Genomic DNA, 72,089 nt, shown 5'->3' with positions numbered 1-72,089 from the left:
GTTCCTCATAATAGAGAAGCCTCTATAGGTGAAAGTTCAGAATCTAGGCTAAAAGATTTAGAGAAGAAATTGAAAATCACAAACACTGGCATGGATGGCTACAAGATAGAGCCTGTACTCTCAGTAATGTCTATTCCTCCATCACCAAGATAGTCAAGAAAACTATTAGAGGTTATGAAGCCACACATTTCAACTCCAAAATTCATTTATGATGGTCTCTTTATACAGTCCTCTACTTCTCTTGCATATGAAATAGAAGAGGATGCTGCTCTCAAATGGATTTTCAAAGAAGATAGCACAAACAAAGAAATATGACATTGTGAGATTTCCTCGATACAATATGGTCTAGGCTATAAGATGCTTCAACACATGGGATATTCAGGTACCGATCCTCTAGGAAAGTGTCAAGAAGGTATTATGGAACCTATTCAGTTACAAACTAAGTCTGTGAATGACAAAGCTAGACTAGGATATGATCCAAGAAAGTCATTAAAGCAGAAACCTACTCCTCACCATCAACCGAAGTGGAGGAAAAAGGTACTACCTTCAACACCATAGGAAATTAATACTCAACAAACTCAAGATGAGTGTGATGATGAACAAGAAGAATTGCCAACCTAGAGAGAGGAAGCAGATGGTAATCAAGTTCCAATCGTATCAGCTATAACACTATAGGAAGTAGAAATCCCAGAGGATATAAGAGAAGAAGTATACAGAATCAGAGAATTGTTTGCACCACTGAACATTCCGGTCACATATACTGGCAGATAACAAGTAGAGGATTTAGAAACTGATTCAAATGAGTATGAATGGGGTCCAGACCATCTCTCAGATACATCTACTAAAGGAACCCTTGAATAATCCAGTGATATCACAGATGATGCACAAGAGCTGATATGCTTAAAAATGCAAAAGGAAATAGAAGAAATCAGACTAAAAAGACAAGAAGACTATGAACAATAGCTGGAGGAAGAAAGGACACAAGAAATTTCTTCACCTACTAACTCTCCCTCTAATGAGATAGGACAAATCAGGTATGGAACTACAAAAGAAGAATTAGAAGCTATAGAAGCAGGACCAGTTATTAGTCTAGAGGAAGATGAATGAAAAAGATGACATGGATTAACAAAACCATCAAGGTTATGTCCACAAGTGTGTCAAATACAAGTGATCAATGACCCAAATCATGAAGGAACTTGCAGCTTCAAGGATGTAGGTATTGATACTATATATACTTTTACTAAACCACTTGAAGACGAGTCAAAAAATTCATCTTATGACTTTGATAACTCAGACAAAATCTCTATTTATAACAACAACTATTCAACAACACATGATGACTACTCTGTCATGAATGTTGAGATGTTGTTTGCTGACCCTGTTACTGTCACACCATGGTATGTAGTCCAGTCTAAAGTAGGGGACGACGCTAGGAGTAGGTTGGTTGGGTTAGTTCCAATAAATACTAACATAAATTTTGATAATCGTATTATAACTCTTCTTGGTCTCGTGACACCTACGCAAGGTAGTCTTCTGGAACTTGACTGGTCAGTCTGAAGTCATGATGTTAGTACCATAAAATCCCTTGAACCTGTTCAAACTTTATCTTTGATACATCTTGAACTAATTGACTGTACTCTTTATAACCAACATTTGAATATACCCACCTTTGCCAATGACTACACACTATCTTGCTACCTTAATGCAGTGGAACCAATGAACTCTTCCACTAGTGAGAAAAGCAAGAAAATGACTGAAATAGACATCAAGTATCTCAATCACAAAAATAAAAAAAAGAAAAATAAGAGATCTGATGGCGAAAACCACATTGTGGCGATGTCAGAATCAAAACTAGTAAAAATAAAGGACGTACCTAAAAGTGAAAACCTCTCCGAGGCACCTGAAGGTGAGATACTTGATATGCTACCAAGTCACTTCCAAGAAAGGTCTTTGATATTGATTGAACCAACTCAAACAATCAATATTGGAAGTCAAGAAACACCGCATATCATTCATTTAGCTCAATCATTATTAGTAGAAGAGTTAAAATATTTCAGCAACCTCTTTTCAGAAAAGAAGATCAACTTTGCATGGACATACTCAGATATGCCAGGACTAGATCTTGATCTCATCATGCATCATCTCTCTATTACACCAGAAGTTAAACTAGTCAAGCAAAAACTCTGTAAGATGCATCCTCATGTGGTACTGCTAGTCAAGGCTAAGCTAGAAAAATTGCTAAAAGATGGATTTATTAGAGCTATAGACTATGCAGAATGGATATAAAAAATAGTACTTGTATCAAAGGAAGACAAATATATTAGAGTTTGTATAGACTTCAAGGATCTCAACAAAGCGTGTCCAAAAGACAACTTTCCATTGCCCAACATTGATATGATAGTAGATATGATTGTTGGATATGAGATGTATTCATTAATGGATGGATTCTCTGGTTACAATTTGATCAAGAGAGCTCCTAAGGATCAATAAAAGACAACCTTTTCATGTGCATGGGGAACCTTTTGCTGGAATGTCATGTCATTTGGACTAAAGAACGCAGGATCAACTTACCAAAGAGAAGTAACCACTATCTTCCATGATATTATGCACAAAAACATGGAAGATTATGTTGATGACACCCTAGTAAAAACCATGAAGAGATCTATGCATATTCAAGAACTAGGCCTCATACTAGATAGAATGGAAAGATTCAAGCTTTGACTAAATCCTAAAAAGTGTGCATTTGGAGTAACATCAGAAAAATTGCTTGGTTACATAATTTCAAAGAAAGGAATTGAGGTTGACCTTGAAAAGGTCCAAGCTATAATGGAAATGCCTCTGCCCAAGAATATCAGTCAAATGAGAAGTTTACAAGGACATCTTCAATCAATAAGGTGCTTTATATCTTAGCTAGCAGACAAAGCTCAACCTTTCACAAAGGTATTAAGGAAAAGAGTTCAATACAACTGGGATAAAGATTGTGAACAACATCTAAAACACATCAAAGATTATCTTTCTAATCCACCCATATTGATGCCACCGATTCAAGGTAAGCCATTGATTCTATACATATCATCTATAGATACTTCACTAGGGGCACTTCTGGCACAACAAGATGAGAATAAAAAGGAAAGGGCCATATATTATATCAGTAGAACATTGGTGTCTTATGAAATGAACTATACAATCATAGAAAAGGCCTACCTAGAACTAGTCTTTGCATCATAGAAATTAAGACACTACATGTTAGCACACTGTATTAAGCTAGCAGCTAAGATTGATTGACTCAAATATCTTCTCAACAAAGACACACTCACAGGAAGACTGGCTAAATGGGTCATGGTTCTTACAGAATTTGATATTGAATATGTGGAACATAAATCCATCAAAGGACAAGTTATTGCAGACCAACTTGCTAATGCTCCACTTGAAGACAGTCAACCTCTGCATATAGAATTTTTGGATGAATCAATCATGCACCTTACTCAACAATCATGGAAGATGTTCTTTGATGGGTCTTTCACTCAACATGGTTCTGGTGTCGGAATAATTTTTATTACTCCTAAAAAATATTCAATCCCAAAAGCTTACAAGATTCTCTTCCCTTGCACAAACAACATTGCAGAATATGAAGCTTTGGTAAATGGGATCAAGCTAGCCATCGAGTGGAAGATTGTTGAATTACACATCTATGGAGATTCTCAACTTATTATCAACCAAATCAATGATCTATATCAGACAAGAGATGAGAAAATGATGCCTTATAAGAGAATGGTGGATGATCTCAAGAAATACTTTACCTTTGTATCATTTCAGCAGATCCCTAGATCAGTAAATAGAGCAATGGATGTAATGGCCACCTTGGTGTCTATACCATAGCTACAGGAATGCAATTTTTGCTTTGAATTCCTAGTGGAAGAGTTACATTATCCTACCTATGATTCTTCTGAGTCCCAGATGGTCTATTCTATTATTAGACATGACTCATCTCGTTATAGCCACATTTACTCTTACCTACGTGACCAAGTTGTCCCTACTAATCTTTCCCAAAATAAAAAAAGGAACCTAATCCAAAATGTGTCATAGTACATCATCATTGCTAACGACCTATTTAGGTGAGGTTTAGATAGTACTTTGCTTAGATTCTTAGAAACTAAAGAGTCTCAATGCGCATTATCGAAGGTTCATGAAGGTGTTTGTGGATCCCATTCGAACGATCTAACTTTAGCATGAAAACTACTAAGGGTTGGCTACTACTAGCCATACATGGAAAAAGAAGCTATAAAATTTGCTAAAACTTGTAAAAAGTGTTAGCTACATGGAAACCTTATACATGCTCCAAAAAGGGATCTCATACCCTTTGTTACACACTGGCCCTTTCAACAGTGGGTGTTTGATCTAATTGGCCAAATATATCCTGCATCATCTAATGGACACAAGTTTATTATAACTGCCAGTGAGTACTTTACTAAGTGGGTAGAAGCGGTTCCGCTCATCAAAGCAATTGGTAAATAAGTAGCTCTGTTCATCCTTCATTATATCATCTACAGGTATGGTATACCTTCATCCATTATAACTGATAATGGAGGATAGTTTAAGAACAAAGATCTAAATGAACTCTGTGAAAAATTCAAAATAAAACAACACTGGTCATCTGTGTACTACCCTCAAGGTAATGGACAAGTTGAAACATCTAACAAGAATTTTTTGACTATCTTACATAGAACAATAAATAAATCTAGAAAGGATTAGCATCTGTAGCTCAATCCTACCCCGTGGGCTTATAGAACAAGTATCAGAACACCTACTGGGGCTACACCTTTTTCTTTGGTGTATGGGTCTGAAGCAGTATTACCTATTAAAGTGGAAATACCATCTCTAAGAGTTTCTTTACAAGGTCTTGTTATTGATGAAGACTACAAAATAGCTAGATTTCAAGAACTTGAATTGTTGGATGAACGTTGACAAGTGGCGTTTGATCATCTAAGAGCATATCAAAAGAGAATGTCTAGAGGTTATAACAAAAATGTTCGACAATGAGAATTTCAGGTTGGTGACTGTGTTCTGAGAGAAAATCCTAAGAATCAATAGTTTCGAGACAACAAAGGGAAGTTTGAACCCAACTGGCTAGGTCCCTACATTGTTATTGCAGCCTTTGCCTCTGGTGCCTATCAACTCTCAACATCGGAAGGAGAACAACTCTGTGAATCGATCAACACCATCCACCTAAAGAAATTGTTCACCTAAAAATTTTCTGCTGCAGTAGCCTATGCAACTAAATAGTCCTGAAGAAATCCAAAAAATTCAGAAAAAGTCCTGAAGAAATCCTAAAAAATAAAAAATAAAGTCCTGAAGAAATCCTAAAAATTAGAAAAAGTCCTGAAACAATCCTAAAAATCAGAAAAAGTCCTGAAGAAATCCAAAAAAAAAGAGAAAAAGAAAGAAAAAAAGGAAAAAAAGGAAAAAGAGAGAAAATGCCTTGGTGAAAACCTGGTAAACAGGCACCTTGGTAAAAAAAATAATTCTCTACCAAGTAGGTGAAAAACTGGCAAACAAGCACCTCTTGTAATCAAGTGTTCCATCTATCAATGCAAAGTTGGCATTCTCGCTTTCATGCATCTTTTCTTTCGCTTGTACATTTTTCAATCACTTTTGTGACATCCTAGTTTGTTGGAACCCTCATGGCTTGAAGCTGATCAATGTTCTAGTCTTAGGATAATCGACAAAGCAATTTACATGTCCTAAGCAGTATTTACCAAGCCATCTTTACTTTAGTGAAACCCGGGCGTCCACTTTGAGTTAGTCACCTATCTCCTGACTACTGAAGAGTTTTATCATCGAGTACACAAGCAAAACAACATTACTGAAAATAATCACTAAACAGTTTGAGATATGAATGAAATTTTCTTTGTGTGTTGTCTTTTATATTGGTTTTCAATTATTATCCCTCTGAGTAACTCGAGGAATTCTATCTTGACTAAGAGGAGCAAGGATTGGGGGCATAACATTTTATTTGTTTTCTGCTTGTAAGAATGATTTCGATGATCTGGAAACATCTAAATTAGTTGGGTGTCTGTGATAAGAGCCTTCACATCAAGGTGAAATCGCCACACATACCTCGACTCTACTCATTTGAATGCTACAAGGAAGTTCACATCATTTCTTTGTCTATTTTGAGGGAATTTCTTTATCATGCAATCTAGGTCCCTGCGAAATCCGTCCAAGGATATGAACGAAAAAGGGTCATTGTGGATGAGATAATTAATATTGCACATGAAAGGCAAGGAACTCTAATCTACCTGTTATGGTTGTAAACAAGCTCAATGATGAAAATTAAGCATTTCAAATCTAGTGACTAAGTTTAGGTTGCATCTCATTCTGCACTTTGTGAATTGAGAGTGATTTCGGTATGGTAACAATGATCTCTTTATCTTCTAAATGAAAGTTGGAAGCATCATCATTTCTTAGCTAAGTGGTCTCTTTTTCATCATTTCTCCAATCGAGTACTTGTGTATTGAGATGTTTAGCTACATATTCATACATTCATTATCACTCATTTACATTTATCTTATTACATTGAAAAATGAAACAAATTTGCATTACTAGTTACTCATTCTACTCATTACTCATTTGCATCATCCATTTTATTTGCATATGAAAACAAACAAAAAAAAACATCCATATTCATCTACATTACATACATCTATACTAAACAGTTATGCATACATATAGAATAAAGCATATAGAAAAGTATCTCATAAATTGATTGACACAAGTACAATGAAGTCAAATCAAGATCTCGTATATATAAAATGATCAAGTTTCAGGGTACAAAATAATATCAACTAACATATACAAACTCCCATCGGAGCAAGAATCGTAAGAGCTACAAAAAATGGGCATGTCTACAAAAAATCTCTGAGCTACAAAAAGAAAATCTAGCTCTCTGCCTCTCCCTTATCGCTAGGTGGTGGAGGAGGTGGAGCCTACTAACTCAGATCCTGCCTAGGTGCTTGAGCCCCCTCCAATTGAGCCATATACTAAGAGTACGGTACAACCTATTGTGCTACTAGAACTAATATGCTGTACACTACAACATAATAGGCTGCTTGACTCATCTGATGGAGAACCTCCTGCTGAAGAGTGTCTCGCTCGGCTCTCATCACTGCAACTTGACGATCGTGCTCTACTCTGAGCTCAGCTAACTAAAGATCTATCTCCACTCTAAGATCTGCCAGCTATCGGTCTCACTCTGCCAGCTGAGTCTGTGCCACTGTTAGCTATGACTGCAAACCCACTAGGCATTCTCTCATCGACCATGCTGCATTGGCCCCTTGATCCCTCGCAGGCTCTCCACATCCATCTCTGCCTCCATCATCTCCTCCCTCTCTGCCTCCAAATCCCCCCTTCTCCTCTCTCATCTATTGAACATGTCTAAGAGATTTTCTCTCCTCCTCTCCACCACCCTCCGCTACCCTTTCTCTACTCAGCCTCACTCCAACCCTCCCTAGGGATCCACCCTCTCCTCTCTACTACCTACCACCAGCTAGTACCTTTCTACTGCTAGCACCAGGATCACCACCTGCCTGCCTCAGAGCCTTGACTCTCTATCCCTACCTCTGTCCATATCCCTATCCCTATGCAGGAGCCTCATCCTCTACCTCCTCTATGTGAGGTGCCTGCTCTACTGGATCCATAAATCTCAGGAATGGATGTTGTTGAAACCAATCCCTATACTGGGGCAATACCCCTACATCTGCAATATCATCTAGATAGTCCCATCTCAGTCACTCTAACCTAGTCAGCTCCTACATGCCCAAGGTGTATGATAGCCTAGGTCCCCATCCCTGCCTCTCCTCATCTACATAACATGTGTATGTAGTAAACTCCTGCGAGATCCCCTGAGGTCTACCATACTGCCTCATCACTCGAGTAACAATAAACCACTTGACCACTGTCTATGATTTGCCTATGAGAGGTCATGTCATGAAGAGGTGTCTAGGAACAACTCTCCAATCATCCCAAGGCTCTAGACCCCTGTAAGGTCTCCATGTGATAGCTATCAGATCATCCAGCTGTCATCTTCAATAATCAGTCTTGCCTAGATGGGGTTGCGTCACATAACCAACATATCTATAAACAATGGACTACTATGGATCTCTAGTCTCATCAACAATTGGCCTGCCTACTGCGAGATGCTCCCAGGACCATACCTTCAAAATCAAAACTTTGGCAGCCATAATCTTCCCCTCCCGGTAGATGATCTCATGCATCTCATGATACATGTGTGTCAGTATACATGAACCCCATCCTAATCTCTAGGGTTCTCCACAAGTCTCTCCGACATCCTGCCCCATCCACATAAAAACCCCTATTGTCCCCTATCTACCATAAGAAAACAACCAATGAAACCTACCAAGACAAAAGCCAATGGAAAGTCCTCACTATATCTGGTCATCATCTCATCCCAACTGATCAAGCATGTCAGAATGTATGCATCATGAAATACCTGCCTCAGGGCTAGAAGGCTAGGACACTGTGCTAAATCATAATCTACCTTATCCCCAGTAAAAGGGATACAGAGAATCCAGTATACATCCTTAGGAGTGATGGTCATCTCCCCAACTAGAAAATAAAATGTACTATGCTCTAGATGAAACCTCTCCACTAATGCAGTGAGCATACCATGATTCACACAGATATCAGGCAACCTGAGAAGATGAGTCAATCCACACGCATCAATATGTGCCTAGTCTATATTTGATAACTGACACACTAAAGTCATTGTAGGTGGATATACACATTTGAATAATACATGGGGCAATCAAACTTGCAAAAATCAAACAAAAGATCATCAGGAAACATTCCAAATTAGCCTATAAAGGAAGCAAAACATCATGTAAATCCAACTACATTAATTGCAAAATCAAAATTTCCAGTTTACACCTTAAAAAATGCTCACTGTTTTCCAAGCTACAAAACATCACAGAGGCAGCAACTCGTACGAGTTAGGAATTGGTCTCATATGACAAAACAGGCTGATATGACACAGGACTAGCCCTTAAATGACAAAATGGGCTCTTTTGAAGGTTCTCGTACGACAGAAGGGTAGGTCTAGAATGAAAAAACTAGTAGACTTAAATGATAAAACAAATTTGATCAGTTTTTCATACGAGACAAGATCCTATCTCGCATGACAAAATGAGATTGCCTGCCTTAAACATGTCCAAAAATTGAAAAATTCAACAAAAAAAAATTCAAAATTGAAATGATTAATAGGCTTAAGATCGATCACTTACCTCTGTCTCATAGTTCCAAGGATGATTATGTCATCTCTAGTGCTTGAATCGATGCACATGAGTGGGAACCACCATTTTTCTTCACAGGAGGATTTTTGAATTTTCAAACTTGGAGGGTTAAAATGATATGAAAATGACACCTTGACCCCTTATATAGCCAAAACGCTAATTTTTCAACTTGCTCCGATGGACATGAAAATTGTACCCTTAGCTAATTTGCCCATCCTGATTCCATTTTCGGGATTGAAATAAAAATTTGAGATCATTCTGCTACTCAATTTCATAAAATTTGGACCACTTAGAGCTTTTCATCAAAAACTCATTCTTTCTTCAATTTGCACTCAATTTCTCATGAATCAACGCTGAATCTCAATTTATTCTACAAATCAACTTTGCGCTCAATTTATCGCTTAATTTTCAAATATTCCTCTAAATCATTTGTGATCAAATAACTTATATCATCACTAAACAATTGCCTATAATCTTGTACCCTCGCTATCTTTCGATTTTGCTCCCAAGGGGGCATACTCATGACCTTATGACCTCACATCTTCAAATGTCGAGAAAAATTTCAAATCTTCAAGTAGCTAAGATTCATCAAATCAATCTCTAGGGGCTTATCAGTTTCATCTCTTCAAATCAAGTTGATATTGTCTTTGTCTAAATCAGTCTCTTAACATTAATTAGTTTCATCTCTTTTCATCAGGTTGATTATTCGTTTAAACTCAATCAAGGGCTTAAAGAGTATCTTCGATCACACACTCAATCTAATTAGGTGTTCAGTTTCATCACATCAAATCACGCTGGATAGTTTATCTTTTCTCATCGTATCTTGATCCATCAAGTTCAAGATCGATTTTATCTTCGCTCACTGTGTCTAGTTCAATCAAGTTCTAGATCATTAAGATCCACTTCTTGATCAATCAAGTTCAAGTTCGGTATCTTTTCTCTTCATCGGTCCTAGTTCAATCAAGTTCTAGATCGGTTTTGCTTTAATCAACTCTATTCAGTTTCATCTCTTCAAACAAGCTGAATGCCTTGCTCTTCATCTAGTTCGTGATCAATCAAGTTCAGAATTGGTATCTCCTAGACATCAAATTTTATTTGAACCAACGCGCTGCTCGCACATTAATTCAAAGAGGGGAAAATGTAATACCCTAAAAATGGTCATCTAAACCATGAGCCCCTAATCTCGACAATGTCACCAAGGTCCTAACCAAAGGCAATTAAAATAAATCTTGAGCACACAATTAATTTCTAAAATCACAAATTCCACATGGCAAATTAATCAACCAATATTAATTAAATATTTATTTAATTAATTGATCATTCCAAGTAAATCATATAAAAACAATTATCATATTTATTTAATTGAATATCCTAGCATATTTAATGAAAAAATCAATTTGCCATTAAATCATCAAAAAGAGGAATTAATTTGACAAAAAAAAATTTTAAATTGAGAAAAGAAATCAATTTGAGATAATCTTGAAAAACAAATTAAAAGTTGATAAATAATCTCAGAGAAAGCAAATAAAACAATTAATATTAAAAATTGAATGAAATAGAGAATAAATCAATTTTTTCCTAATTTTATCTTAATTTTAGTTCAATTTCCTTTAAAACTGAGAAAAGCATCCAATCACATCAATTCACCTGGATTGCACTTCCTCTTGGAAAATCTTGACCACTCATCATCATTTGATCTCAGCTTTGGTTTCTTTCTGAATTTTCTATAAATTCAGTCTCTCATCTCTCATTCAAAAATCCAGGAGAATATATTGTTATTATGTTGTTTTTGCTCTAGGTTCATTGAGAATTTGCATTGAGATATTACATATTAGTTATTTCATATTGCTTAAATCATGTTAGATTAATCTTGCATATCTAGCTTAAATCTTGCATCCATTTAGCTCATAGTCATGCTCATATAGATTTAAAAATCTTTCGTTTAGGTGTTGTCTAGTCACTAGATAGCTTAGCAATCTGAGAGAAATCCTATACTCACATCTTTTAGAAGGCAATGGGTCACTTTGTAATGGTTTATTATTCATTGATTATTGATTTACTAACCATGCATATAATGACTTAATTGAAGTTTTGTGTATTCCAGATATAGATACAGGTCCACTTTTCACATACACACTATTGTATATCAAAAGAGCTCATTTATTGAATAAAAGGAGAGGTTTATGAGGTAGAAAAAGAGGTATCTATTGTCAATATACTAGTACATAATGCAGAAGCATGAAAATTAGACTTTTGCAAGAAAATGATAAGCATGATGAGCTATAACAATAGGTTAAAGAGCAAGAAATAAGTGCTAATGATGATATGTTAAGTAGTTTGCTTTATGAACTTCCTTGTTTTGCTGTCAAGGATGAAGAGGGTAATCAAGTATTAACATCAACGCAAGTTTTAAATAGCAAGAGTTAACAAATAATCACAAACAATCTAGTGATCAAGAGGATTATATAGCTTGGTTTGATTGGCTGCCTTCTTTTGTTGAGAAAGATGAAGAAGATCAAGTTATGACCACATAAACAAAAGGTTTGGAGCAAAAAGGAATTATCAAACGCTATGGTGAGTTTTTGGTGCACAAAAATTAGTGTGATAATCAAGCCTTGAATCTTGAAGAGGAACACAAAGAAGAGTCATTTTTGGAGTTTGGAAGACTAGAGGCAAGCTACAATAAGGTGGAAACTAGTCTTATTATGTAAAAAAGTAAAGAGGAAATCAAAGAAGATCACTTTTGGGATGAGATGGAATTATTTTTTTAAGTTTCGATGTCAAACCAATTATCTCTTAATCTAGAGAACGATGAGAGAAATGAACAAGAGGAGAAGGTAGCCATGTTTCTATTAGGACCCGGAGGCAATTGAGAGGGGGGGGGGTGAATTAGTTGTCTATTAATTTCAACCCAAATATAACTTAACCAAACTTAATGCATAATACCGGTAAACCAAACTTAATGCCGGTTGATAGTTTAACAGTTAATAACAGTACCAGTAAAGTTTAATGCATGAAACAGAAAGACAAATGACATCCACAACACATAACACAAATATTTGTATGTGGAAACCTTGTAAGGGAAAAAACCATGGTGGGAAACCTTACCCACAATTAGATGATACTACTATAGATAGTATGTGTGTACAAATGGGGTTTGCACATACAGAAAGGCCAACTGCCTCGGGCTCACCGCTCAATCAGAAAATGGGAGTCACACTAACTGCAATTGGATGGTTAGATCCATTGATAATGTACTGATCAAATTAGTATCTTCATATACTAGATTCAGTACTGGTTAAGCTTTGATTGTCTTATTCATACCTTCCTTGAATCTTCAAATGATGTATGTGTGTATAGATTTTCTTATACCAAATATCACAACCTTGTAATACCTTATTGAATTCCCTTCATCAATCTCACAAATGAGATCTTACATATATACCAAAACCTAAGACCAAATGTGTAGGTCGGCTCACTAAGAATATTACAATTAAATCAATTACAAATGAATCAATATGTGATGCATCATGTCGGCTCAATGCATTTACAATAATAACCAATCAATAAGACATCTCCATAACATGTCGTGCTAATCTGGAATAGATAACGCTTGTCGGTCCATAACCTAGACCTATTTGCCGGTAACAACAAATATGCAAACTCAATTAGACCAATAACCAAATCACCAAAACCAAGTGTCCAAACAATGTCTTCGACATAACCAAGTAATCTTTAGATGATACTAGATCATCCTTAGTGCTGGTGAACAATATAACCTACCAGTGAACCAGATACTGATGACTGTGCATAAGTCACTAAACATGCCAGTGAACATAACCAAAGATCTCTAGTGCTGATAAGTGTTCATAAGGGTTGAAAAGTGTTGACATCAATGACAAAACCAATGCAACATATCCATAATACCAACAGTTTCCACTTGAACCATATGAATCAAGTGGTTCTAACTAGTAAAATGATGTCAAAAAAGTAGTCTACAAGAAAGAGACCAACAATGATACTTCAATCTTTGTTCATACTAGAGGTTGTCCTATCAGGAACTTAGCCTGGTTGGAAGCCAATAAACCATCACACATCATACTTGCACCCAAGTATGAAGCTTTAGCTAAAGAACAACAATCTCACCTCACCCATCCACTTCAGAACAACAATATGAATAACCAATATACGTGTGTAAGTGAGTTTTTCTTTCTTTCTTGAAGTGTCATCACAACAATAGGTTAAACATCTACCACTTATTCACATCCTCTTGATTGCTCGTGAACATGTAAACCATTGCAATTTAATAAGGAAGAGCATCACTTTTATTCATCCTATAAATGTTTTTGTTTAGAAGGTTTGGTCATTTGGTTACTATAGGTTACATTAAGTTTTCAAGTTCAAAAAGTTTTTTTGCTCAAGGTTGAGTCTCGTTTCTTTATCCAAGTATTGAAGCAGATTATCTATAGTCTTTTTAGTCAGTTTCAATAGTAGGTTTTAGTTTGTCTATTAGATTTTAGAGTCTTTGTAGCAGAATGTCAAGTCTGATTTTGAGTTGTTCTAGGTCTTTAATGACTCCATGCCCAATGGATAGGATAGGCTACTGGTTTTTTAAGTTTTAGCAGGCAAAACAAAAGCAAAGGTCACCAAAAGTGCTAGCCTATGTTATTAATTGGTTGAAATAGTAATCAAAATAGGTGTCTTTAAGGTCTTTTGATGGAAAAGGGTTTTAAAATATCTCCAAAGATAATTCATTATTGTTGTATTGTTGGTAAGGAAGTTTGGCATTTAATAAGGTTTATAATACCTTAATAGTGTAAAAATTATTCAGAGCCTTTTTTCTGCCAAGACACATTGAGCATAATGGAAGGAAATTTCTACAATTGGAAGAGGTAAAGGGTAGTTTGGTAACATGAGGAGAGAATTGTGAGGCCCTACCCTGACCCATCCTATCTCTTCAGTTATTTTCATAGTGGAACTATTTTGGCTGCTAGTTTTGACACACTATGGATATAGAACTTTATATGGTCCCACGATTTTGGTAATATTGATATATATTGATGCTTCATTTCTATGCCTTGTGGATTATAGAATATTATATGATTCTAGATTAGGGTAATATTGTGATGATGTATGTTATTATCTGAATTTCAGGATTTGTTATAATGTTAGAAATATGTTTGCATATCTTGTAGATGGATCAAATTTTGAGGATTATGATGAATTGCTTTGATTTGTGACAAATCGTATTTTATAATGACAAGTCTTTGTAGAATGAATGTATTGTATTCTGATTATGTGTTTTATATTATATGAGGCTATTGAGAAGTACTAATGTTTAAATTGAGATGTGCAGGAAATTGTCCATGTGACCATGGAAATATTATGGAGAATCAAGCCTAGGCCTATGTGCATTCGTAAAACCAGGGGTTGTCTATTTGGAGAGGCAACATCCCGTATGTATTGTATTTTATTCGTAAATGTAAAATGTTGCATGAGTGTAAATTGTATTTATTGAATTGTTTAAATCATTTAAGGGACAATTGCCACGTGTGTATTGTGATGTGGAATTATTTTGTAGTGTCACTTGACACCTATGTAGTATGTTGTGTTGGCAATTTGTCATGTCACCTTTTTGGATAGTTTTATTTTTGTTAGTTGTTATATCTCCTAATTATCCTTGAAGGAACCAAGAAATCTAGGTTAGTGAGCCACAAGGAGGGTCAACTCAGAGTTGACCCGTAGGTTAACTTTAGGTGGACTTTCTGAGGGTCAAATCAACTCCTAGAGTCAATTTTAGAGCATTTCTATTAGGCCTCATGGTGTACCTATGGGTGAAGGCCAAAATTGGCCATGTGTCTTTCCCTTAGGACTTGTTTAACCACCCAAAAAAGTGGTTTTCCCAAGATGGACGAATTCCATCTATAGGAGTGCCATCCTTGGTAGGATAACCTTCTTCAAGGGAGTAATCCCTCTTCCCCATTCCATTTCCCTTCTCTAGGTACCTAGGTTAGGGAGTGTGTAAGACCTAGGGAAGACCAACCCAATGGGGAATCCCTCACTCTATCCAAGAGGTTGGAAGGAGTGAGAGAGGCCTTCTTAGGCTAAGAATGGAAGCTTAGTGAGCTAATCACTCACTCTCCATCCTTGGAGATTTTTGGAGAAATTTTGGAGGAAAAACCAGTTTTAGGATAGAAAATTTGGGGGCTAAGGATTTGCAAAAAAAGATTTGAGGATTGGGCAGCTCTTCATCAAGCTTTCCCCTAGATTTTCCTTGGCATGTCAAGGTTGGTGTTACTGTTCCCTCTTATGTAAATGTAAAAATGTTCTAGAATGCTTGAATGGAAATTGTTTTTATTTCTTATTTGTGTTGTACTTGTAAAAATCTATGTGATTTCTTGCTTATTTCTATTTTATGTATTGTTGTGTTTGGGGAGTGTTCAAGACCATCCTTTCCTTAGGAGGAAAGATTGGTCTTGGGGGTGGAAGGAGCTTGACAACCCTTAGGGTGAGAGGCTCTCATTTTGAGAGTGATCTCAAGGGTTTGTCCATGAGACCCCTGCTGCTTTTCTTTTGTGTTATTTCACTTGGGGGTCATAAGGGGGTGCAAATATGGCATGGTTGCCTTTTTGGGGGTCATAAGGGTGTAGGGATTAAGGAGGATTTTTGGTTATGCTTTCATGGATGCCATGAGTTGGCTGTAAGTTCTATCTAGTAGATTTCTCCCCTAGGGTACTTGGTCCACTTCCACCCTAGTAAGGCATCACATTTTGTGATGGAGTTTCAGCTTGGGAAGGGATGTGTCTGTTGTGTTGATTTCTTTTCCCCTTTGCTTGTTGTATTGCTTGGTTGTAACCTCATCTAGGTCTTGATTCTCCAAGCTCGGGGGTGGCTTTTGGTAAGCCTAGGCTAGGAGGTGAGCATCCCAAGGTCACAACCCTAAAATTTTATATGCAGGTTGCTACGAAAAGAACCTAGGAGTTGCAGATTTTTATTCAGATTTAGATTTCCTATTTAGATGCAGAAAAGAAAAAAAATGTAATTTATGAATTATTGAAAAAAGAAAAAAATGTAAATAAAGGGCTTTAAGTTGATTCTTTTATTTCTATTTAAAGAAATGTATTCTTTTATTCAAGTCCTCATCATTAAGAATGAGAGACTAGTTGGGGTTATTATCACCCATTGTAAATGTGCACCCTGGTATTCAAATACTCTATATGCAAAGTACCTTTTATTTAAGTTCTGAGCATTTATTAGCTTGCTGTCAATTGTATCAAAATCTGTTTAAAAAAAAAAAAACAGAATTCTGTTGTCATGTTTATTTCTTCAAATTTAAGTTAAGGAAGGAAAAAGAAAAAAAAAGAGAATGCATTATGTTTGAGTAATTTCTTGCAAAGTTTATTTACTGTTATTTTGTTACTTTTAACTCTGTTTAGGCATAGCTGAAAAAGAACTAGTATTTAAACATTGCTGTAGAAAACATGTTGCACAGTTGTTTTTTAAAAAAAAATATATTAAAACTTCTAAATGCTGCACATTGAAATAATACACACCTAGGAAATGAAATATTTAGTCAAAGCCTAAACTGTCATTATTTTAACCCTTCCTGCAAAGTTTTTAAATATAAAAAGAAAAGTAAGACTTATGTGTATTTCTGTTACAAAAAAATATATAGGGGTTGCATGCTTCTGTGTTAAAATTAATCAAAATAAGCTTCCTAACCCTATTAGGTTGATATATATATATATATATATATATATATATCCCTGCATCTGAAAACATACTCAATGGATACCTTTAAAAAAAAGATATATGTATGTATTCTGGTCACGACAGTGAATATATATATATATATACATATAAATATATATATATATATACATATAAATATATATATATATATATATATATATATATATATAAATATACATATATATATATATATATATATATATATACTTTTATATAAAAAAAAACATCATATAAAAAAAAAAAAAAACAAAAAAAAAAAAGGGAAATCGGGGGCTCATGGCCGAGCCACTGTGTTTACACACAGTGGGCAGTGCGGGAGGCACCGCACTGTGTGTAGACATAGTGGAACGGCCGCGGCCGCCACTGTGCTACACACAGTGAGCGGCGCCCCGCCACTATGCTACACATAGTGAGCGGCGCCTCGCCACTGTGTGTATACACAGTGGGCGGTGGTAATACCATCCGCCACTATGTGTGCACACAGTGGGCGGTGCTACCCGCCATTGTGTGTACGCACAACGACGTCCGGGGGAGCCCACGCGACTACCTCCGCTCCTTCCCTCTTCAAAAAACCTTCGCCATGTCCATGGCCGCCGTGCCCTAATCTGTCCCCGTACCTGCAATCACACACACACACACTAAACAAAAAAAAGTGGTATAATAAACCCTAACCCATTTCGGGTTAGGGTATAAATTAATAAGAAATAAAATTAAAGTGGGAAATAAATAGAAATGCAACCCTAACCCAATTTCGGGTTAGGGTTAGCATTTTATGAATTATGAATTTCTTTTTTTTAAAAAGAATTTTGAAAATTGATTTCAAGTTTTAATATTTTAATTAATAATTAGGGTTAGCATTTTATTAATTAGGGTTTTCTTATTTGAAGGAATTTTGATTTAGATAAGGGAAATTTGGATTTGAGTTTTAATATTTTAATTAATAATTAGGGTTATTTAAATAATTAAATTATTATATGCTTATATTCTTTAGAGAATTAAAATTTTAATATAGTTAATTCAAAGGGGTTTAAAAAAATGGAGAGTTAATATAGTTGGAGCGCTATACACTAAATCAAATTAATTTATTTAATTAATCAATAGATTTTCCTCAATTTAATTGTGGACGTTAGGTTATATTGTGCATGGGGAAAATTTAAAGGGAGAAATTGTAAATTAATTTTATGAACCTTAAGCCCTTGAGACCGGTTTTGGCCGGATTAAAATTAAATCGTCAAAATTAAGGGTTTAGGGAAATTAGAATTGGCTTTAGCTTAATATTGGTTTTAGCGGGCAAATGACATTATAGGAATTCGAACCCTTATTGGTTGAATCTAAATAATAAATTTGCGTGTGCAACAATTAATTAATAACATTATCATCATATGGTCGGGAATGATTCAATCCATTTAGATAACCAATTAACCCTCATTTTTAATTTAGCGACAACTTAATTAAGGTAGTTGAGCTAGATAACTAATCTGTGACACTAATTAATCTCCACCAAATAGAGTCGCTCGTTCGAGTTGGCTAATTTACCCATCCTTAGTAATCAATTTTATTTACATCCTAGATAAGACAAAACTCTATTGATCCCCTTTGATGTAGACTATGTTATGAGTTATGTTGTTCAAAAAAAAAATTTGTTGTTCCGTTTTTTTTGCCCAAAAGGTTGGGCATGACAAGAATATAGGATAGTTTGATGACTTGAACAGTTGATTGAGTATATCTAGGAGGAGGTTGCATTAGTTGAGGAGGGTATCTAGGAGTAGTTGTTGAGTTTTCCAACTGGAAGAGAGTATCTAGGAGGAGGTTAAAGACTTCTTCAAATAGTTGAGGGAATATAAGAGGCAATTTTAGACATTTTCCAAAGTATTTATAGGAACCTAGGGGTAGAATTAAAAGCCTTATCTATAGACAAGTCAAAGATGAAGCTTTTTCTTCATAAATATTACCTTTTGGTCCAATTTTGAAAGATAAAATTAGCCATGAAGACTTGGATGACCAATAAAGCTAATAATGTAGCAAGACTCTTTCTTTTTTTCATTTAATGCTCGTAAAGGTTGTAATTAGATGCTTCTAGTCTATAAAGCGCAACCCTCTTCTTTATTTTCAGGGAGTTCTCTTGTTTTTTCTTGTAAAGATTGTAGTGTTTTCAAGCTCTTTCCAATAAAAGAATAGCATTGTAACTCCAAATTCAAACTTGTACATAGTTTTAAATATATCTTTTCTCAATAAAGATCATTTTTGTTTACCATCTCAAAGCTTATCTTATTTTGTGCAAAGTAAAGATGGATGAATATACTTGTGAAATGTCATATTTGCTTTTAATTTTGTCTCTTTTAGAACCTTTAGGAAAGATAAAACATATATTCTAAGTAGTTCATGTGACTGTGTGGTGGATATAAACAACTACTAGTTGTGAAATTTCATTTTCCTACTTGAGTTGTGAGTATATTACCTCTCCATGAAATACTTATGCATAGGTATGAAGAAATTTAGAGTTGTGTCATGTTACAACTGATTAATTGAGAAATTGTGTGTATCAATCAATGGGTATAGGTTCTAAAAAATCAATTTGGTACACCACCATAGTGCAAGATTTCTTTTAAGCATTTTTTTCTCCCCTTTTCCTAGCAAGCAGTAGTTTTAGGTGATTGTCCCAAAGAGAGACAACTCTTCAACTAGAGGTTTGACCTCAAGTATCGGAGGCCACACTCTAGAGATCATTCCCATGTTTCAGTGGATGGTTGAACCTACTTCAATAGGGGTGTACATTCAATTCACAACATTTTTTGGCACACCCGTTGGGATTGCTTGAACTATTTTAATTCCATACTTTTCAATGCATTGCTGATATTTGGAATGTATATAAAAATTTATGTCTTTGGAGGAAAATTGTTCACACATCTGGCGACTTTGGAAATGTTATCTACTGGTTTCAGTGGTCTTGGTGCTGGTATGTTTCAAAATATATCTCATTTTTCTTGATTTCTAGCCTTATAAATGAATAAATATATGAAGATTTCATGGAATGCATGTCTTTTCATCTCCATTTCATGAAAATGTTTCTCTTATACCCTCTTGTTATGCATATCAAATGAGGCTAACATATATTTTAAATCCAAATTCCTTTGTAACAACAAACTTAACAAGTGTGTCCAAAATGTTTGCCACACTCCCACCCCTGCTCAATCATTATGACAACCTTTACATACACTCAATCAAACTCAAGAAGTCCCTTTTGTGTCAAACCAACACTGTCACTTTCCTATTAAACTAAAATCTTTTGACAATTTGGGCATTAGTGACATAAAGAGCATATTGCTAAACTTCAAAGAGCAACTAGATGACATAAAGAGGCAACAAAACCCTAATTTGCAGCAAGAAGAGTTGGCTTACCAAGCCTATCTTCATGAGGAGGGGTTGGAGGATCAAAGGAGGAAAAATGAGGAAGATCTTGCAAGAGAGATTGTTGAAAGAGAAGATTAGATGAAGAATTTGTTGGCTCAAGTGGAAAAGGTTGAGACTAAATTGACACATTAATTTCCAAATCCATTCTTTGAAGAAAAGGTTTGTGAGCATAAATTTCAAATTTTTAGGCAAGGTGAGACTATTCAACCTTCAAGTAAGTCTTCTAAAGTTGAAATCGAAAGTTTTATAATCTTTCACCTTGTGCAAGAGGTTATACATGTAGAAAATAAAACCATCATTTCCCAAAAGAAGATTGTGCAATTACAAGAACCAATGGTTGAACAAATTCATCCAACATAAAAGAAAAACTAGTCTGTTATCAGTTAACAGCACCCCTCTAAAGAGTTATCTTCTCCTCAAGAAATCCTCAAAGCTTATCAAAATTCTTTCTGCAAATCAGCCTTCCTATCCTAGCATCACCCACCTTTGTCCAGGAGGTCCTATTGTATATCAAAAGAGCTAGTTTGTTGACCAAAAGGAAGAGATTTTGAGGTTGAAGAAGAGTTATCTGCTATCAATATACTAGCATAATGTAGAAGCAAAAAAATCAAACTTGTTACAATAAAATAATAAGAATGATGAGCTAGAAGAATAGGTTAAAGAGCAAGAAATAAGTGCTCATGATGTAATGCCAACTAGTTTTCTTTATGAACTTAGTTGTTTTGTTGACAAGGATAAAGAGGGAAATGAAGTATTAACATCAATGTAAGTTTTGGGACATTAAGAGGTACCAAATGATCACAAATAGGCTAGTGATCAAGAGGATGATATAGTTTGGTTCGATCGGTTGACTTCTTTTTTTGAGCAAGATGAAGAAGATATAGTTATGACCACATCAATAACAATTTTGGAGCAACAAGGAAGTATTAAACACTTTGGTGATTTGTTGGTCTACAAAAATTAGTGTGATAATCAAGAATTGAATCATGAAGAGGAACACAAAGAAGATTAATTTTTGGAGTTTGGGAGACTTGAGGAAAGCTACAATAAGGTGGAAAACAATCTTCTTATGCAAAAAAGTTAAGAGGAAATCGAAGAAGACCTCTTTTGGGATGAGATGGAATTATTTTGTTCAAGTTTGGATGCAAAAAATATATCTTAACTCAGATAATCATGAGAGAAATGAATAGGAGGAGAAAGTAGCCATGTTTCCACTTGAACCACATGAATAAAGTGGTTCTAACCAACAAAATAATGTCAAATAGGTAGTCTACAAGCAAAAGACCAATGATGCGACTTCAATATTTGTTTGTACCATAGGTTGTCCTATTAGGCACTTAGCTTTCTTGAAATCCAATAAGCCATCACTGGTCTTTTGCTAATTGAACCACTAGTTGGTTGAGTAGATTTAGGAGGTTGTAGCACTTGAAGAGGGTATCTAGGAGCACTGAATTTTCCAAGTGGAGGAGAATATCTAGGAGGAGCTTGAAGACTTCTTCAAATAGTTGAGTGAATATAGGAGGTAATTTGAGACCTTTTCCATGGAATTTATAAGCATCTAGGGGCAAAATTAAAAGCCTTATCCATAGACATGTCAAAGATGAAGATTTTTATTCATAAAACTTACCTTTTGGTGCACATTTGAAGGCTAAAAATTAGGCATGAAGAGTTTGGATGACCAAGAAAACAAGTAATGTAGCAGGACTCTTTCTTATTTTTATTTAATGCTCCAAAAGGTTGTAAAAAGGTGCTACTATTATTGACAAATTCAAGCCTAACAAACATCATCTTATTACATTGTGAAAGATATTTATACAGGAGTATGATTATAACTGTGCTTAATCTGACACTCATGAGTTTAACAAATCAATATCAAATGAAGCTAACAAGGTAAGTTTAAAATATAGCAACAAACATAAAAATAATACTAAACAAAGCATACAAGAAAGATGAAATACCCAATAGTCCTCCCTTATTACATCATTTCTTTAAAGTACTAATTAGATAATCCTAAAAGTTTTCAAACTTCACACGTGTAAGATGCTTGGTGAAGATATTAGTACGTTGTTCTTGTGTTGAGTAGAATTGGAGTTGGATGTTGTTTTATAGAACATGTTCTTGCATGAAGTGACAATCAACTTCAATATGCTTGGTCTGCACATGAAACACTAGATTATGAACAAGCTTAAGAACACTCTGATTGTCACAATATAGAATTGTAGGTTGATTTTGTGGAACCCCCAATCCTTCAAATATACGACGTAGCCAAACTGCTCCACAAACTATTGCACTTGTTGTATGATATTCAGCCTATATTGAAGAACGAGCAATTGTGGCTTACTTCTTACTTCCCCAAGAAATAGGTCCTAATCTTAGAAAGAAAAAAAATCTAGAAATGGATTTCCTATCATCAATTAAACCTGCATAGTCTGCATCTGTGTACCTTGTCAAAAAGAATTGATCATTCTTTTTGTATTCCAAGCCATGATTCATTGTACCTTGGATATACCTTAGTACCCTTTTTGTAACTTTCCAATGACAAATTTTTTATTCTTGCATAAATCTTGATAGATAATTAACAACAAAATTGATATTTGGTATAATGTACGTCAAGTAAATCAAACCTCCAATCATTTGTTGATAAAGAGTTGTGTTAGTGTAGGTTTTTTAATTTCCTTATGTTAGGGGGTATTTATTTTTTGTACACATTATTTAAACTTTTTTAGGTTATTAGAAGTGGTTAATATGAGGACACACGGTGAAATACTCTAGCTAAATGTGTAACTCTCCACCTTGTTTGTCTCTCTTAATGATTCTAATAAGTAGACTTTGAGGCCATGACTTAGGGACTGGACATCCATAATAAGTAGTTATATGATGATCATGAAAACTTATTTATTTGTCAACCCAGGGCATATACTTAAAATGGGTTAGCAAGGTATATGCACTAAAATCCTCATTGTAGTCATTCTACTAAGAAGAAAACGTTTTTGAAAGTAAAGTGTATGGAAAAGTTAATAACCAAAATGCTTGAATAAAAACTACCTTGAATTCAAAAAGAACATGAACTTATTCTGTAGAAAGAAGGTAAGAAACTACTCTATCTTCCTTGGCTACAGGAACAGTCACATGATGATTTCCAGTGGCTACAAGAATAGTCAACCGCCAAGACAACAAACTAAATACTGAAGGAAAATAACTGTTGAATACAAAGGGTGGAATTATTACTAAGTGGGCCCCCTTAGAAAGTCTTCACAAAACTCAAATAAGTGCAACAAAATGGAATAGTATCTTATTAATTTGAAAAAACTTGTTACATCATAGGTGAAAATTGTTGAAAATTGTTCTGCAACAAAAGACTGAAAATTACAATAGCTGATGTTCACCATCCCTGAGAAGGGATATTTGAACTTATTTATAATAAATAAACTTCTAACTAAATCTAACCTCTCAGAAAATTATGAGGATTTCATTTATTACAACATAAGAAAGAGGATGGGGAGTTACACTTCGAATAGGAAACAATCAAGTTGTTTCAACTATAGAGGAAATCTAGCATAACTATCCCTCCTAGATTTATTCTCCTACAAACATGAATACCAAAGTTTCATAATTACATTCTCTGAGTTGTAGATAACTGACTTTTGACTACTTCAATACTCAACATGATGAGACTTTGTCTTCAAACAACTAACTAGCATGAACTTCCGCGCTGTAATTTTTGACCTTTTCCTGTTCTTCATTAACTCCTGCATCATGTCATTAGCATGTACAAAACAAAGGTATATCTATTCCATATTAGAATAACATTTATCTAACTACATGCAAGATTAATATGGATAAATCACATAGCATGGCCACTTCATCATTAATCATAATTTCAACCAAAAGGGATATATATAAGGGTATATTCATGCCATTTTGTCAAGTTCATGAAAACATAATAGGATCATTGTTTAATAGAGTTTTAGGACTTAGACAGTATCTAGACCCTTGTCAAAACCTAGTAAAAGTATAGAAAACATAGACAAAATTGAGCCATTATTTGAGCTCATCATTCTCCCCAATATATCTTCTTGTTGGTCCTCTAGTAGGTACAATGTTTCACATTTTAGCTTGCAACCTATAATCACCAGGAATAACCTAACCTGATCCTTTATTAGCAAGGCTCCAGTAGAACCCTTTGTTTTCTCTAGTCTGTCTCATCTATCTTTTTCTGCTGCTTCATAAAAAACATTCCCATATTGCCTACAATCCAGAATTGGCCATAAGAGCATTGGTAGCTGAAAAATGAGATGAAGCCAATTATTCTATTTTGATCAACCCAAATGTATGTACAATGGTGATCTTGTAACAACTGCAAAATAATTTTGGAGGCAATGTGGTTCTACCCACTGTAATTCCTCTATTAAACTACTCCATCTTTGTGCCAAATATCCCATTACTTTTTATCTTTCGGCATAACTCATGCTCGAACTCTTGAAATATCTCCTCTCTGAAGGCTAAGATTTGAAATTTACATTCAGGTCTAAATAAAATATTTTGCCAATCAAAGTAGAGGCGTCTTGGATTTATAACTTTAGCTCTTAAGGAGAAGGGAATATGAAATTCTTCTTTACTATATGCTCTAAACTGTCATCCCCAATTATTCTCATTCTGTATCTAGGACATGAGAGCTCCGATATGAACATCACCAATAAACAAGAAAGGATTCCAATCATTTTTATTAGGAAGTACATAATTGTGAAGATAAAAATCACAAAGAAAATTTTTAATTGTTGTAGGAGAGGATTGATATTGTAGCTAGGAAATCGGAAATCATCAAAGAAAATCAATATTAAGCTAGCTCAATCACGAAAACTCAATTGCAATGATAACAATCCTAAAAACACTCAATAAAGACATGAAAACAAGACATTCAATATGAAATCTAAGCAAACCAAATGCAAACTTGAATGTCTCCTTCATGTGGCTCCATTGTCCTTCTTTCTCCTTCAAATAGATTTGTTTGTGGATCTCACCTACTAGTGCATAAGCATGATGTGAAAGCAAGTAGACAAGATAGTAGCGCAAGAATACTCGAAGCGTGATTGATTCGGGGATCGATTTGAAAAAGTGATTAGTTGGGATCGAAGAAATTCATCCAATTTATAGACAAATTGGAGAGAAGATCAAATTAGCATGAAGAGATTCAAATGGAAATTGCAAATCAAGAATGACAAATATGACAAATTATGACAAATTTGCACTTTCTATGCAAGATTGATTGATTGATAATTCATGACAAAATTATGACAAATTTCTATGTCAAAATTGATTGATTGTCAATTATGACAAATTATGACAACTTGAAATGTCATTCCCATGAAATTAGGAGAAAAATAGGAGAGAATTGAAATTAGAAATTAGGAAATTAGAAAATGAGGAAATTAGGAATTATAAATTGATGAAAATTAGGAAATTAGGAATTAGGAAAATTAGAAAATGAGGAAATTAGGAATTAAGTGAATTAATTAACAATTTTTCATTTATTAATTAATTCACAAAGAGGGAGGAATTAGTTAGCCAATTAAATAAACATTTAATTGTGACAAGAAGACTTAGGATAAATAAATTATTTAACCTAGAGGGAGAAATGACAAACAAGGTTAAATGAATAAATCATGAAACCCTAGAAGATGAATTAGAAAATGCAAGAATGACAATTAGGTCTTGACAAAAGATAATTGATATCGATTCAATTTGATCATGATTTTGACTGACAAAGGACCAATGCTGACAAATGATTTGATTGATAAATGCGCCAATTGACGAGGAACAATGACTAATTGATCCAAATTGACATGATTGAGAAAGATGACGATCGATGACAAATCGATCGCAAAATGACAAAATTGACAAGAGGACAAGGATCGATGACAAAATAGATTGCAAAATGACAAGATTGAAAATGTCAACAATTGATGACAAATCGATCACAAGATGACAAGATTGATGACAAATTGATCAAAGGACAAGGATCGATGACAAATTGATCGCAAGATAATAAGATTGAAAATGACAATGATCGATGACAAATCGATTGCATGATGACAAGATTGATAAGAGGACAAAACCCTAATTAGGATTGACGATGTCCAAAATGATGACAAATGAGCATGCACATTGATGCAACAGAATAAGATTGACCAAAATCATGATTGAAGATTATTGTCGACAAGACCAAATTCGAGAGCGAGATAAATGAAGAATGCAAAAGATGGACTCGATGCTCGCAAATGATAAAGACCAAGTGCAAATCATAGGAGAAATGTTAATGCGATGCAAAAACCCTAAAATAAGGCAATGCACAAATGTTAAAGTATGACTCCGTAAGCGTTGACCATTTTTAGGTGTCTACATTTTGCCCCTCTTTGAGACAATGCGATTTTAAGCGTTGTTTCAAAGAAAAATAATGAAAATTCCCTAGACACTAACAATGACATATGGAAATGCCCCAGACAATAATAATGACATATGCATGCCCCCTTGAGGAATTGGCCGGAAACATACAGAAAAGAGGCCAATTGATCGATAATAATGATAGAATATGATAGGATCGAATAGACTGACAATCGGAGATTGGATACATGAATGACAAGAAATTGAAGGTGTAAAAGACCATGACCAGCATGAGATGGAGAGAGTGCACGTCCATCTATGCACTGATAAAGATCTATAAATAAGACAAAGAGAGTGAAAATTGCTCATTTGCACTAGCCAAGGAGGAGAATTTGTTGCTCTGGAAATGGAAAAGGACACTTGCAGAGATGGCAAACATTCCAATGGAAGATCACCTTGGGGAATGTGTACATACCTACAGACGATCAGACGATGCGGGAGAAACGGTATTTGTCTCAAAAACCCATATTGTCAATTTTATGAATTTTGATCGCTTGCGGGACATTACGGGGCCCACAGGGGATGCAGAAACTGACTTCTGTGCCTGTGTGAGTGCATCTTGTGCTTGTGTAATGTATTATGTGCTTGTGTAGGGTACACAGGCATAGGTTGTGCTACACAGGCATAGGACTTATGACATAGGCGCAGTTGTGCATTGGGAACCCTAATTTGGCCAGAAACAGCATGCGAAAGATCCGAAAAGGGGGGATAAGAATAGGATAGGTCAAAATAGATGAGAAAAACCCTGATTTGGACATGAAACAAGGAAATGCAACCTATAGGAGCAAACCCTAAAACTAACAAAATGTACCCCAATTGTGATGCAGAGTCGACAGTATCCATTGATCACACGGGAGAACCGACCTGACTGCTTCATGTTACGACATAGACTCAGGAGCACAGACAGAGATACATTAGCAGGACTTGGGATACACTATATCACATTCATGCCCAAGATTAGGGCAAACATAAGACTGCTTACCGCATTGGCAGAGCGATGGCATTCAGAGACCTACTCATTCCATCTGGCGACTAGAGAGGTGACGGTGACACTAGAGGATGTATGGCGTATCCTCCGCATTCTGATTCATGGAGAGATGATAGAGTATGACCTAGTGATAGGGAGAGACATGTTGTGTAGATTATTTGAGTGTGACACAGATGATCTGGATATCGTAGAGAGGGAGATTGGCTGGGAGACCATGGCATCAGAGTACGATCGACGATATGTGGTGATAGCTGTTGTTATAGCATGCTTATTAGTAGGAGACAGATGAGGACATGGATTCCCTATTGGATGGGGAAGAGTGCTAGAGCGGATGGAGATAGAGGGGATGGTGTACACTTGGGGACCATGTGTACTGGCTATGCTATATTTTCAGCTGCATCAGATAGCATATCAGGGAGTTCAGACTTTGAGCTGTGGAGTCACATTGTTATAGTTATGGGCATTTGAGCACATAGCCATATGTCGACCGATTGCAGAGAGACAAGTATTACCACACCGACCATATGTGTACTATTATGGGGGATCACTGAGATAGGGTCCTTTCGAATACATATTGTATTGGCAACACGGGCTAGACAGACTGAGAGAGTTCACATGGAGGCCATATCTTGATTGCCCTAGATGGTTAGATGATAGTGATGAGCTACCGTATTGTAGAAAGGAGAGATACTTGATTGGGTAACCAGTGAATCGCCAGAGAGTGATTGGGATGTACCTGCCAGAGAGAGTCAGACAATAGTTTGGAGAGAGGCAAGATGTACCTAGAAGGACTGCACACTTTGTCCGATCTCACAGAGAGATGAGTCAGTGGGGGAGGATAATTCAGCCACACATAGCATATGCTGACTTCACACAACTATAGTAGAGACAGTGGGATTGGAGATCAGATGTGGTCGATGCTGGGATGATAGAGGAGTATGAGCGATGGTTTGCACGATGACAGCCAGTGCCATTGATAGATCCTGATATTCCAGTACCGAGGAGACAGGAGGACTTCCCACTTGCTGGAGAGGAGGAGGGAGATGATGAGGATAGAGATGAGGATGAGGGCGGTGATGAGGATGAGGGGGAGGATGAGGATAGAGATGATGAGGGGGATGAAGATTATGAGCCAGATTCAACTGATCAGGAGTCATTGCAGGATATACTTATAGAGCCGGAGACAGCTAGCATAGAGGAGATGGAGATGTGTAGGGCTGCCATAGTGAGTTAGCATGATCACATTGTGACATTAGAGAGATAGAATGCTATCTTGAGGATAGAGCAGGATCGGTTCAGAGCGGAGATAGCCAGACTGACAATGGCTCAAGATACAACAATAACACAGGCACAACGAGAAGAACAGAGAGTCACCGAGTATATTGGGTCGAATAGGGACGCTAGTGCACAGGAGATGGCACAGATGTTGGTAGAGACCGGAGAGGAGATACGCCATTGGAGGACATTATATGAGAGTGCAGTTCCACCAGAGCAGAGAGTAGCATCATATCGGGCATGATCAAGGACAGAGAGCAGGGCATGCTCTCGGAGGTCAGTGAGCAGCATGGGGGTGAGTGGACCTATGAGACCACCACAACCAGGACCCGGGATAGGAGGAACATCATCCTTGAGACATGGCAGGGATGAGGAGGACAGAGGGAGCACCTAGTGACAGAGGCACGTGCTCCTTATGATAGACAGTGGACATTATGTAGTTTGATAATATATAGTCAGCCTGCGAGCCATACTTAGGACAGACAATCCAATTTTGTACTCCGATATTATTTTGACATATGATATGATATGCATTGATATGTTGGGATGCAATGTGTTATGACTTATGTTATTTTCCATGTATGGATGACTTATGCATTGTTTATTGTAGAATATGTATGGATACATTTTTTATGTATTTTTGATGTGTTTATAATATGAAATGGATAAAATGCTTGATGTGATGCAAATGTACTAACCAAATGGATGCAGGATGCAGCTTATGTTTTTGGAGATCAAAGCACTAGACCAGACTGATTGCCCAAACTGATGGAAGAAATGTTAGTAAGAAGAAATGAGACAGAGGATAGTTAGAGATGAAGAAAAACTTGCTTTCACTAATGCACTTTGTAGGTGAGAACCTTTATTTTAATGTAGCAAAATGGATGCGTAGCATCATGGCATTGAAGGCTAAAGCTGAAATGCAATCCTTTTTGCAAAAGACAGACACATCGCAGACAAATAGCAATCACAACAAAAAAAAGAAAGGGACCATGAACCATCCCGATCACTCTAAATCACTCAGTGACATCATTGAGCAACATAGGAACATGATCGAAGATAAATCAATAAATGATAAGACTCGCTAATTCCAACAAGTCAAACAAACATCTTGATCTTCATTGTCAAAAGTTGAAAGTGCTGATAGGACGATCATGTTGTCTGGTTTCAGGGAATGCGGTACCCCATCTAAGATAGGACACAGTCTAGTTTCGAGTACACCACACCCTGTATAAGACCCATGATAGTGTGCCAAGGATGAGTGATATTGATGTTGAGTGATTGATATGACAATTGTGATCAGTTTGAATGTCTGGTTTGATTGAAAAGTTCATCTGTTAATGTCTGATTTGCAGTAAAGCATAGTGTTGGATTGCATGTCATTGGATGTATGCTCAGCGATCTATCTATGCACAAAGGGATCATTTATTGCAAAATGCTTGTTTTTGGATTTTAATGTTTTGAAAAAAAATTTGTTCATTTTTTTTTTCAAGACTTTATTTGACTTTTTAGGGATTTTTTCAGGACATTTTTCAATTTTTTTTTTGGATTATTTTAGGACATTTTTCAAATTTTTTGGATTATTTCAGGACATTTTTCAATTTTTTTGGATTATTTCAGGACATTTTCAATTTTTTTGGATTATTTCAGGACATTTTTCAATTTTTTTGTTTTTATTTCAGGACATTTTCAATTTTTTTGGATTATTTCAGGACATTTTTCATTTTTTTATGATTTTGCCCCCAATGTCTAGCAAGGCAAGGAATATGACAGGTGAATAAATAGGCTTTCTAAAATGATGGTGGATAGAGGGAAGACAAAGGCCTTTTATTATGGAGACAATACGGATGCAATTTTCAAGGGCTATTGCGTGATGGGACAAGAGACTAGATATGACAATGTAAAGCAAGAACATGGCATGAGGGACATGTCAAGAGGTGTTTGAAACCATGTTTAAATTTTGCGTCCTTATGTCAGATCAAGATCAAGGATGAAAAAGAGTGTATGGATAGTGATAAGATATGGATAAGATAAGCAAGACCAAGAATGGCTAAGGACATGGACTGAAGGTCGGGGTAGGATATGGGATAGTGGTAGAAAGTTGCAATAAGCTAGGGAATATGGATGAAAGGTTATAATAAGCAAATGGATAAAGACCAAAAGCTATGATGGACTAAAAGCTGCAAACAAGATGCATGATGCTCATGATGATCCTCAGCCTTGTCAAGATCAAAGGTGGAAAGGGAAAATGGACATGAGGGACAATAGGATAATGGAGGAGTATGACATGGTATGATAGGATAATGAAGGGCAATAGGATATGAAGGAGGAAACCTGCCCCGAAGTGTGGTGTGCAAGAAGTTCATAGATTACACATGATGCCTATTTGCCAGGTTTTCATCATGGTACTTGCCCAAGGCACCTGTTTGCCAGGTTTTCACCAGTGGATGAATTATTTTTGCTTTACTTTTTTTTCTTTTGTCTTTTTTTTTTTTTTTCAATTTTTCACTTTTTTCACTTTTTTCACTTTTTTTTTGTATTTTTGAGCTTTTTCAAGAGAAGATGAACACATGATAGGGGATGGAAGAAGGACTCAAACATCTTTTTGTTTGGATAGTAGCCTTGAAAAAAATGGACCATGACCTTTAAAAGTATGCTCAAAGACGTTAGTAGGATAAGGACATGGAAAATAAGATGAAACTAAGGCAAGGATTTATGCAAAGGATGGGATCAAAGGGATCGAAGGATGGAAAATGTGCATTGGATAATGGATAGGGTATTCAAAGAATTGGGCTTCAGTGGATGGAAATGAAGGCAAGATCAACATTGGCACACACCTTGAGGGGTGATGGACTGATGGAGGAAGAGTGGGTTTTGGATATGGAGATTTTGATGAAGGAATACCTTGGGATTTGTGAGATTTGGATGGAGGAATAACTTGGGATTTGGGGACATAAGGGCCCAAAATGGATGAAGAAGGTGATGGAGAAACAAATTTGAGAGGGTTGGATGGAGGAATAGCAACTTTGGATGCCAAGTTGGATGTTTCTTTAGGCTTTTGTGCTTCAAGGAGCTGCTTAGGGATCCACATGGTTTTTGATTTTTCATGCTTTTGTGGTTCCTTGGAGTGCATTACCAACACAAGGGATTTAGGAACCCATATAGATTTTAACTTTTGTTTTTGAGCAATGGGCCTTTATGACCTTTTGGATTTTTCCTTTTCTTTTTGGCTCATATTTTTCTTTGTTTTGACATGTTGATTATATTGGACATGTTGATCCTTGAATACATGTGGATTTCTAGACTTATGACTTTTATGCTTGGCATCCAAATTGCTTGGAGGGAGAAAGGAATGCATGGATGGATATGAATGAAGTGGACTTCTTTTGGATTGATGGAATTTACTCAAGGATGTGTGCCTTTGCTGACCTTGCATAGAGGAGGAAGGGATATAAGGACCTAAGATGGATGGAAAGTATGATGGGGAAGGTGTATGTTCTAATTTTGATAGAGGGATACCAACATCTTGAGAGTGAGTTGTGTATACATGACCCTTAAGATTTTATTTCATATAGAGGAGTTCTTTCTCATGAAGGTCTACTCCTTTGCCTTTATGAATATCTTTACTTGTAGGATACTCTTTTCTTTGGGAAGAAGATGTGAGTCCATTATGAGGTGGATATGATATGAGAGAAATAATGAGATCTTGAAGTGGATCGGATTGCACCAAAGTGGAAGAACCCATTATGCATGTCGAGGGTTCATGAACATCTTGCACTGACATGTTAGAATCATGAGGGGGATTAGGATCATGAGAGGGACAAGGATTGCGTAGTGGACATGGTTCAATGATAGGCTCTTCAAGAGATGGAATGGGAGAAATAATGGGATCATCAAAAGAAATATGATCTTGGAGTGCATATGGAGCATTAAGACAAGGAGATGGAGGAACAAAAAGATCTTGTGGGGGATTTAAAGGAATAATTTGATCTTGACAAGGAGGAAGATCATTGAAATCCTCTTTAAAGGTCCTTTGCTCTTGAATTTTAATGGGATCATCAGAAAGGATGGAAGGGATATCTTTATCTTGTTTAGGAAGTGGAATGCCAATGGGATTTGAAAGGATATTGTGTTCTTGGAATAGACGGTGATCATTTGGGATTAGATGGACTAGGATATCATGATCTTGCTCAGGGAATGGAGTGTCAATAGGACTTTGGATAGGATGGACAAGAATAGGGGAATCATCGTGAGTGTCTAGGGAAATGGGATCCTGGTCAACAACTGGATGGGATGATAAGGTTTCAGGATCTTGATCTTGATCTATTTCAAGACACGTTTCTTCATGCTCTAAACTATCCTCTTGACATGAGGTTGGACTTTGGATATGCATGGAGGATTCTAACAAGGAATCAATGTTTTGGCATGAAGGAAATGCACTTTGAACATTTGTGATGAGTTCTGAAAAGGAATCAATGCTTGAACATGGGGAAGAAGGACTTTGAATGGGGTCCTCTAAAACAGGTAATGGCAATAAAGTGCATGGTGGCATTGGGTCTTGTAGTTCTGAAATATGACAAGGATGTGCATCATGAATTGGATTATCATGGCAAGCAATTATGGATAGCTCTTGGATAATTGCATCCTTGGGTGTATTGTTTGATGAGGACAATATAGAAGGTTCTTGTGAAACTTCTAAAGGTGTAGGGATAGATGCCACTGGAGAGTCAGTTTGTTTGCAGGGGGGTGAGGCATTGCTAGACATAAGTGTATTATCTTGATCTTCTTCAAAGAACTCACTTGGTAGGTTCCTTAAGAGCCTTGCAATAAAGCCACCTTTCTTTCAAGGTTTTGACATGGTTGTATCTGGAATTTGAACTTGTTTGGCAAGAATTTGGTTCTGGTCTGATGTCATGTTTTGATTTTGAACTAGATGTTGATCAAATTGGTTTGACATGTTCAAAACTTGGCTTGGCGTGTGCTGCAACCTTTGTTTTTGAATGTTTGGTTGTGGTTGTTGACATTGATATGTTGATTGAACTTGTTGATATTCCCCCATTGGTTGAACTATTTGTTGACATTGTATAGTTGGTTGGACATATTGTTGAAATTGGACCATTGATTGTGTTGGTTGTATATGTTGGACCATTGGTTGTGTCTGTTGGAAATGTTGGAGCTATTGAACAATTGGTTGTGATGGTTGAAAATCTGATTGATAGTAAACACATTCTTGTTCTTGTTGTGGAGGCACATAATGTTGAAATTGATGTTGTCTCTTTTCTTGAAATTGTTTCATCATCTCTATTTGTGAGAGGAGAGTTGGTATGTCTGATCGTTCAAGAAGAGATCTTACATCAATTGGCTCAATCTTTGGATTTTGATCTGGAAATTTTTGAAACATTTTGGACATTTGTGATCTATTCTTCTCAATGTTTTTCACTCTTTGTTCCAATATCTCCTCTTCTTGAGCTAGCTTCTCCTCTAGTTTTTGTATTTGGAGACTTGTTTCATCATTTAAAGTTTGATCGATATTGCCTTGTTGTTGGGTTGGATATAATTGTGATTGCATTGTCAGTTGATATGCCAAACTTTGTTGCATCATTGGTTCTTGGAACCTTGTTTCAATAGACATGTCACTATGCAAATGCAATATTTTTGGAATTTTTCAAGGATAATGTATGATATGCAACTAAATGTAAACTAAATAAATGAGAATGCAACCTATGTTTTTGGTTGTTTTTCAAGATTTTGACAAAAATTTTGGAATGAAAATCTAAAAGAGACCCTTAGGAAATTGAAATGATGTCTAGACCTCAAAGGACATAAGGACCAAGTGACAAAGGACAAAGTGACAATGTCTCCCCTATATGCTTGGATACTAAGCTAGGTTTGACGAAATGATATTGATGACAAAAGACAGAAGGTTTGATAAGGTCTAGACTTCTTAACAATGACTTAGGGTTTATCAAAGATTTGGATTACTGAAGTATAACAAAACCTAGTTTTAATACTATATGCAAAGGGATAATTACTATGCAAATGACCCTAATATGATATGATAATGACCTAAGCTTAATGAAGAGACCTAGGGTATGCAAATGCAAATGTATGACAATGGTATTACTCTAATGCAAGAGGACACATGCAAATGGATGACCTTTTTTGATATGCAAAGGAGTATGACCTAGGTGAAACCTAACCTTGGATATTGACAATGAATTTGCAAAATCCAAACCTAAGATGAACCTAAATCTAAGTGACATGAATGTTGAGACAAGATTTTGAAAAATGTTTGACAACCATGTTTGAAGATGTTTTGAACTTTGTTGGATGAAATGTTCTTGTGTTTAACCTTGTTTTGAATCAATTTGTCTTGTTTTTGAAATGAGATACAATTCAACTTTTTGACAAGCAAAGAAGACAAGATATTTTAACTTAGACTCAAGACAATCATGCTCATTCACACATTTCTTATGGTAGGCAAGGACATTAGGTACTTGAGAGGTAGACTCGTTATGGGATTCAAGGAGAATACATAGATGCTTGACCCCATGGGCTCCCCTCCACGACACTCATTTCTCAGGGCAGCCAAGCATCAGTGCCCATGGAAATCTCCCCATGGCGAACTTAGTATCTCTTCCAAGTATCCAAACTTGTCCTTCTCAAGCAGCTAGAAGGATTTTTGGCCTGTAAGTACAAGGTGTTTAGTAAGGATTTCTGTTAAGTGTTACTCCTTGGTGTCATGCAAGCGTGATTGAGACATTAAGCCCACCAAGATACCAAACAAATGTAGTTGTGCAAGCATGATTTAGACCATGAGGCCCTACTTAGATGTTGATATGAGAAAGAGTTCAAGGGTCATCACTTCCCAAGTAACTACAATTCCCATGTAACCCTTCCTTCAAAGCTTTCGCTCATCAGGTATTTATTTATAGTGAGTTATAATGCCAAGGTATTCTAGCCGTACTCACTTTGGGTCATTCCCTTCTCACGATTGTCACTTGCTTGCAAAAGAAAATGGTTGGGAAGGCAGGCCCTCTAAAGGTGACACACAATCTGAACCAAGAGAATGGTATCAAAGATCTGGATTTTTGATCACCCTAAGAAGGATGAGAGCATACTCTCCTACTCTAATGTCAAACTCAACACTCAAAGTAAACACACATTCATTCCATCCTATTTATCAATAATACTAAGTGCCTAATTATGAATTATAAACACCAAGTTTAGTTGGAGTATAAGGCAACCTGCAAAACCACCAAGTCAGAAGTTTGATTTTCTTAGTCTTTGACTAGCGAACCTACATACAATGTGTTAGTAGTTTCATTTGTTGTCTTTTTCATTCATATGCCAAGGTGCTGCATAGAGAATCAATACCAAAAACCAAAAAGCAGAAACAAAATGCAAAACAAAACAATTTGCAAGTAAAAAACACTGCCTTTTACCTTTGTTTCTATCCCTACACATGCGCAGAATGTCTCACACAGGTGCAGAATGCTTGACACAGGCACAAATTATCCTTGACACAGGCACAAAATGCTTGACATAGGTGCAGATTGTCTCACACAAGCACAAAAGTTCTCAGAAAACCTTGCATTACCCTGTTTCTTGAGTTTTTCACCTGCAAATCAACTCAAAAGCACTCAAAAGCATGATTAGGGGGTTAGTTCACATCAGGTTCACCAATTAATGTAGATAGGAATCTGGAATCATCAAAGAAAATCAATATTAAGCTAGCTCAATCATGAAAACTCAATTGCAATGATAACAATCCTAAAAACACTCAATAAAGACATGAAAACAAGGCATTCAATATGAAATCTAAGCAAACCAAATGTAAACTTGAATGTCTCCTTCATGTGGCTCCATTGTCCTTCTTTCTCCTTCAAATAGTTTTGTTTGTGGATCTCACCTACTAGTGCATAAGCATGATGTGAAAGCAAGTAGACAAGATAGTAGCGCAAGAATACTCGAAGCGTGATTGATTCGGGGATCAATTCGAAAAAGTGATTAGTTGGGATTGAAGAAATTCATCCAATTTATAGACAAATTGGAGAGAAGATCAAATTAACATGAAGAGATTCAAATGGAAATTGCAAATCAAGAATGACAAATATGACAAATTATGACAAATTTGCACTTTCTATGCAAGATTGATTGATTGATAATTCATGACAACGATGTCCAAAATGATGACAAATGAGCACACACATTGATGCAATAGAATAAGATCGACCAAAATCATGATTGAAGATTATTGTCGACAAGACCAAATTCGAGAGCGAGATAAATGAAGAATGCAGAAGGACTCGATGCTCGCAAATGATAAAGACCAAGTGCGAATCATAGGAGAAATGTTAATGCAATGCAAAAACCCTAAAATAAGGCAATGCGCAAATGTTAAAGTATGACTCCGCAAGCGTTGACCATTTTTAGGTGTCTACAGATACATCTGATAAAACTCTTGGGGGGTTTCAATGGAGTGATCTAAGTCTGAAATAATTCTTGACAATTTGAAAGAGAGATTGAGTTATTTTAGATACATGGCATGGATTCGAGGTGGTGTTATAAATCCCACAATCTGTGGTATCATGGTTAATACATTATCCACCTTACTCTGTAAGGCAGCAATTTCCTTATTTTTCTTCTCAATCTCTTCGTCTTTCTGACTAATTATTTCCTACAACTTAAGTTTTTCTTTATTCCATTCTTCTTCTTTTTCTAACATATCCATATATAAATCCAAAGCTATAGACATCTATAAGAAATAGGTGGGTCTATGTGTTTCAACTTGGGGCCTTTTTTGAACTAATTCTCCTTCTTTTTCCTTTTCTAGTTCTTGCTCTATCATTTGATCTACTACAACAACTAATCCAACAAGGCCACTCAAACTTATATTCTCTTGAAGTTGTTCTTCCTCCATTACTGGGTCCCATTGTTCATGAGATAGATATCTCATTTCCTCATCTTGTGTCACCTCTTCTTCTCTTTCTTCTACACTAGGGGTAGAGTGCTCATACCCTAAAGAGCCAATTTTAATTTTTATTCTAGGCTCACCATGTCTAATTTTCCTAGGTTTCCCTCTGAGCCTGTGGCTTATTCTTTGTGGTGTATTCTCAACTGTTTTGGAGGGTTTGGCATGTTTAGGTTTTTTAATAGATGCACCATCCTAAGTCCTTTTCTAGCCTCTATTTTTGTCTTCCTTCCCCCATTGCTTCATCTTTCTTTGCTTTACCCTTATTCTTTTGAATAGAAGCCCTAGTCCTTGTATCACTAGATGAAGATTCTTCTACAAGATAGTGTGTAGTAGAGGCAACCCTAGATGTTGAAGCTTCTGGGGATATTTTAATAGTTTCCTCTATTGCCCTAGCCCTTGATTTTTATGATTGACCCCTGCTTCTAGCATTAATTACTTTAAATTTTTTTATTACCACAAATTCATCCCAAGTCATCTGGGAGATATCTTGTAAAGACCTTTCCACAAGTATTTTGATCAAACAATGATGAGAGATAGAGTTTGACCTACCTTTCTATTTTTCAGCTGCCATGACTAAGAGAAAATTGTACAAGACATTTGGCACATTCATCCTTTGACCATGTCTCATTTGGCTTAGCAGTTTGAAATGAAGAGAATGGAGGTAGGATTGTCTACCCTCATAGGTACGATATTTGATCATGTACATTGCTACTTGTTTCCTTTTTTCTGGAAAAGAAAGTCTCTGAGTCCCTTGTTTGTCCACCTCAAGAGGAGGGTCACAAGGTCTGGAGAACTCTACCCTAGAAGACATAGCATCTTTAGACTCAGGGTATTTTTCTCCATCCATAGGCAGCCTTGAGACCTCTTCTATACATTCTTCTATAGCAATTACTTTCAGTCCTTTCACCATTGCTTCACCATTTGAGAAAGTTTGAGCAAATTCTAAAGCAATGTCATTGTCAAACCCATTAAGCTTCAGGAAATAATCCATCCAACCACATTGTCTGAACTTTGGCTCACAAAGGTGATCCCACAACAATTGGTATGAGTTGTAGGCTCATTCCTGATAATAGATCCTCCCATAGTTTACCTTTAGTTGCATTCTTCTGACTTCTTGAAAATATTGTTCTCAAAATTACAATTTTTTCTTGCAATTTCCGATCTTTCACCAAGACAAAACCCTTTAAATTCATATTTCTCGTCTTATCACATAATAATGACAATTAAATTTATTAAAGAAGATGTAGTGTCCCTCCTCAGTTTATCTTTTGATCTATGTGTCCATAGACTTATTGAGACATATTGTTGATACCTTGATGATTGCTTACGACTATATTCATATCGTAGATGTTATGTTTATGATGTTAGATATATTATATGGACACCTGTTATATGATAGCTCTTATGGATGACTAACATATATTGGATTAATATGATAATGACACTTCTTATTATTGATTATGAGATATGATGGATCTTATATGCATTTCTACATTGGATTATATTGATCATGGATTTGATGTCATTGTGGATATACTAACCCTACTTCATGGTTATGTATGATGAGTTGACTATATGATGTGTTTGATTGTTGTATTACTGTCTTCATGATAGGGATGATGCCACATCACTCATTGCAAGAAAGATGTATCATTGCAATTCTCTATTACTTTCTTGTCTACGAAATATGATATATTTTGTATTGTGGTTTTGTGGTTGCAGGATGTGGAAGTACCAGACAACGACTCCACCTAGCTCCATAGGTTTGAGAGTGTATTTAAATCCCAATGTTGGAGATGGCACAAATTCCCTTTACATACTCTAGGTCTAAGATGTCTACCTTGAGTCGCCAACATCTTGGTGTAATTTGCCATGTCAGTTAGTGAGTTGTGTTTTTGTGTTTATGTGATGGTCTTATGAGTATGCAAATATTTATGGATTTATTTACTTAATTGATATGAGGTTATATAGTTATTAATGTTTAATTTAATTGTTGGTTTAATATAGCTTAATTTGAGTATTTAATTATTTGGGATTTGATGCTTATTTATTCATTATTGATTTATTGGTGTTTTGATTATTCAAGATTTAATATTCAATTATTTATTTATTTATTATTTTGATTAAGTAAAAGAAGGTATTTGAAAGGTACCCAAACCTTGTACAAGCCAGGAGATCAGAAGAACATGAAAGAAATGTGCCTGAACACTTCAAAAAATTGAAAGATCCCACCCGAACAAAAAGGGATCAACCTACATAACATAAAAAACCAAAAACAAATAGCGAAAGGACAACACAACAACAACAAAAAGACAGAACCAAGAACCCCTGCAGATATAGAAATAGAGACCTAAATACTTTTCATGATATCCTTGGCATGGACAACAATTTGTTTCATGTTGTTTGTCGAGGTCTTTAATTCCTCCAGCTCACGACGTTTGATGTCACCCTTGGTCCTTGTATTAGCTCTGGTCCTCTTTTCATGACCCTTCTTGTCGGGTTGATCTTTATCACCATCCTTCTCTGAATTGTTCTCAAATCTATTGATCAAGATGTTCATGTTATCCATTGAAGCTTTGAGGATCTAAAATTTTTGATCCGCTATCTTCTTAACATTGAGTTCCAGTCTATCAACTTTGCTACCTAGATTGTTCATTTTATTTTCCATTACTTTAATCTCCTTGTTATCTTCCATCTCATTGACCTTTTTTTCCGTTGCTATGATTTTACCCACCATACATTCAATAGCTTCTGCATTGTAAAGTACAACAACCATTTCCTTAACATGTTCTGCTAGGGGTTTATCACCAACCGTAACTCTTGTAATAGCCTTCATATCAATCTTCAAACTGTTAATATCCTTCACCATGGTTCTGATGGTATCATAGAAAGATTTTATAGTATCATTATCACCGATACCATTTTTATCCCCTTTATCCTCCTTTTGGAAACTTGTAGTGTTCAAACCCTCAATGTTGCCCATCACCGAGTTTTCCTCCCCCACTTTGTCTGGACCCTCATCTTTCTTGTTCTCCTCAACTTCCTCCTCAAAATCAATTAGAACATGATTGATGTCTTTACTGTTTCCCTTTTTAGTGTTCTTCCTCTGAATCTGCTTTCTAATTGCTTTCCCTTTCTTTTTTTTAATAATTTTTTTCTCAAAAGATTTAGTTTCAGACTCCAAAATGTCTGAATCCACCACAATCCTTTTCCTCTTAGCCTTATTCCTCCCTTTTTTACTAGTCTCTTATGAATCTCCCTTAGTCTCCGAATCAAAGTTGAATCCACTAGCTTCATTCTCCGTAGTCTCATCTCTTGCATTTTTGCCTTTAAAAGGCTTTTCAATGCATTTCCCCTTAAGAATTTTATAAATCAAAACCATAAGCCCCTAGTAGAGGGCATGGTCACTTTTGGGATCTTTCTGAACCTCCTTGATAGTGTGGTCCATAGAACAGGCAAGGTAATAAGGCAAGCTCACCTTTTCCCCATGTCAGAAATGGTTGAGAAGGACAAAGTGATGACTATAGGCTCTAGTAAACCTACCAAACCTACCATCCAAAGTAATGTAGGTGATAGAAGCAAATAAAACAAACCTCCATGGCCTACAAATCCTCTTTGGGGCATGGTAGGAATTGTTGATTTTCACCACCTTTCTCCTCTCATCATCCATGAATGGGAACTTGTCCGCTGCTTTATCTGATATGTTGCGGTCCCTATACAATTGCATGCCCTTAGTAATCATCCCCATAGCCTCAACAATGACCTCCTCATCAACATTCATCATCTGGGACCCGACCAGGATTTTGCCATTTTTCCAGTTCTTGATGAAATAGTTGGTAATTGTGGGATCTTTCCCAATTAGCCTTTCCATGAACACATTCAGACCCCCTGTTAAAGGATATCCCACACTTCATTGTTCTTTCTCCAGTCTGAGCAAGAGGTGGGTTCAAATCTTTTCTTATTACCTCCCATTTTTTTAGTCCTTTCCTTAAAACTCCTTCTCTCGGCTTCAAAACCTCTTCTCTGGTTTCTGTGGAAGCCCTGTAAAAATGCCCAGAATCCATGCTAAATAATTATGATAAGACATCTATAGAAATGCTCATTACCTCCGAAATAACCTTGCATCAAAAAAAATGGTAGAGGCATTAGAAACTATGATTAAAAGTACCACGTTGCCTAGCCTGGCTGCGGTCTAGATTTAGCAGGGATTTCATTTCACTTGCAATCTCACTTTCACCATAACTAGTAATGATGTCTTCCGATTTGCAAGCTAGGTTGGCAGCCCAATCAATGCAGGAATTGGCCTCCCTATACACGTGTAAAAACACACATTTCAAATTCCTCACTAATTTTCTTAGTCACTTTAATAGCATTGCTAATTGACCAAGACGGCTGGAATTTCATATTTAAACAATTGATTATGTTCAATGAATCTCCTTCACATCAGACTCTAGTGCATTTGGCTTCCTTAGAAAGGATCAACCCATGTTAAGCCATCATAGCTTCAGTTACATGGTTTGTCTGGTTTCCTATGGGGATGCTTTTTTATGATTTTGCATGTTCCCCATTCATCCCTAAGGACCACTCCACATCCTGCAACACTTGGATTACCCTTTGAAGCACCATCAAAATTAATTTTCATCCACCCATTAGGCTGGCTGACTCATATCACACCCTCTCTAGGATTGATCTAAATGTTCTCTCGACCCTTTAATGTCCACTTATTGTAGATAAATTGATCATCCTTGTCTTGAGGATTATCAATGCCTCCTATGATATTCATATTTTCCACTATATTTCTTTTTATTTTCTCAAACACAAATTTAGCCTTAGAAACCTTCTCTCTGAAAACTCTGTCATTTCTCTCTTTCCATATACCCCAACACATATGAGGTAAAACAAGTTTCCACAATAAAGTGTTAGACTTATTCCTTTAAGGATGATGCCAAGAGTTGAAAACCTCCTGAATTGACTCTGGGAAGCCCCAACTGATTTTGAAGTGGTCCAAACATCTTCCCCAAACATTAGCAGAGAAAGGGAAATGAAAGAGCATATGATTAATGGTCTCCTCATTCTGCTTACATAGAATACAAACACTAGGCATGCTCATACCTCTTTTTCTGATATTCTCAATTGTTAGAATTTTATCTTGAAGGGTTGTCTAGAAAAAAATGTTAATCTTAGGGGTGAGGCCTTTCACCCATGCCTTAGCCTAGTATGGGATTTCCATGTTAGAGTACTATTGATAATAAAGAGAAGCCACAGTGAATGTACCACTTGTTGTGAGTTTCCAAATTAATAGGTCTTCCTCATCAACTCTTACCATAGAGTTCATCACTTTGTTCAAACTTCCCAAGGACTGATCCACCTGAGATAAATCCTTCCACTATCCATCTTCCTAGTAATCACCCACCATAGATCCATATCTTTCCTTGCATTGGTTTTGAAATCTACTCCACTCAGGATTTTCATTGAAAGGGAACTCCAACAACCAAGAATCATCCCAGAATTGGATAAGATTCCCTTTCCCCATTTTCCATTTTACACCTCTGGCAATTAAGTCTCTTGTTCTAGAAACATTTTTCCAAATGTTGGAGCCAATTGGAATATTTTCTGCTTTAAGGAAGCTTTGAAGAGTTGGACATTGTCTTTTATACTTGTTGTCCCATATTAGTTTCCACTCTCCTTGATTTTTATACCCTCTCCAAATCTGCTGGGCCATAAGGAACCCATTTATGTCTCTTATTCTTCTAAGACCCAGTCCTCCCTTTCTTATTGGGTTGCAAACCTTATCCCAAGAAATCAAATTCATTCTCTTCTTCTCCTCAACCCCTGTCCATAAAAAATTTATCTTGATCTTTTCAATAGCCTCCACATACTTGGCAGGAATTCTAAAGAGACTAATGGCATAAAGAGGGATACTTTGAAGACTAGATTTCAACAGCTGGACCTTACCATCTTGGCTTAGAAGAGCACCCTTCCAGCCAGTTAGCTTCTTGTGGAATTTATCCACCAAAGCTCCCCAAAAAGTGTCAGGTGGATCATGGCATAAGGGGAGCCCCAAGTAGGAAGCAGGAAGACTCCCTACTTGACAACCAAGTATATTACTTATTTTAATCCTCCTTCTCTTTGGGGTGTTGATAAAACAAACAAAACTTTTAGACCAATTAATAAGTTGTCCAGTAGATAAACCATAACTATCTAGAGCATTCTTTAAAATTCTAGAGTCCTACACCATAGCTTTCCCCATTATTAAAGAATCATCAACAAACTGCTGATGGGAACATATTTGATCTGTAGAAGATGGATTCAATCCACAAAACTCCCCTTTCTCAACCAACTTCCCAATACATCTCCCCAGACACTCCTCCATTATAATAAAGATAACCGGGGATAGGGGATCTCCCTGCTTGAGTCCTCTAGATGCTTTAAAGAAAGGGGAAGCAGATCCATTCATTAAAACAGAGAAAGAAGCCAAGGAAACTAATTGTATGATAAGATTAATACTTCTAGAGCAAAAGCCAAAAGCAGTGAGCACATCCATCATAAAATCCCAATCCACTCCGTCATAGGCTTTAGATAGGTCAATCTTTAGAAAAATGCCTTCTTTTTTAGAGTTAGACAAAGAATGGATATTTCATGGATTGAGATGATCGAATCTAGGATTTGTCTACCTGGGACAAAACCACTTTGCTGAGGAGATATGATAGAGGGAAGAAACTTCAAGATTCTAGAGGTTAGAACCTTGGAAATTATCTTATAAAGAGAGTTGCATAGACTTATATTTCTGAAGAGATCCATAGAATCAGCCCCCATCTTTTTGGGGATAAGAGCAATAAAAGTGCCATTTAACTCTTTCAAAAAATTTATAGCACCAAAAAACTCTTTCACAGCTCTAGACACATCATCTCCAATAATATGCCAGTACATCTGAAAAAAGAACATGGGAAAGCCATCCGGGCTAGGGGCCTTGTTGCCTTCAAAGGATTTGACAGCTTTCAGAATCTCATCATGGGATGGAATAGCAGTCAAGTGAGAATTTTGATCATCCCCTAAGATTGTGGGAGTGCATTCCAAAAGATTCCTTTAGGCTTGCATATCCAAATTTTGATCCTTAGCAAGTAGATTGGAGAAAAAATCCATAACAACCCTACTCATGGGTTCTTCTTCTTCAATACTTCTTCCATTCACTTTAATATGAGATATTCTATTAATGGCCTTATGTCTTAGGGTGGACATGTGAAATTATTTGGTATTCCTGGTCCCTTCTTTCAACCAAACATTTCTTGATCTTTGTTTCTAGAAGGTTTCTTCTTTAGCTATAATGTCATGATATCTCATAAGGATAACATCTTTGGCATCTCTTAAGGCATTAGTATAACCATTATTCTGTATCTCATCCTGAATATCCTTTATCTCTAAGAGGATTGTGGCTTTCGAGGCAAAGATATTCCCAAAGCACTCCTTATTCCACTTCTTAACATTTTCTTTTACAATATTCAACTTTTTAACCACTCTGTACATGGCATTTCCTTCAATTCTGACCTGTCACCAATCCTTAATCTTGCTTTCCATATCCGGGTGTTTAGTCCACATTATTTTAAATCTATAAGGGAAATTCCTCCTTCTATTCTTTGCCTCCGTTGTAAAGGTAATTGGGTAATGGTTTGATCCTGCCCTTATGTGAGAAGATAAAGAACAGACATGAAGGTTAAACCAATCTAGGATAGAAGAGCTCTATCAAGTCTAACCTGAATTAAATCCTCACCACTCCTTCTATTGGTCCAGGTAAATTTAACTCCTTGTAGCTCCAGGTCATGGATAGCATTATTGTTAATAAAGTCCATCAAGTCCAATCTACTGTCCAGATTAGCTTGACTCCCTCCCTTTTTTTCATTTTCCTTCAAAGGGGTGTTGAAATCTCCCATAATAACCCAGCTATCCTCAACAAACCTGCTTCTTAACAAAGTAAGATTTCTCCACAAATCACTTATGTTGGTCTTAGTGTTAGGAGCATACAAATTAGTTAAGACCCAAGTAGTGCAATTTTTAAGATGCTTAAATCTGATACAAGCCAAGTTGTTGTCTTGAATCAACACCTCTCCATCTACATTATTTTTGTTCCAGAAAGTAACAATACCTCCCGAGGCACCTTCTGAACTCCCTCCACTAACTCCTCCATTTTTGAACATCTTCAAACTTTCTACTTTATCTTTTTCCATCTTAGTTTATTGAATCAAAAAAATATCAGGTTTTTTAAATCTCTAATCTTACTTTTAACTAAATCATGTTTGTGAGGACTGTTCAGTCCTTGAATATTCCAAGAGATGATCTTCATGGTTTTTTAGAAATACCTACCTCAAAGATGGTTCTTTGAGTTCCATCTGCATATTCCTGCTTGTTTCCATTGACCTCTTTTTAGCATTTGAATGTCTTCCTAGATAAGTATGTTGCGCCCCCACATCCTCAAGCCTGCTTCTGGTGTTTCTAGTCAGAGTACTATTATTAATGTTATTGTTATTCTTTTTTTTTTGCTTGTTCTTTCTTTTGTCCTCTGCTCCTTCTTCTTCCTCCTGCTTTGATTCACTCTTCCCCAGTGCCTTTTTCATGTCTTCCTCATCTCCCCATTTTGGTTCTTTTTCCTCTGGAAAGGTCAGTTTTATCTTTACTGGAGAAGCTAATGAGATCTTCGACAACCCTTGATCCAGAATGTTATCAGGTTGGGCATCTTGAATCTAGTCTGTATCTTTATCTATTTCAAGAGAATTAGATACAAGATTAAAATTATCTCCTTCCTCTTTGTTTCATTTGGATTTTTTATCTCCATTACTCTCATGCCTATCTGAGATTAACTCTGTCTTATCCTCTTCTGGTTCCTCATTCTATTTGTTGTCTTTAAATTTTCTTTCTCCATGCCCTAGATCCTTGCCACTTTGCTCCATCTCCCGATGATCTATTTTTTCACTGTTTCATTTCTTCAATTCATTTCCCATTTCACTGATGAGTTCTACCTCTGTCCTTCCAACCTGAGACTATTTTTCCTGATCTAGATTATTAGAATTTGAAGCTTTTAGAGAGCTCTCTACTTTTTTCCAAACCTTAGCTTGGGGATTAGATTTGCCCTCATTATTTGGGCATTTTTTAGCCCAGTTTCTTTCTTTTTTACAATGAAAGGAGGCAAAAGGGATTGATTCATAAACAATATTCTACCTCCACTTCCCAAGTTCTATTCTATCTCTATCTCCTTTGGCATGTTCGTATCAGATCCAACTCCTACACAAATCCTGGCATAAATAAGTCTTCTTCTAGATGTCGTGCCCTGATCTATAGCAATAAGCTCCCCAAAGGTGCAAGCACATCTTCCTCCCAGTATTCCATTGGGAGCCCAGGGAGTTAAATCTAGACCAGAGCTTGAACCAAAATTTTTTTTTCTCTTTCCGCATTAGGGTACCACTTCTGGATGTACATGATATATTTTCTAATTTCCTAGGATCCACTATAGAGAATGTTTCTTCTATCCTCCTCATAAGAGAAAGAGAAGGACAAACAACCTTTGTTCATTGCAACCACATCTACCTAGCCTTTCAAGTTCCACTTTCTTTTAACAAATCCATGAAGGATCTCTATATTTGGTCTCATCCCAAAATAATTACCAATCAAAGTATTTTCCATTCTAGCAATATTATGGTCTATGATTTGGTCTAGAACAGAGATGGAAAACTTGCCCTGAGAGACATTCGAGGTATTTTTAACCGGGGGCAGTGAAGACTTACCTTTGGGTTTGACCCCAAACAGAGAGGACCACTTGCCAATATGCCCATTCAAACTAGGTCCCCCCTTAAGATCCTCTAGGATTGTCGGATTCTCGAGATCCCTTCCAAAAGATACTTTACCTTCCACCGTGTTCTTTGAACCGCTAGCCGCTTGCTATCCTAGAGCTCCTTTTGAGTTGCCGCCCTCTAATTTTGAAATTTGAACCTGACCTTTCCCATTGCCTCCTGCTATCCACTCTTCACGTGGTCTTGGTCCTTCCCCTAGTCCCCCAAATCCAAGGGAGCATCATGATCCTTACAACTTGAGCTCCCCCCTTCTGGCAGGACTCTCTGAATCTTCTGCAACAAGCTATCCCTACTCCAAACCAGAACTCCCACTCAGAAAATTTGAATTTTGGAACTGACCACTCTCCATCCTACTCTCCGCTTGTCTTTGCATTTATTTATTATTTAAATGACATTTATTATTATTTATTTATTTATTATTTATTAATGTATTTGGGCTTTAGTGTTGAATGATATTTATTGGAGGTTATTTAAGCCCTTTGGTTATCTATTTAAATACCCTTTTAATTTATTAATTTAATCTTACCCTATAGTTATTTGAATTGTTTAATTATTAATTATTTGGGAATAGAAAAGTATCTTATATTATATCTTTATACATCCCACCTATAATTATAAATATGTTTTTATATTTCCCTCACCTACCATTTATTCTCATTGGATGAATTTGAAATGAGAAATAAAAATATAACATAAGTGGGTAGGTAAGATATATTACCTTTTGGGATATTTTTATTGGTTGATTTTGAGGCTAGGGTTTTGGTTTGGTATTCTTTTTATTCGGTAGCCTTATCCTTGTGTCGGGTTACCATTCTTGAGAATTTCTTTTGCAACTTTATTTTGGGAGCTTTGAATTTTTTCCTTGAAGCTTGTTTGGATTTTGTGGGCACTTCATCGAATACTTGTTGCCATCACTTCAAATCCCAGGTTGGGGATTCTTTTCCCTTTGAATTTTTATTTTTCCATGTCTTCTCTGTGTCTACAAAAAAATACTGCGTGCAGGTGTATTATGGAAAATGAATCTTATCTTATTATATAGTTTTGTATAGTTATGGGCAAATATTTCATGGGGAAAACTTTATATTATATGGTTTTTAATATAGTTTTATTGGGAATTTTATTAGCGGTCTGAAGATTGTTGCCGTGAGTATACGACTCTATGAATGGTTTCCTATGTATTGGATTTTGGAATTATTCTCTTGTAAGAGTCTTGGATGTGAATTTTTAAGGCTTTGGCATTTCATTCTTGATAGCTTTTGTTGTCTTGTGAGTTGCAGAAGCCATTTTGGTTCTTTGTGTTTCTCTATGTGAGTTTTGGCTGTAAGCTGTGAGGTTTCTGTTTTCATATTTGTGCTCACTATTGTTTATGGTTTTATATCTTGTTTATATCATTCATTTTGTGTTTCCTGGGCATTTCTTTTGAGCACTTACTTGGTCATTTTCGTAGTCTCTTCGATTTTATTTCCTTGTCGCAAATTTGCTAAGTTTGTCTATTTTTGGACAAATGCGCTATTTGAACGTATGCGCTATTTCTTGACGTAAATGTAATGTTTTTTTTGGTAAATGTACTATATTGTTTTTGTATGCATTGATTGATTGTGTAAATGTGCTATTTTGTAATGTAAGCATTGTAACTATTAGTAAATGCACTACAAAGTTTGGTAAATGCATTGTTTGGTCAGGTAAAGGTGTTGTAGAGTTTAACAAATGCATTGCTCTGCGTAGTGAATGCGCTAAACTGCCTAGTTAATGTGTTTTGCTCAGTTTTCTTAGTCCGTGTTGAATTTTCTAAATGTGTTTTTGTACTAGAGGCTTGCATTGAGGATTTTTGACATTTTACAATTTGGTACTCTCTTGGATTTGATGTTTTATTATGGTTTTGTGCTTCAGCAAGTTGATGAGCCTTGCTGTAGAGGATTATTTTATGCCTATGGCAGTTTTTGGTTGCCCTTGAGATGGTTTTGATTCACTTTTGGTATTGCGGCTCTTGATTATTATATTGATGGCTATGGTTGCATATATGTTGTTTATGGACTCCTTTTGGATTTTGTTGAGCCTCCTTATTGTTATTATTATTTTGGAGCATGTTTGGGGGGAGTGGGCTTCCTTGTGATGATCAGGGTCATGAGAGATAGGCTTGCATGAATTCTAGACTTCCAAGGCACATTGGAAGTTTACCATGATGTAAACAAGTGATAACATAATAATAAATTAATGGGTGGGTAAATTATTCACTAATCAAGATAATGAATAGTTGAGCCCCATGACTTGATCCTAGGGAGGATGTTTTAGGATTAGCTTGGGAAGGCCACTGCGGTGGTAAGTCAATCTCCCTTGATTCTCTCATAGGTTGTGTAGTGCCCCTACCCTAGTCAGCTTGGTAAAACCAGTTTGACCTTGGTTGACTTTTTCTATGTGGCATTCTTGGATGGTTGATTAACCATTATGTAATGTTGTAGATTAGATAATATGAATATTGTGCGTACTTGTTATTGTGCTTTTGCATCGATGCTTATGTAAGTTTAATTGTTCTCCTGATTCTTGTTATTGATCTCGAGCTAACACCTTCATTAAATAAATATATATATATATATATATATATACATGTATGCTTCTGTGACTCTTGGTTGCAGGAGATTGTAGGAATAGTACCGCCTAGGTGCGAGGTCCGTCTTCATCGGGATTCACAGGGTTGAGTATACCTTTTTCATCCTTAGAATTTGGGTTAGGTGGTCGTAAAACCCTCGTCTTGCCTTAGTCATTCTCAAGTGAGTGTCGTGTGTGGTCCATCGGTTTCCCTTTTCGTTTGGGTTTGTGTGTCATGTGATTGGTTATCTTTCTTGGTTTCTATGCCTTGCGTGTGGTAAAATTGAGTATTTCATCCTAAGCATTTAATTTGATTTAATGTGTTCATTTATGCATTAGTAATTGAGAAATTTAAAATAAATAGGTTTCTGTTATGTGATTTATCATTAATTAAAAAGATTGCTCTATTTATGTTTGTAGCGAGTTTAATTTAATGGTTAATTTTAAATAACGGATTTAATTTAGTGTATGAGTTTTAAAAATGAGAGATTTAAAGTTATTTGAAATAGAAATAATTTAATCTCTTTTGCATTTTGGAATAAGAAAGGTTAATTTTTATTATTTAAGAAAATCAATTTTTATTAGAAAAGCAAGTTTAATTTATCTATATATTTGATATAGTGTGAAAGATTGATTTTGGGAATTTAATTTAATTAAAATATTTTACCCTCATCAATGTTGTGAAATATAAATGTTAGCTTAGTTAATATTGAGAAAATTAAAATTAAATGAGAGAAGCATTTTAATTTTAATTAGAAAAGCCAGTTAGATTATTTGAATAGTTGAAAAGAATGCTTTTTATTTTTATTTTTATCTAAAAAGTGTTTAAATTCGAAATTAGAGAATTAGGTCAAAATTTCATTCTTTTAACCTAGGTTGGAAAAATATTTTGGGGTTTTTTAATATTTTTTTTGTGGAAAAAAAGAATAAGATATTTTTGGGTGGAGATTGGGGGTTTTGGAAGGATGGATTTTTCTACAGCTGCAGGTTGGGCTCTTCTTCAAAAATCTTGCCAGGAATGCTAAAGGAGGTAGGATTCTTGTTTACCTTTTTATTTCATTGTTAAATAAAAAATAATTGTGTTTGGTTCTTCCTCAAGAAATTCTGATTTAAAAATCCATGAATGTTCTTAAAATTTAAGTTTTAGTTTTTAGAATATTGGTTGTTTTTGGGTCAAGATTGTTTAAATAGTTTTGTGGTTGAGCAAATCTTGCCTATCTAAAAGTTATCGAGTATTTGGAAGATCATGAACTTGCTGGGAAAATTTCCCCATATTGTTGTTTTGAACATTTTGGAAAATTAAGTTTCAATCTCTGTATGGGACTGTGAATGAAAGAAATTGGGGGTTTTAGTTGTTATTATCTTATTTTTTATTGGGGTATAGATTTTATTTAAAATCAAATTTTATAATAAAAAAAAAATAGAATTTAAATTTTTGTTTGGGCTAGGGTTTGGCGGGCAGAGGAGTCGAGGCTCGACTCACGCCGTCACCTCCCCTTCCCTCCCCCCGTGGTAGTTCCGTAGGGTCCTGCACCCGCGGAGGCCACAGGGACTTGCACCCACGGCGGATGCAGGGTTTCCCTACGCCCACGGTGGTTGCAAGGACCTGCGTCCGCAGCGGCTGTAGGGTTTCCCTGTGCCCACAGTGGCCTGTGTGCCCACTGTGGTGGCCGCAAGGGGGGGGGGGTGGAGCTGCAATGGCTTCCACCACTCCCGTGAAGGGGGGGTGGGCCCCGCAACGGCCTCCCCAATTCATTTTTAAAAGATTTTTTTATTTAAAAAAAAAGAAAAGATAATATAATATAAAATTTGTTTTACACATATTCTATTTTAATAGATCTTTTCCATTTATTTATTATTAAATATTATTAATATATATTTTATTAACGAGGGTTAATAAATATATATTAATTAATATTTAAATTTGACAACGGTGCACTATTAAATTATTATTAATATATATATATATATGGAGAATAATATATATATATATATTAATTAATATTGAATTTGAAATTGGGTATTATTATTAAATTATGAATTGTTATATTTTATTTCTAGGGGCTAATAAATATATAATGATTAATATTTAATTTGGGTATCTATTTTAATGAGGGAATACTCTTTGGGAATAGATAGAATAATATTTTTATTGGAAATTTTTGAAATAAATTATATTTATTATTCGGTGATGTTTAAAATAATATATTATCCAAGGATATATTAGTTTTGAATTTGAATGTTATAGGTTATTCGGGAAATTTAGAAATGGAATACTAAAGTATAGGAGTAATTGGAAAATGAAATATTTATTATTAGATATTGTGAAACTTTAAATAATATGCTAATAGAATTATTGGAAATTTAATAAAGTTTTGATTGGAGAATTGGTAAGTTAATGATATTTTCGTTGGTGAAATAAATGGTTTAAATATACTTTCCCTCTGTAATGAGAATTAGACAAATGGTAATATTGCAATTGTGGCATTGCATTCCCCTTGTAATTGTGATTTTTTGTTAATGTAATTGGAAAACTTAGATCATTTAGAAAACTTGATCAACTTTTACTGTTTAAATCAGTAGGAAAGAAGATTGCCTGTTTCCGATTATTGCCTATGCAAGTTAAATTTTTGTATTCGCTTTTGTTTAAAGTAATGGCAAGGCTTGGATATGTTGTTTGGACCTTGTTGTCTGGTTGGGTTGTGGTTGGCCATAGTTGGTCAGGTCCCCTAGTTAGAGTATCGTCAGGCAATGGACCTTTGTACTAGCTTTTAATATGCTCAGCTAGACCCATTTCTATGTAGGGGTCATTTAGGATTTATTGACTGAAGTGGTCATTTGTATATTGGTTGTGCTCGCCTTAAAGGCAAGAATGTAAATGAGGTGAAACCTATGTAACTATAACTTAATTAATTATCAAAGGGGTCTTGCAGTTGAGCAGACCCAGAGATGTAGCCCTCTAGGGGTGAACTCCGAGATCATTTTGGTGTTATGCGATACTCTTGTTCTTGTGTTTCATGGTTAGTGTTAGCATGTATGGATGGCAATTTGATAGAATGTATAAGTGGGTTAGATGAGAATTATCATAATGCATGTATGTAGTCGACTTTTAAATGCAATAAATGGATCATGAAGGAATGTACTCTAGTAATGTTAATGAAAATAAGTATGCATGAAAGACCTCATTAGTTATGATGATATTATAGAGCGTTTTGGAACAAGATGCATGGTATGAGTTTAATGCAAAATTGAACATAATGAATGGATAACAATTATTGGATGAACTCATCATATTACCTAAATTGTAATTCTAATGGATGAACTTCATTTAGTTACTTACATTTTAATCTTAATAAATGAACTTCATCATAATAGCTATATTTTAACTAATTTGGATGAGCTCATTTAGTTATTTACATTTTATTCTTAATAAATGAACTTCATCATATTAGCTTCATTCTAACTATAATGGATGTACTCATCAAGCTATCTATATTTTAACCCTAATGGATGAACTTCATTATGCTATGCACATTATAACCTTAATAAATGAACTCCATCTTATTAGCTATATTTTAACTATAATGGATGAACTCAATGGGTTATTTACATTTCAACCTTAATAAATGAACTTCGTTATGTTAGCTATATTGTAACTAAAATGGATGGACTCACCAAGTTAACCATATTTTAACCTTAATGGATGAATTTACATGTTATCTATGTTTTTAATTCTATGGGTAAATTTCCTCATGTGAGCCTCATCTTCAACCATAATAAATGAACGCTTCCTAATTTCTATAATGTTAATTCACGGAACAAATCATATCCATGTTTCAAGAAATAGCATGTAAATAAGATATCCTGCTTAATTAGATCAAATGTCACGAGTTGAGTTAGGTGTTAAGTTACGTAATCACGTTGGGAAACTCCTTAGGTTCATTTAGTCTTCCGTTGTGTTATCTAAGAGTTAGATAACTCCAATGTATCTTAATGTTGTGTATTAAAGTTTTAATACACACACACACACACACGCATATATATATTTGCACTCCATTTGAGTGTTTTAGCTTTAACCCTTTGAGGTTTCCTGGCGGGGCATTACAGGTTGAGATGGCTCCACATGACTATTGGGGTTATGTCTTGAAGTGTTGTGTGTCTATTTTGGGAGGATAACATGCAATGACACTCCACTCCTACATGTGTCCTTGTTTTTTATGCTAATGTCTTGTCTATCGCTATGCCTCTAGGAGTTTCTATGTGTGGTTGCCATGTGATCGGTTGATGTGTTGTGTGGTTGTGATATTTGAGTTGTGATTTTTATTACAAGCTAGGGTTGTCATTGCACCAAAAGATCGACCTATTAATGCCTGATATAACCACTAGACTAATAGAATCCACAGGAGGTTGTTAAACCATGTCCTAAATCCCCACGAGGGATGTTGACTCACTGCCAACAATCCCCCTCCTAGCATCACTCATCGCATCTTGTGTGATTTGAACATGTGACCAAGCTCTAATACCACTTGTTACAAGCTAGGGCTATCATTGCACCAAAAGATCGACTTGTCAATGCCTGATACAACCACTAGACTTATAGAATTCATAGGAGGCTGAAAAACCATGTCACGAATCCCCACGAGGGACGCTGGCCCACTGACAATAAGTCTCCTTGGTAGTTTGGTGTTAGCTTAGGTCTAGAGTGTGTGTTGGGACCTTGTGTCATCTCCTAGCATGGGGGTGGTTCCTTTGGTTCCACATGGTCGGGTGGTTGGTGTCTTTCTACCATTGGGATGTTCTTAATGGATTCTTATGCATGGATGTGGATTCTTCTTCATTGCATCTTATAGTAGATTATTGTAGCAGATGAATGTAATTTATTATCATGGATTATGTAATGTTATCATATTGTAGAAGTTGAAAATGAGACTGTGAGATCAGGAGAGCTATGCTCTTGTTGAAATGGTCATGTGATTGTATAGTAGATGATGTTAGGAAGTGGGCCTATAATTTGTAATATGGATATTGTGATGTTTTGAAATGTAATTATCTTTGAAATGGAATGCAATTCATGTTAATAAGTATGCTGTAGGTTATCTTGTAATGGTTTGTAAAAGAGTTTCATGAGTTTGATACCAAAATCATGTAATAGGAATCTATGTTCTTGTTTAAGGTAAAAGGGTAGGAAATAAAATATGGTAATTAAGATGATATGGTAACTGTAGATATGTAGCTTGCATTAGTAGGTATACGTATTAGAGCTCTTAGTAAGATAAAATCTTTATATGTTGTAATGGATTGTAATAGTCAGGTTGTAATAAGATGATCTTTGAGTATGGATGTAAATGCAAATATTGAATGAATGTTCTTATTGAAAGGTTGATATTATTGATAAATGGATACTTCTATATTGTAAGAATGAATGGGTAGATAGTAAGATGAATAGTTAACCTTAAGGAAATGATCTAGATTGTTTAGGTAATGTTGAATGAGGTTACGACACTAGTAGTAGAATAAGGCATGGGTGCATCTCAAGGTATTTGAATATTGCTTAGTTAATAGAAATAATGTAATTGAAACTATTGTTATGCTTCATAGATGAGCTTGTAGATTAAAAGTGGAAAAGAACCTACATAAGTAGGATTGTTGTAAAGTAGGAATTGTAGTTAATAAATGATATTGTGTATGTGTTAGTGACATTTATATTTATGTTTGTGTTAGGAAGAAACAAGGTACCATGTATAGCATTTAAGAAGTTGTTTAATAAAGGATATTATGGCTATTGTAATATGCACATAGGAATCATGTTTAGGGAATATTAGTTAAGAAAGGAAATTATGTTAATGATAACTTAATGTTGAACAAATAGTACCAAACCGGTACTGAGAGGGGGGGGTGAATCAGTATAGGCAAAAACTCAACCTTAAACCGATTTGTCAACTAGCACTTATGCACTGATAGACAAACAACAACATTGGTCCTTCAAAAGAGTTCAACTAGAAAAACCCAGTGTAGCTAAGACGAGCAAAGAGCGGTTGACACTTATCTTCTCATATAATCTAACTCTTCATTCCTATTTCAATCTAATGCATGGACAGGCAATCTACCATCAAAGATGTACATATTATAGCAAGATCAACATGCATCACCACTTAATCAGAAAAAAATCATAACATCACACATGACACACATATTTTTCACATGGAAACCCAACTGGGAAAAAGCATGGTGGGGATGAATACCCACAAGCTTGTTTTTGAACTCTTTGGAAGTCCGCTCTGTTAGGAGCCTTGTCCAGTTAAAGATAGATACAATAGATTCTGTTAGGAACCGATCCTGTTAGGGATCACTTGGTTAAGGGATGGCTACAATACCTAGTTAAGGGTTAAACCCTGTTAAGGGTACCTTGTTAGAGGATTTCAAGAACTCAATAGCTAAAGGATATCAATGACGTAGTAGCTTCGAGTTACCTTGTTAGAGGATTTTCAACAAGCCAGTTAAGGCTACCCTATTAGGGGATTTCACAACTGTTGAAGTGGTTAAAGATTAACAGGTATATCAATGACCTAATAATAGAATTCAATGCCAATGTAGATCCACTTAAGCTCCTCTTTACCTTCTGCACTTACACTCTGCAGATATGACTTCTCCCCTCTAGTCTGGCAAGAATCACGTATCTCTTCTCTTAGATACACACACACAACTTTTGCCAACAAAAAATGAAAGAATCACAACATCGACCTTATAGGACAATAGACAGGTTGGTAGCATAAACTCTAAACCCTAGACCTGTTAGGTTAAGGAATTCAAATGGTTCAATCCTAACCGTTGATCATACCATATTGAATGCAACAGTCTTGATCCAATCTTAAGACATTCTCCATCATTCATTTTCAACTGATTTCATGGTAGTTGATAACCCATCACACCTTATCATTGTTTACAAACTTTGCACATTCCCGAGGTAGATAGGAACACTCTTCTTTATGCAAGATCCTTCACGCGCACAAGGCTTACATGGCAGCACTATCTATTCTTCATTATCATGCTAACTTCATCACATAAAGATCACCAATTGAGTCACATAGGCTTAAGATAATCCAACCAGAAATCCTGAAGTGGAAAATACCTACCAACCGGTAGTCATACAATGCTTCCATGTGCTGGTTCCTATGACTACATGCCAGTTCACCTTGACATGCCGTTTCACCTTGAACAAATATACCGCTTTACTTTGGCATATATACCGGTTCTCACATATGCCGGTTCTCTCTTCATATCACATATTGACATCAATGACAACATATAATATCATTATGTCCTCATATCAGTTCACATAATGCCAACACTGACCACAACAACATATAATATCATTGTGTCCTTATACCAGTTCACATAATGCCAATAGTTTACGCATTAAGTAATGGTTAATCATTGTAGATGTATAAAGATCATGCTAGAAGAAGAAATCTTAAGGGTTTAGGCACATTTGGATTTGAAGCATAAAATGAACATAAGGAAAGAGGGATTGGCCTTGCATTGAAAAGAGTAGCTTGTCATATTAGTTCAATAATAAGTAGATTGCATATCATGAAGGATAGGAAATAAGTGTATTGCATATGTGCTTGATTAATGATTAAGGATGTTAAGTGTTGTAATGAATGTGGTTAGATTGTTATTGCTTATTATAGTAGTAAGTAGTGACACTGGGATACCCTAGGGAGATGGCATTAATGATTTGTTATATTTTGATTAATATGAAAAAAAAGTTTTAAGGACCCGAAACCTTTAACATAGGATCATAAGATAGTTCAACAAAGAGTAACCAGACCAGCATAGAAACAACATACAAAAGACTGGCAAGAAGGCTAGTAAACCAAGTAGACATCAAAAGAAAGGAACAACAAAGCAAAAAACTAGATAAAAGACCTAAACAACAAACAACAACCACAAAGACTTAAGAAGATCAACCGCCTTAGTGACTAGCAGGTCATAGTTTGCCAAAGCAACTTTGAGTTCTTCAATTTCTTTGTTTGGCTTCTTCTCCTTCTTCTTTCCTCTGGTCATCATTCTAGGTCCTTGCACCTCTCCCATACCTTCAATGTCAGGTTCTAGCTCCAGGGAATCCTTCTCATTCGCTAGCTTGCTGATAAGAATTTTGGTGTTGTCAGCCGAGGCCTTTAGAATGTTATGGCTTTGTTCAACAATGATTTTGAGGCTTTTTTCAATTTTGTTGAATTTGTTGTTAGTTTCTACCATTCTCTGGTCCGTAGCATTGTCATTGGTTTTTATCTCTTCCAGGGCCTTCTCCACTTGCTCAAACCTTGGGTTGAAAGGGTCTCTAATCTCCTTAGCTCTGGCAACAATTTTACTCAAGTCGTCAACATATTCAGCCATAGATTTACCTTCACCAATATTGATTGTCTCTAGAATTTGAACCCTATGGCTTAGCTTCTTATTATCCTCCAGAGCTTTCTTGTGATTGTTAATTAACCATATGAGGGTGTCCACAAAACCTTTCAAACCCTCGGTAGGAGGATTTGAAGGGGGCCTTTTCTCACCATCATTGTCCTATTCATTATTGGGAACATCTCCACTAGTGATCTGTTTGGCACTTCCACCAACCCTCTGATTAAAACCTTCCCTTGTGATCTCCTCCTCCACTTTTTGGTAGATGTCAGGATCCTTTCTCTACACTTTATCCTCTAGTTCCATTTCATAATTGTCCTACCTTTTCTATTTGTTCCTTTTCTGAATGGAAGTTTTAGTTTTATTTTTCCGAGGGAACTAGGATTCATCCTTCTTAGAGTCCTCAGAGACCTCTGAGGAGGAGGAGGAGTGAATCTGGAATACCTTTTCTTTAATTTTTTTCTTTCCCTTAGAAGAGGATGGCTTAATACTCACCCATTTTCTTTTCTTAGCAAGTTTAGCTTCAGAGTCTTCCAAACTCTCCTATGTCTCACTTTTTGAATCACTTTTAGACTCATCACCCATAGAAAAATTGGAATCCGACCCTTCCTCCTCAAACTCAGAGATAGAAGGCTAGGGGTGAGCAATCTGGTTATCTTTTAAATGGTCATAGATTAAAACTATAAGACCTTGGTGCATGGTTGTATCTCCCTTAGGTTTCTCTCTATGGGCTTTAATGGTAGCATTCATTGAACAAATTAGGAAATAGGGTATGTTAACTTTTTCATCATACCTGAAATGGTTGAGCAGTACAAAATCATAGCCATACACTTTGGTGAATCTGCCATCCAAGGTAATGTATCACATAATAGAAAACAAAACCTCCCTCTAGGGCTTAACAAATGCCCTAGGAGGGTAGTAGGTCTTGCTTAGCTTAACCAGGTGCTTCTTCTCCTTTGTCATTTCAGGGTATCGTTCAATGGCCTCCTTGCTAAGCTTTTTGTCCCTGTAGAAATTGCTTCCTTCCCTATGAAGATCCATTACCTGAGCAATGAGGTCTTCATCAATCGAGATAGTTTGATCTCCCATCTTCAGGGTGCCCTTCCTCCAATTTTTGCAGAAAACATTAGTGATTTTGGCATCCCTCCCATGGAGTCTCTCCATATACTTTGTAAACCCACCCTTCTGCAAGATGCTCCAAATTTCCTCCTTTTGTTTCCACTCCTTACAGTTGTTGGGCTCATAGCGATGCTTGTTACCTCCCATAGTTTTTCTATTCAAAATAGAAAGCCGAGAGTTGCAGAAAGATACAGGAAAGAAATTTCTCAAAGTGACCCCAAATACCCAGAAAGTGTGGGAAAAGGAGGCATTTGTCTTGTCATTAATGGTACTAACACAATGATAATTAGTAATAGCCCTCCAAGTAATACTTTTAATCATTATTTTATCCATTTATGATCTTTGGAATGCAGTTATATCAAACCATGAAAATGATCAATCTGACGTCATTGAGGAGACCCTCCTCACCCTTCCAGGTAACCATATTATTGTGAGTGACCTCCACATTGTCTACCCAGTCAGCAGGGCTATTTGCTTCATGATAAATGTGAGAAATAAAACATTTATCGAAGGTGTTGATGAGATCTCTAGCAACCTTTATAATGTTGTTGATGTTGGCATTACATTAAGTTTGTTGGTATGATGATATTGAGAAGGTTGTTGAAGATTGATGATATAATTGATAAATGATGATTACTGTCTCAATAATATTATTTTGTCATTGATGTCAAGAAATTGATTATCTGATTCAGTATGATGTTGCCATATCTTAAAGAGTATGTTTTGACGAGTATAAAGATGTCGGTAAGTGACACTGAAAGAATGTGAAAATGAAGGGGAGTAATAAGTTATTCAATGGGCAACTATTATCGAGTTAGATAGTGATGAGATTATATAATTTTGATTGTTTTGATATCCTATATATGTGTATCCAAAGACTGAATAAGAAGGAGAAAAGATTTCATGTAATAGAATGAGTAAGGGTTTGATACTATTCTATTTTACCGAGCAAGGAGCCAGTCGGTAAACTCCAAGGTTATCGATGTTGATTAAAGAAGAAAGAAGTCACCGAGTGTCGTCAGCAAGCAAAGCTACCGAGATAGTAACTAAGATGAGTACAAAATGTCTACTGAGTAAAGTTCAAAATTAACCAAGCATCAACCGAGCAGTAACAGAATGCATTGGATGAATAAATACATTATTAAATGAAGGATGCCAATGAGCTATAGATTTATAGAAGATTGGAATGTCATGCAAGAAGTTTGTTAAGGATCAAATGATAATGAAAATTCAAGAGTTAGATCTACAACACAGATTGAATGGTCATAACCGAGCATAAGTACCAAGGAAGTAATACAAGTTTCAAGGCAAGATAAAATGTTTTTCAGTTCGAAGGATTCAATGAACCTAGTCAAGTTTGAAGATCTGATGGCTAATATTAATCATGGGAAATGTGATTAAGGAGATTAAGCGGTCAGGAATTGCTTATAAATAAGGAATAGTTGATGAACAATGTATGCGGGCAAATAGAAGAATAGTGATGCTGCTGAAGTGATTACAAAGTATAGAAGATTGAAGATCTGATTGAAGAACAGAGTGAGAAGCCTAGTAAGGAAGAAGATAAGTCTTATGACAAGGTTATTTTGAGCACATAGAGTTTTCCATAACATTTCAGATGTGAAGTTGTAGATATATTTTATTACTGTTATTTATTTTTGTAAGTGACAGGAAATCTCTTAACTGAGTGGACCTAACAGTCTTATTTGTAAATCCTCTAGCAAGGTAACATTCTAATTGAGTGTTTGAAATCCTTTGACAAGGTCACTTCTAACAAAGTGAAAGATTCTCATAGAACTAAGGGAAATCCCTTGACTAGGTCACATATAGCAATGTGTTTATGTAATCTTTAATAGGATTGGCTTTTAACCGAGCATACTCTAGAAGAGTATATTTTCTTTGTGGGTCCGAAATCCCATAGTGGTTTTTTCCTATTTGGGTTTCCATGTTAAATATGGTGTTAAATGTGTTTTGATGTTTCAAGTTTATCAGTTTATGAGTTTGAATGATTTATAGTCATAGTTGTATGTCAAGTAAGTTCTACCGAGGTTGAATTTGATTAGAACATTGAATTGTGAGTTTATCTGATTCACCCCCCCTCTCATTTAACTAATAATTGGTATCAGAGCTATAACTTTGAAAGAAAAGTTTAAAGGAACTTGAGGCAAGATCCGAAGATGTATAAAAGGGATGCACCAAAGTTGAACAAGTCAAGTTTCACCACATGTAAGAAAAGGATAAAGCTGCACTTATCAGGAATTTGATAATATGCAACATATTATCTAGAGAATGATTACACTTCACCTAGCACCTACCCTATGAAAATGGAAGAAATAAAGGCAAAGCAAGAACATATTCAAGCAATGATTGAAATATCAGCATTGACTGACTCAGAGTTTAATGATCTTGAAGGCTGTAATGATGCCAAAGCTATGTGGAATAAGCTTACATCTATGTATGGTGGTGATGAACATGTTCAAAGAGAAAAAATAGACAGTCTAAGAGGACAACTTGAATCCATGATAATGAATAAAGGTGAGAACATAATCCAATACAGTACAAGGTTAAAGGAAACTATCAATCAAATCAAAGGAGCATGAGGAACTATTGAAGAAAAGGATGTAACAACTAAGTTGCTGAGAACACTTCTACATGCTTGTGTCATTCGAGTCTCTACAATTAATGAATTAAGGTATGTACCAAACATGCTAGTCTCTTTGTTTGCTACTATCGGTAAGCTACATGCTTTTGAGTTAAGTAATTTTGATAAAAGTGGGTCTTCGGTAAACAAAGTTGAATCTGCATTCAGTTCTTTTCATCTTGGTGAATCTAATGATTACAATGATAGAATGTATAAGTATGCTAAAGGAAATCATAGTGGAGCAAGTGAGAGATTTCACAAAAACATGGAATAAGTACATAAACTATATGAGGAAATCAGAAAGCAAGAAGAGTTTGAAGCATTATTGGCTAGAAGGTTACCAAGAGGCAAAGGTAAGTATAAAGGAAAGTTACCTTTAAAATGTTTTAACTATGATAAAATTGGACATATGGCTTCTAACTATCTTGACAAAGAATCTAGTGAAAAGAGAGAATACTGAGATGACAGACAAAAAGACAACCAATACAGAGGGCACCGAGACTTCAGAAGGAGAGATAGAAAGACATGCCTAGTAGCTGATGAGGAATCCAATGATGATAAATCTGATGGGACTGAGACAAAGGAAGTTGTATATGTAGCTATCAAAGATGGATCAGATGAAGAAAGGTATGAAGGAAAAGCCTTAACATCACACATAAATAATAATGATTCTTGGATCATAGATAGTGGATGTTCACATCACATGACAGGTGATAAACACAAGTTTGTTAAATTAGAAGATTATGATGGAGGTTATGTAAGATTTGGTAATGATGCACCATGTCCTGTGAAAGGTAAAGGTTTTATCACACTTCTTGACAATACTAAATGTGATAATGTATATTGGGTTGAAGGTTTGAAGTACAATTTGTTGAGTGTAGCACAGCTAAACAATACAGGATACTGAATAGAATTTCAGAAAGGAATTATCAAAGTTCATGACAAACATGGAAAGTTGGCTGCTACTGAGACTCAAACAAGAGGTAATACATTTCATCTTGACAACTCAGAATGATTGTCTATATGCAAAAAGAGAAGATACCTGGTTATGGCATAAAAGGTTTTGTCATGTAAATTTTGATAACTTGATCAAAATAAGTAAGAAGCACCAAGTAAGAGGTCTACCGAGCTTGGAAAAACCTGAGAATGCAATATGTTGAGGATGCCAGATGGCTAAGATGACAAAATCAAGATTTACAAGTAAGTCTTACACTTCTAAAGGAATTTTAGATCTAGTGCACACTGATCTTTGTGGTCCTATGAAAGTTCAAAGTTATTATGGTGATAAATACTTCATATTATTTGTGGATGATTACTCAAGGATGATGTCAGTTATGTTTTTAAAAGAGAAATCAAAAGCCTTTCAAATATTCAAATGGTATAAGGCAAGAGTTGAAAATGAAACAAGAAGACAGTTGAAATCTCTAAGATCTGATAGAGGAGGAGAGTTAATTTTAGATGAATTTAACTTATTTTTCAATGATCATGGTATAAAGAGGCAAGTGTCTGCACCGAGAACACCACAACAAAATGGGATAGTTGAAAGAAGAAATAGATCAATTGTAGATTGTGCTAGAAACTTGATGATAGAAAAGAGAGTACCTCAAATATTTTGGAGAGAAGCAATAAGCACTACAGTTTACACCCTGAACCGAGTACAACTAAAGAAAGGAACTATGAAGACACCGTATGAAATCTAGTATGACAAGAAACCAAATGTAAGTTATTTTAAAATATTTAGAAGTAGATGTTATGTTCACAAAGATGACAAAAATGAAAAATTTGATTAGAAAAGTGAGGAAGGAACATTTCTTGGTTATTCCTCTAGGAGTAAAGCATTTAAATGTCTGATCAAATCATCTATCAAAATAGTGGAAAATGCAAATGTGAAAATTGATGAATTTGTAGAAAGGAATGATGAAGGAAATTCCAAAGAACTAGAAGAATATGAAGAGTTTGTATATGTACAACTAAGAAGTCTAACCAAGAAAGTTGATGAAGAAAATACTCAGTTACCAAGTGATGAAGAAGATCATACAGAGCCTATCGAGCCTATATTAGCAAAATATGTCAGAAGAAATCATGCATCAAGTCAGATTATAGGAGATAAGGATGCTCCTATGATGACAAGGAACAAACTAAGATAGAACACATGTCTGATATCCAAGTTTGAACTGAGGATAGTAAAAGAGGCATTAAGCAATGAAGATTGGGTGAATGCTATGACAGAAGAGATTGAACAAATCAAGAAAAATGAAACATGGACACTGGTCCCAAGACCAAAAGAGAAAAATGTAATCGGTACAAAGTGGATTTTCAGAAATAAACTAAATGAAAAAGGTGAGATCATTCGAAATAAAGTAAGGCTAGTTTGCAAAGGTTATGCTCAAGAAGAAGGAATAGACTATGGTGAGATTTTTGCACTTGTGGCAAGACTTGAGGGAGTGAGAACATTGTTGGCATATGCTACTTACAAAAATTTCAAGGTATATCAAATGGATGTTAAATCTGCATTTTTGAGTGGTATACTAGAAGAATAAGTCTATATTGAACAACCTGAAGGGTTTATTGAAGAGAAGAGTAAAGATCAGGTATGTAAGTTGAACAAAGCTTTATATGGCCTAAAGAAAGCACCTAGAGCATGGTATGAAAGGTTGCACTCCTACTTAATAAAGATTGGATTTATGAGGACTAGTGAAAACAACAACATGTATATGAAGAATGATGAGGATAATGGAATACTAATTTCAGCCATATTTGTTGATGATATTATTTTTTGTGGAAATGATTCTTTATGCAAGAACTTTGGAAATGAAATGTGCAAATAGTTTGAGATGTCATTAATCGGTGAAATAAAGTATTTTATAGGTTTACAGATACTGCAAATGAAAAATGGGATTTTCATTACTCAATCCAAGTATATAAAGGAAATCTTGAAGAAATTTGGAATGGAGGATTCTAAACCTATAAGTACTCCTATGACTACTAATTTTAAACTATCAAAGAATGATGAATCTACATTTGTTGATGAGACACTTTACTGATCTATGATTGGAAAGTTGCAATATGTAGTTCACAGTAGGCCTGATATAGCACATGCAGTAGGTATAGCTGCAAGATTTTCTGCAAATCCCAAAGAAACCCATATGACAACAATCAAGAGAATTTTTAGATACTTGAGAGGCACTGAAGATTATGGTTTACTATATAAAAAGAAAAATGATTTTGACTTAAAAGTCTATACTGATGCTGATTGGGCAGGAAATATTGATGACAGGAAAAGCACAAGTGGTGGAGCTTTCTTTTTGGGAGAAAGACTAGTGAGTTGGCTTAGCAAGAAACAAGGATGCATTTCATAATCAACTGCTGAAGCTGAATATGTCGCTGCAACATTGAATTGTACTAATATAGCATAGATCAAACAACTATTGGAAGGTATGAATGAGACAGTTACCAAACCAGTAACTATATTTTGTGATAATACAAGTGCTATTAACATTTCAAAAAATCCGGTAATGCACTCTAAGACAAAGCATATTTCTATCAAGTATCATTATCTAAGAGAAGAAGTTCAAGAAAAGAAAGTTGTGCTGGAATATGTTAGCACAAAGGAACAAATAGCAGACATCTTCACAAAGCCACTGCCGAGGGACACTTTTGAGTCTCTCAGAAGTAAGTTAGGGGTCCTACCCCTATCTAGTACTCACTAATAGAGTTCGGTGAAAGCATCAATTCTATGACTCTACAGAACACTATTTGTGAGTTGATGCTAATTTACACACTTTAGGAGGTTGCCTAAAGTTGTGCAGGAAATAGTGAATGAAGACAAGATGCCCCGACTGAGACTAAGATGATACATTTGTATATGTTTTAACAACAAGGAAATTACTTCATAGGGGAAGTAAACATGGATTAGTTTTACTTTTGGCATTGTTGTCAAAGGGGGAGAAGACTAATGATAGGGGGAGAAGATTACAGGAGAAGTTTACAGCTCAAGGATAATAGGAGAAGAATAGCAACAGTTCGAATCAATTGGAATAAATCAAGTTGGTATTGCCATCAATGCAAAAGGGGGAGATTGTTGGCATTACATTAAGTTTGTTGGTATGATGATATTGAGAAGGTTGTTGGAGATTGATGATATAATTGATAAATGATGATTACTGTCTTAATAATATTATTTTATCATTGATGTCAAGAAATTGATTTTCTAATTCAGTATGATGTTGCCATATCTTAAAGAGTATGTTTTGATGAGTATAAAGATGTCGGTAAGTGACACTGAAAGAATGTGAAAATGAAGGGGAGTAATAAGTTATTCAATGGGAAACTATTACCGACTTAGACAGTGATGAGATTGTGTTATTTTGATTGTTTTGATATCCTATATATTTGTATTCGAAGACTGAATAAGAAGGAGAAAAGATTTCATTAATAGAATGAGTAAAGGTTTGATACTATTCTATTTTACCGAGGAAGGAGCCAGTCAGTAAACTCCAAGGTTATCGATGTCGGTTAAAGAAGAAAGAAGTCATCGAGTGTCGTTAGCAAGCAAAGCTACCAAGACAGTAATCGAGACGAATACAAAATGTCTACCGAGTAAAGTTCAGAATTAACCGATCGTCAACCGAGTAATAATAGAATGCATTGGATGAATAAATACAATATTAAATGAAGGATGCCAATGAGTTGGAGATTTATAGAAGATTGGAATGTCATGCAAGAAGTTTGTTAAGGATCAAACAACAATGAAAATTCAAGAGTTAGATCTACAACACAGATTGAATAGTCATAACCGAGCACAAGTACCAAGGAAGGAATACAAGTTTCAAGTCGAGATAAAATGTTTTTTAGTTTGAAGGATTCAATGAACCTAGTCAAGTTTGAAGATCTGATGGCTAATATTAATCATGGGAAATGTGATTAAAAAGATTAAGCAGTTAGGAATTGCTTATAAATAAGGAATAGTTGATGAACAATGTATGCGGGCAAATAGAAGAATAGTGATGCTGCTGAAGTGATTACAGAGTACAAAACATTGAAGATGTGATTGAAAACAGAGTGAGAAGCCCAGCAAGGAGGAAGATAAGTCTTATGAAAAGATTATTTTGAGCACATAGAGTCTGCCATAACATTTCAGATGTGAAGTTGTAGATATATTTTATTACTGTTATTTATTTTTGTAAGTGATAGGAAATCTCTTAACCGAGTAGACCTAATAGTCTTATTTGTAAATCCTCTAGCAAGGTAACATTCTAATTGAGTGTTTGAAATCGTTTGACAAGGTCACTTCTAACAAAGTGCAAGATTTTGATAGATTTGAGGGAAATCCCTTGATCGGGTCACATATAGCAATGTGTTTATGTAATCTTTAATAGGATTGGCTTTTAACTGAGCATACTCTAAAAGAGTATATTTTCTCTGTGGGTCCAAAATCCCACAATGGTTTTTCCCTATTTGGGTTTCCACATTAAATCTGGTGTTAAATGTGTTTTGATGTTTCAAGTTTATCAATTTATGAGTTTGAATGATTTACAGTCATAGTTGCATGTCAAGTAAGTTCTACTGAGGTTGAATTTGATTAGAACATTGAATTGTGAGTTTATCTAATTTACCCCCCCTCTCATTTAACTAATAGTTGATAGCCCATGAGGGCTTAGAAATTCCTTTAAGGCATTTAATGATGTTGTTAGAGTCCCCCTCAATCCATAGATAGGGATAGTTCCACCTTTTAGCCAAGAGAATGCCTTGGAGAGCAGCCATAGCTTCCGCCATGTGGTTAGTTTGGCAACCTATGGGAACAACAATCATTTCCTTACAACTACCATTTTCATCTCTGAGAATTGCACCACATCTCACTGGGCTAGGATTGCCTTTGGTAGCTCCATCAAAGTTGATTTTGAGCCATCCATGAGGGGGAGAGTGTCATCTAGCTTCAAGTCTCTTTCTATGTTTAGAGTCAGTACTAACAACACTCTTCAGATTCCAGGAGTTGAGAATGTGACTTTCCATGGGGTTGAAAAGATTGCATGGTTCTCCAATGATCCTAATGTTATCCACAATAGCCCTTTGAATTTTGTGAAAAAACACAGCCTGGGTGAGAGAAGTATCCCTAAAGATGTGGTTGTTTCTTTCTTTCCAGATCCCCCACAGGATGTGAGGGAGTGAGATTTGCCACAAATATCTCAAAGTGGGATTAGACCAATGATAACTCCAAGAATGGAACAAATCTTGGATAGAGTTAGGAAACACCCATTCCATACAAAAATTCTTAAGAAAACTTTCCCAAATTGAAGCAATGAAGGAACAATGGATAGCCAAATGGTCCACAAACTCTTCCTCCTCAAGACATAAAGCACACCTATTTGGGAAGATAAAACCTCTAACCTTCAGATTGTTTAAAGTCAAAATTTTGTTTTGGAGGATGGTCCAGTAGAAAATATTGATCTTTGGGATAAGACCCTTTATCTAGGCTTTACACCAAAAGGGGTTCTCTAAGGGGGCTGGAGATAGTACTCCATACATTAAAGAAACATAAATGTTGCCTTTGGGTTCAAATTTCCAAATAAGAGTATCTTCCTCATTGTTCAACCAAGTAGAAGACAAGCGTTTCTTGAGATTGATGAGGTCAGGGTGAATACCTTCAATGTTATGCCATTTATCACCTATCCAATACCCCTCAACCAAGGAACCAAAGACTCTTTTACAGGGGGCAGCAAAAGGGGCCCAATCAGGGATTTCCATCAAAGGCTTGTCAAGCAGCCAGGGATCCTCCCAAAATCTAACTTTCCTACCATTACCAACTCTCCATTTCACCCCTTTAGCAATGTTGTCTTTACACTTAGAGGCATGACCCCAAATGTGAGACCCATTATACTGAAATCAAAGTTAATGAAAGAGAAAAGAGAAGAAGATAGAAGAGGATACTTCTCTAAATTTTACACAACTCACTGTCAGAGTGGAACAATTTCCAAACCTATTTAGACAAAAGAGCTTCATTGAGGGTCCGGATTCTCCTTAGGCCCATACCACCTTTTCTTTTTGATCTACAAACCTTGTCCCAAGCCACTAAAGCCATTCTTTTCTTTTCCTCTACCCCAGACCAAATAATTTTTTTTTTAATTTTTCCAATAGCATCAACAATGTTAACTGGAATTCTAAAGATGTTGAGGGCATAAATAGGAATTCTTTGAAGGGATTCTTTAAGAAGTTGTAGCTTTCCAGCCTGACTTAAGAGAGCATCTTTCCAACCAACAAGCTTTCTTTGAAATTTATCCACCAAAGAACTCCAAAAGGAATCAGGTGGAGCAATGCCCAAGGGGAGGCCTAGGTAGGTAGCAGGGAGATCAGCAATCCGACATTCGATAATTTTGCTAATTATATGTTGTCTTCTCTCAGGAGTGTTGATGAAAAACACTTCACTTTTAACCCAGTTGATAAGCTGGCCAAAAGCAAATACAAACTTACAAAGGGTGTCCTTCAGGATTCTGGCTTCTGAAATGCTTGAGTCCCCCAATATGATGGTGTCATCCACAAATTGCTAGTGGGAGAAAGTAAGATCTACAGAGGAGGGTTGGAGATGTTTAAAAATACCTCTAGTCACCATGCTTTCCATGGACTTACCAAAACATTCAGCCATAATTATGAAGAGGATAGGGGAGATGGGGTCCCCTTGCCTCAATCCTCTGGAGGCTTGAAAGAAGTAGGAGGGAGATCCATTAACAAGAACAACAAAGGAGGAAAAGGAGATAAGCTACTTGAAGAGGTCCACACATTTGTTAGAGAAGCCAAAAGCCAAAAGGACCTTCATAAGGAAAGACCATTCAACCCGGTCGTAGGCCTTAGATAGATCAAGCTTGAGAATAAAACCCTACTTCTTAGTCATAGCAAGGGAATGTATGTTCTCATGGACAGTTATGATGGAATCAAGAATTTACCTTCCTGGCACAAAACCATTTTATTGATGACTGATCAAAGATGAAAGGAGTTTCAAGAGTCTAGAGGTTAGGACCTTGGAAATTATTTTATAAAAAGAGTCGCATAAGCTGATTGTCCTGAACTTATCCATGGAGTCAACACCTTGAATTTTGGGGATTAAAGCAATGAAGGTGCCATTAATTTCTTTCAAAAGTTTTCTAGCCCCAAAAAATTATTTAACCCCACTGGAGACATCTTTCCCAACAATATCCCAGAACTCTTGGAAAAAGAACATAAGGAAGCCATCAGGTCCAGGGGATTTGTTACCTTCAAAAGAAAAGACAACATTTCTAATCTCCAAAGTTGAAGGGATTGAAGTTAGGAAAGCATTCATCTGCTCATCAATAAGGCAAGGAATGTTTTGAAGGAAGGAATTTTGAACATCATTATCTAATCTTTGATCCCTACAAAGAAGATCAAAGAAGAAAATTTTGGCCTCATTTCTTATCTCCTCCTCCTTAACTAGCTCCACATTGTCCACCATTAGTTTTTTGATCCTATTAGCTTCTTTATGCTTGATTGTCAACATATGGAAGAATCTGGTATTCTTATCTCCTTCCTTCAGCCAAATACATCTAGACCTCTTCTTCCAAAAAGCTTCTTCTTTAGCAATGATTTCATGGTATCTTTTGAGGATCTCATTTTCTTCAATGATAGTCATAGTAGAGAATCCATCCTTCTAGATTTGGACCTATATTTTATTTATGTCTTCTTGAATTTTTCCTTTGGCCTCAAAAATATTCCCAAAGCTGGATTTATTCCAAGTCCTTATGTTGTCTTTTATGCTTTTAAGTTTCTTCACAACTCTATACATGGTAGTACCCTCAACTTGAATGTTCCACCATTCCTAAATTTTATGGGTGAGGTTCGGGTGTAAAGTCCACATTTTTTCAAATCTAAAATGAAAATGACTTCTCCTATTTACGGGGTCAGCAATAAGAGTTATGGGATAGTGGTCAGACCCAACATGAATGTGAGCAGATAGAGAACATAAATAGTGTCTATACCAATCATCAGAAATAAGAGCCCTATCAAGGAGAACTTGAATAAGGTCATTTCCAACCCTCCTGTTAGTCCAAGTGTAATTGAAAGCCTACATCTCCACATCATTAAGATCCTGAGTGTTTATAAAATCCATGAGGGCCAGTCTTCTATCCAACTGAGAAGGGCTTCCACCAATTTTTCCTCCTCTCTCAATGGGGTATTGAAGTCTCCCATGACCAGCCAGCCGAGGTTCTTGAAGTTGTCCCTTATTTTCATCAGTTTTTTCCAAAAATTGCTTCTGGCTTTCAAGGTGTTAGGAGCATAAATGTTTGTGAGGACCCAAGAGGTTTCACCTTTTAAATGCTCAAATTTGATGCAATAAAAA

This window comes from Cryptomeria japonica, chromosome 1, assembly GCF_030272615.1.
Source record: "Cryptomeria japonica chromosome 1, Sugi_1.0, whole genome shotgun sequence".
Classification (NCBI taxonomy): Eukaryota; Viridiplantae; Streptophyta; class Pinopsida; order Cupressales; family Cupressaceae; genus Cryptomeria; species Cryptomeria japonica.
Note: the sequence above shows the minus strand (reverse complement) of the source record.